This window comes from Xiphias gladius, chromosome 12 (assembly GCF_016859285.1).
Source record: "Xiphias gladius isolate SHS-SW01 ecotype Sanya breed wild chromosome 12, ASM1685928v1, whole genome shotgun sequence".
Classification (NCBI taxonomy): Eukaryota; Metazoa; Chordata; class Actinopteri; order Istiophoriformes; family Xiphiidae; genus Xiphias; species Xiphias gladius.
The window spans coordinates 1,010,279-1,082,367 of NC_053411.1; the positions used below are offsets into that span (position 1 = coordinate 1,010,279).

The 72,089-nt window shown below is 38.5% G+C and overlaps 1 protein-coding gene and 1 pseudogene across 1 annotated transcript; one reads left to right on the forward strand and one right to left on the reverse strand.

Moving 5' to 3' along the window:
- The first annotated feature begins 23,427 nt into the window (after nt 1-23,427).
- On the forward strand, nt 23,428-25,337 carry sstr1b (somatostatin receptor 1b). The gene is given in 3 exon segments (XM_040141527.1): nt 23,428-23,434; nt 24,200-24,805; nt 24,808-25,337. Coding segments are annotated over 3 exon segments (1,143 nt in total).
- An 18,757-nt stretch (nt 25,338-44,094) lies between these two features.
- LOC120797674 lies at nt 44,095-48,943 on the reverse strand (annotated as a pseudogene).
- Between the last annotated feature and the right edge of the window lie 23,146 nt (nt 48,944-72,089).

Below are 72,089 nucleotides of genomic sequence, written 5' to 3' on the forward strand. Positions count from 1 at the left end.
TCTGAATGTTTTGTTTTTGTCTTATCCATCTGACATGACCCAATATGGGTGTAGTGCAAAATATTATTTTACATGATGTTCTTTCCGTATCTATATTTTTGAACAACAGAAAGAGTTCTTACTTTTCTAATCCGATAACGCTTTTATGTTTGTGGCACGGTGTCCATCAACTGTCCTCCTTAAGGCATCGGAATGGCCTGTTTTCACAAGCAATGCCTTTCTGCGTACATACAATAAACTCTGTGTGCAAACAGGATGTATTTTTGGCGTGCTCTTTATACTTGCAAGATTAATAAAAGCAGGTAGATCTAACACAAGATCTGGGCCACTGTAACTTCTTGATCAACCCACTTGCACCAAACCCGGAATTTGACAGAAAGGAGCCCAGCTAGAAGGAGGTCCAGGAGGTGGTTAAGAAGGCAAGAGCAAGTTTGACCCCCGGAACTGGTTTATAAGAACTACCCAAAGTTACTCCAAAGGCTCTGGAGGATTCTGAAGGTGATCTGGAGGAAGGGCAAGGTAGCTAATCAGTGGAGGTATGCAAGATGGGTGTGTCGATTCCAGACAAGGAACAGTAGAAGAACATCAGTCAGTTTAGAACCATCTCACTGTTCAGTGTTGAGAGAAAGCTATTCTTGAGCTTTGTAACCAGGCGCCTGGCAAACTACCTTTGGAGGAACTCCTACATTATCTTGCTCCAGAAAGGACAGATCCCAAGGACACTGGGGTGTCTGGAACACACAGGCGTGGTCACCCAGCTGATCATGGAAGCCCTGGAGAATAAGGGGGGCCTGGTGGTTCTTTGGCTAGACCAAGCAAACACCTATGGGGCCATATCCCACAACCTGGTCGAAGAGGCACTGAACTAGCACCATATCTCAGGTAATTTCAGGGGCCTCATTCTGGACTTCTATAACAGCTTCAATCTGAGATGCTCCGCTGGGTCTACAACCTCAGAGTGGAACAAACTTGAGAAGGGAATCATTACCAGATGTACCATTTCAGGGTCACTAAAATGGTGCATCCTGATGTCTGCTGAAGTTCAGTACAGAAGGCCCCTCACCAAGTCCGGCGTCCGACAGCCGGCATTAGAGCCTTTATGGATGCCCTGATTGTGACACCATCTGTCACAGGGAGCAGGTGGATTCTGAGGGGCCTTGAGGAGCCTATTGTCTCAATGTGATCTCAGTGCTGAATCTGGTTTTCTGCTGAGGCATGCACATGGTAGGGTCAGAGTTTGGCATCAACAGCATGAATCCATGAACCTAACCTGCCAAAAATCTCTATGGCGTTTTCTTTTGCACACTTTAGGCCCCTTACTACCATTCAATCATGGTATGAATGCCACAGCCTATCTGACTATTGTTGCTGACCATGTCCATCCCTTTATGGCCACAATTTAGCATCTTCTAATGGCTACTTCCAGCATGATGATGCACACAAGGCATAAATCATCTGAATCTTGTTTCATGAACATGACAGTGACTTTGGTGTACTTCAACGGCACAGTCTCCAGACCTGAATCCAACAGAACACCTTTCGGATGTTGTAGAACAGGAAATTGGCAGCATGAATGTGCATTTTAGTTAGACAAAATAATCTTAATTTATTGTCCACTTACTAGCTTTTTCTCGACCTTTCAATTGCATTTTATGATCTTAATCCAACACTGGAAGCTACATTTATATACTACACATTTGCAACAGAAATTACATTTTAGGGGAAATATAATACTAACTGGGTTACACTTTCTATTATCATGATGGGGAAATGCTGATATTAAATGTATAAGTAAAATGTTCACTGACAGCATATTTCATTTGTTTTATGTAGAGTATCCGCTCATAGTCATTACAGCATTATTAAGCTCTTTATGGATCTGTTTAGGCACTGGGAGCACTTGGTTAAGATTAGGGAAAGATCATGCACTGGGTCTAATACAGAAAAAAAGCAATGTACTAGATACGAGGTAATAATTAACATTTACAGAGTGCTTTTGATGCTTACACTTAAACACAGATAGGACTCAGAATGTGAAGCCTGGTATCGGGTGTCAGGATCTTACACTTTATTTGGCCACCATCCACCTCCCTGCAAATCTGGTGCAGTATATATATGTAATACTTCATTAACTTGAAAAAATGTTGCCTCTGAAAAAGTATTGATGACAAGGGACAACCCTGGTGGAGGCTAGCTCCCACCAAAAACATCTCCCTGCCAAGAAAAACAAGCACAACTCTCACTCCGGTTATATAGGGACCAAATGGCTCATAGAAATCACCCTGGAATCCCATATTCCCATAGTACCCCCACAAGATCCTCTGAGGGACCCGGTCTTAGGCCTTCTTCAAGTCCCCAAAGTCAATCTAGACTGGATGGGCAAACTCTGATGACCCCTCAAGTAGCATTGCAAAGAGTTGGTCCACTGTTCCACGGCCAGGATGGAATCCACATTGCTTCTCCTGTTCAACGATTGGTCAGAGCCTGCTTTCCAGCACCCTGGCATAAGCTTTGCCTGGGAGGCTGAACAGCATGATAACCCAATATTTCCAGCACTTCCTCCCCCGTTTAAAAATCGGAACCACCACCCTGGTCTGCTAGTCCACAGGCACTGTCCCCGACCTCCATGCAACATTGAAGAGGCATGTCAGCCAAGACAGACAAACAATGCCCAGAGCCTTCAACATCTCAGGGTGAATCTCATCCACTCCTGCCACCTTGCCACTGAGAAGCTTCTTAACTACCTCAGAGACCTCTGCCAGAGATACCAGTGTGACTTCCCGCAAATCTTCAAACTCTGCCTCTTCCTCAGAGAACATGTTTGTCTGGCCTCTAACCAGTCAGTAAGAACACTGCTGTCCGAGTTATCAGTTGAGCACACTGCATCTACCTTATCTCAGGAGTTTTGACTCCAAAGAACACAAGTTCAAACTTCATGTACTCTGTACTGAAAAAGGCCTCTGAGTTCCCCTCCCAACCCAACCCTGTAATCTGCAGGCTGGACAGTAAATGCTAAATAGAAAAATATCCAACAACAGTTTGCAAAAAGCATCTTGAGTATTTGATTCTGTAGCTTGATAAATTTGTACAGGTGCTTCTGTTAACATAACAGAGTCCGCTTGAGTTGTTCACTGTCTTTTTTTCCTGAGAAAGTGTTGTTGAAGAAAACCCGTCCAGGCTCAGTTTCAGTCAGGTGTCACCTCGATCTGAGTCAGTAGGTGTCAATGACACCAGAGCTCCCAGCTGGATCTGTCACCACCAGCTGCTACTCTATAGCACATTGATACTCACTCATAAACTGTATACTGTACTGGTGAGGATATGCAGCACACATACTACAGTTTGTTATGTAATACACACACCTGCTCTCCCTCACACTGAACTTTCGATGTGTAATACAGAGACTCTTCAAAGACTATTCAAGGAGACTGAGGTTAAAGACTGAACTTTACATATATTACATTTACAGTATCTTTTCATGGCTTCAGTGCATTCTTGGATATGCTAAAGGGTTTTTATCAACAACATCCAAAAGCCTCCAGCTGCACGTCTCAACCTTCAACTCCGCTCATCATTTAGCTAAGGATTATATTTTTCTTGCTTCATCGAGGCTGTGTACCTCCTCCTTTATCTAACTGATTTTGACACCGTTCTCTGTTTGCATCAGTCTCTTGTTGCTGCTCTCCCTGCCATGGATTAAAAAATCATTATGCATCAGGGGAATTTTATTTTTATTTAAGCTTTGAAGATATTTAAAGATCAATTTTTTAAATGCAACAATGCTGTCTTCTGAGGATTGAACACTCTTTACCTCTATAATGTGAGACTCCCAGTGATTTGCTCATTAGTGGAAGCCATAATAAGGATTCTGGCTGGTGCTGGCTCTAGCCTAAGTGGCACCCTATAGGTGACATCTGAGAATACAAGCCAAAGTTAATTTCAGAGCAGTACACTGAATTGTCAGTTTATTAGTTTTACCTAGCTAAAACTAATGCAGTGTAATATAACAGACTACAGTAAATCATCCTTCATGAAGGTTACTATGTTCAGTTTTGTTTGAAACTGTTTTAGAGAGGTGTTGATTCAACTTTATGATCATTTTGGAGGCTGCAGACAAAATGATAGAAACACCTGTACCTACTTGTTTATTAACGCCAGGAATGATCAAACTTCCTATTTTATCATTTAGCATTCTAAATATGTTTTAAAGGGGAGAACACTGAGACTGAAACTCCTGTCAGTGTGTATACGACGGGAGTCATTTTAGAAAACTTACTTTACTGTCAGTTTACTATATAGGCTATATATATGTCAATTAGCTGATTTTAAAGTTTGAATTCAGATAGTTAAATGAGAGTACATTTACGTGTTCACAGTAATGCTACTTATGTAAATACTATGAAAGCAATTCACTTTCATAAACTAAGAACTCCCTGTAATAATCTTGCTGACACCACAGAAATTTATTGTGATTATCTAGAAGAAATGCGGTTTGGGGACTTTCTCAAAGTAATAGTTAAAACCAGCTCCACCTTGAGCAGCTACAACATTTATGCATCAGTATTAAAAACAGAATTATTATAAAAAATTAGTCACATAGACCAATGTTCTTCTACATTTAATACTTTAAGTAAAATTTGCTGGTAATACTTCTGTACTATAGACTACATACTGCAGTATTACCAGCAATTTTACTTAAAGTAATAAAAGAAAAGGTAATCATATTGCAGAACATTGGTCTATGCAAACATACAGATGTAAGCATCCTTTCAGTCATTTTCTTATGACTGAATATTTCAGGCAGCAGAAGATTTCCTTGAAGGTTTCTATCCTGAACCATAACATCCCACAGCTGGTGGGTATACAGTGATGGCCAGTCACTGCCTGTCTTCTCCTGGCTTCCAGCTCCACTTTCCACTGCCTCCCCCAACCTGTGAGCAGCTGACATTCTCTCCCCTCTTGCTATTCCCAGAGCTGTGAGCATCTTCCACAAAGACTGCGCCAGGAAACACCTGCAGCATACCTCAACTGGAAATAGCCAGGCCTGCAACCCTCTGTCCCTGCATTGCTGGACCAGGTCCTGGTACTTGGTGGCCTTCCTCTGCAAGGCTTCCTCACACCCATCATCGGATCCAGGCTTTGTTCAGGCTCATTGAGATCCAAGTTCATCAGACCTTGACCTTCACCCTTCATCCTCCAGGTGTCGGTACATGAATTGGATCATGTGCTGTGGTTCTGCTTTCCTTCATTGCTGGAAGTAGGTGGTTCTGAGTCTTTGTCTCCTGTGCACAGGTTTGCGATAATGTCCTTCAACTTAAGCACGCTTTCTGCCTGTGCCACTGATATTTCAGCTGCCCACTTGCATCCTGATCTTGTGGTGACGCCTGCACCTCTGACCTCTTCATCACTGGAGTCTCTGTACATCATCTCAAACCCGTAGTTTTCCATCTTGAAATCTTCTACCAATGATGATAGAGGTAGATGTAACTGACCAGGTCTGATGTATAACCCTACTGATGTGAAGCTTCGTGGAATTCTGAGCCACTTGCGAAGGTGTTTTTTTCACTTGCCTCTCGACTAATTTCTACTGATGTCATAGGCACTTCATAAATTGTCAGTAGCCACATGATTCTTGGTAGCAGACCATGCTAGAAGAGCCAGGTATTGAACTTACCTGGTGAGCCTGATCCCTCTATCTCTCTCTCAGAAAAACATCTTCCTGTTTCACTGACATGAATTTGACATGCTGCTTTTGTCAGTGAGAGAGGCATCATACCACTTACCTAGACATTATATTGGGTTTTCTTCAAGTGATGGTATTATCTCACCCTGGAGTTGGAGCTGGAAATTGCTGATTCCCATTTCTGATCACCATGCTTCTTTATTTCCTTGGTTTGAACTTCATTCTTGCCCATGTTGCCAAGTCATCAGCTGTCTTCAGGATCCACCTTGTTTGCACATGGTATGAAGTTGTCATGATTAAGGTCAAACATAAAGACTGTTATTCGAGGTTGGCAGGTGCTGGACTCAATTATCGGCCATCTGGATTTATTCCCTGCTGCTGTTATGAGCAGATTCATTCTGATAATAAACAAAATGGGGGAGATAGTGCAGCCCGTAATGATTCCCCTTTCCAGGTCTTGCCACTGGGTTATGAAATGGGCAGTCATGAACTGTAACCTGAATCCTCCATTCCCCTGATGCTGTGGGGGATATGTTAGTGTTCCATAGCTGGTTTGATGAGGTTGTGAGGAATTGATCCATATGTACTGGCCAAGTCAAGTGAGCCAGAAAACTGCTAGATTGCCTTTGCTATCTTTGGCCTCCTGGATCAGCTGATTGAGGACACCCATGTGTTCCAGAGCACAGAGAAGCCTGGGATGCCAACCTTCTGAACTGATGTAAGATGATGTTCTTAAGTACACTGTACTGTGTACAGTACAGTTTAGCAACTGGAGCACTTGGCTATGGTTAGGGACAGATCATCTTCATGGTTAAATGCTGAAAAAGCCAGCTGTTTGTTGGTCTGTAATGTCACTCCCCCTTAAATAAAAAAAAAAAAAGTTAATTGATTGGCAGACGTCTTGTTTTGTTCCCTGTATTTATTTTCAAATTGCACTGCAATTATAAAGTAATGTATGCACTGTAATCCAAAGCATCAACACAGACCTCAAAAAGTGTTGTAACTAATTGTGCACTCTTACAGAAAACATGTCATTCCACCATGGTGCAAAACATTTTGATTGAACACACACCAAGGAGATAATTAAACAAGCAGGAATTCTGAGGATTTGAGGACAGTTAGTGTTCTCTGTTTCTGTAGAGGCAGTAAAGATGCTCTGGAGTAAGATGGCTATTGTGAAAAAAACCCACTGATTTTAAGTAAAAGTACAGTCATAACATACTGAGAAAATTGTATAAGAAAAAAAGTCTTCAAGAAAAAGCATTACAATGACACAAAATTGTACTTTTGCAAGAAAACGTGTAACATTCTGAGAATAATGGTCCACTTTAAAATAAAAAAAGTTACAATATTATACAAGACTGAATCACAGTATTTTGAGAGATGTGGTGCTTACAGGTGAAACCTAAAACTCAGATCCTCCACATGGCTAATTTTACATTATGATGTTATTTTTGTTCAGAGTACAACTGTTTTTTTTAATTAAATTACAACTTTATTGTCATATTAACAAAACATTTTTCTTTCAAAATTACAATTTTATCTTGTAATATCATGACTTTTTTCACAAAATTAAAATTTTATTCTATAGCACTGACCTTATTCTTGAAATCTTCCAATTTCTTGTAAAACCACAATATTATTTGTATAGTATTACAACTTCTTTGTCAGAAAATTACTACTTCATTCTCATAATTATTCATTTTTTAAATGTAAAATTACTTCATCATCTTGTAATAGTATGACTTTTTTGTGAAGCAACATTTTTATTTCATAACATTTACTTCATTCTTGAAAATTGAAAACGGTCTTGCAAAATTTTGATAATTATAATTATATCATGACTTTTTGTAAAAAAAATAAATCTTGCAATATAATGATTATGTAACAAAATTATGTCCTTATTATACCTTTCATTTTATTCTCATAAAATTACAACTTTATTCGGAAAATATTACTTTTTTGTCAGATAATTACAACTTTATTTTCATAGTATGACTTTTAATGAAATTACAACTTTTTCTCATAATATGTACTTATTTAAATGTAATGTAATTTTTAAAAATAACATTTGAGTTTTATCTTGTTAGCTTTTTTTATCAAAATTAAAACTTTTTTTTGCAAAATTAAAACTTTTTTGTCATTACATTCATAATTTATTGAAATATTTCACATTTTTTGTTGAATTTACTCTTTACTCTTTAAGTATTAAAAATGTTTGTTTTAATAGTATTAGCTTTTTAATGAATGATAAATATGACTTTACTTTAAAAACATGATGATCCTTTTCTGAAAAATGTATGACTTTATTCCCAAAATCTAACATTTGTCTTTTGGCCCCAAGACTCCCCCATACCAGGGACACATTTTTATGTCAGATTTTCACTACCTGCCCATATCAGAATGACAGAATTCAGGGGAAAATCTGAACATTGGCCCTTTGATTCTCTCATCTCTCATCTGTTGTGTCTTGTTTTGTTTTTTTTAAATGAGTTTAGCAATCTTTTTATTCAATCTTTGCATCCTTTTGTATGTTCTGGGGTTAATCTGCACTAACTAACTAAGTCATAGCAACAACCAATTTTCAGATAGAAGCTAAAGACATAGGAGGTAAAAAAGCAAGCAACAGTGTGTGTGTGAGAGAGAGAAAGAGAATGTGTCAGCGTCCTACAAAAAAAAGTGTGTAACGGCACTGAGGGAGAGAAAGTGCAAGCAGTGCATGTGAAAAGGTGGAGGAGAGAGTAGTGGCATTAAGCAGCTCTCAGATCAGTGGATGCTGACAGACTCACAGCTGCTGACAGGCAGAGGGAGACAGAAAATACACATTTCTCACCTTCCAGGGCTAGATGGATTTCCATCATCACAGTGATTAGACTGGGAGGACAGCAGCATTACTACAGCTTCAGATAGATGGTAAGTTATTAACACACACCTGCAAAAATTAAAGTTAATCATCAGATTCAGTGAAAGTCGATGAAAACAAGACTGTCATGCATTCATGAACAGGTTCAGGTGATTTGTAACCATGTAAATAAGGTGGTCAGTATAAATTCATTTTTGGGGTTGACACATTACCTACAGCCAGCCCAAATATGTATTAAAATGAAGGGGAAAACATCCTCAGCAGCATTAAAAAATGTACCTATTCTTTCCTGACCTTCATCTTTTGTACGGCCAATAGTAATGTTACATTTCATCAGTGACAACTAATCACTGTCTACTGTATCTTTGTAATTGCTATAAAATGCTTAAATGTTATAATTTGACCTGCTCTATATACAAATCTTGGAATGAGAGCAAATGGCAATTACTATCCTGAGTGATTCTTTTATCAATGTTTTTTCAGAATTTATACAAGAATATACTGTAGATATATATATCTACAGTATATATATCCTGTATTCACAGGATTTACATACATTCAAATCAGTTTAAATCAATTTTTGCAAATAATAAAATTATGATGGAATTACATATTGTGCTTTTCTTGACTTAAAATCATGTTTAGTTTCCTTGATCCTTGATCCTTTACAACAGCTAGTGTAGATAGTAAATATATTTAATACAGTGTTTGCATCTTTACAAAGAGCACTGGGTTTTACTGCCTCATCTATGACCGATTCTTAATTCTAGACACTTTTAGCAGAATATTGATGGTAAATAAACATATTGATTAAAGGATTTCTTTTTAAATTTGAAAAACATAGTTTATACATAGACTATTGAAGTACGTTTCCCATCCCTGGCTGATGTGATCCTCTCAGGCTGCATACAACCCCAACAACCTCCACCAATAAGGTAGGGATGACTGAGGCTGTCTTCCAAAGAAGAAAGACAGAATCAGTCCTTCCAGCAGTTGATTGGAATTGTGTTTTGTGTATCTTGCTTTTTATCCTACTTCTCATCCATATAGTGTTCATAAGTTACAGTGCTTTTTTTTTTTTTTTTTTAATTCTCTTTCTGGGAAATAGTTTTTGGGAAGAACTTTTTTCAGTTACACTGAGGAGCTATTTATACTAGAGTAAATCGAAAATTTAGCATTTTCCATATATGCCCTCCCCCAACAGTTTGGGGAGGGTTGTACGGAAGTATGGCAAAGTAGTGGGAAAGCACCAAACAAATCTTCAATCAACAGACTAAATCACTAGTTTGAGAAGTTTGAGTGTGTAGAACAGGTTTTTAAGATAGAGCAATGCAGCGTCATGAGTGTAATCAGTATTTTAAACCTGTAAGAAGACTTGGTGTTATCAGATTTAAGTGAGCAGTAGGATTTCCTTTGCTGTCATATTGTCTTTTTTTTCAGTTTACATCCCATAATTGAAAGATGTGAAAATAAAAATAAATTTTAAAAATCCTGGAAGTGAACCATCATCCTATTAGATATTTTATCAATGAAAACTACAATGATGTAGAGACAAAAACATAATAGAAAGTGCCTTTGCAAATGTATGACAAAATGTAAACCAAGCACTGTTTAACACAGTCTTATTCAACAACCTGCATGCGCCTGTAATATTTTACTGTCATTTGGCTATCTTTCATGTTTATAGACAATCGATAAGACTGAGCGCAGGTCTAATCTTCCTTTTTCACTAAAGAAATATTACTATATTAATGTTATCTGTCACTTCTGCTGCTCCTCTCAAGCTAAACCGAAAGTAGTAGTAGCAGTATTTTAGTGAATAAGTGGGTGAATACAACTGCCTTAACTCATAATGGGAGTCTTATCACATTGGAGTCCAGTATAAACAAGTTAACAGCGCCTTTTCCACTAACCTCACAATAATGAGAAAAATACTTGTAAAACTTGAAAATTTAAAACTGATGAAATACAAAGTAAAATGTTACTAAAACTAGACTAAAATTTGAAAAAACAATTGTTTTTTTCTTGGCCATTTAGTAGATATTTTGTAGCTTTCAGTTATTTCACATCATCTTCATCAGAAAATAGAATGTCATAAAATATCTTTTTATCTACCTGTTTTTAGGTGTATTTTCAATTTCCACTTAAAAGTTGGTGTTTTAAAGTGCAATGACAACAGATCTAGTGAATAAATGATGGTGTACATCAAGCAATGATTTAATTGTCAAGGAAAGGAAAATATTGGATGAGTGTGCAACGATGAGGAGACTGTAGCTTTCCTCACATTAATATAGGAAACAAACAGATTTCTATCATGTGTTCTACATTGTTTTCCATCGTTTGAGGTTTGAGATCTTTCAATATGTCATTTCATTATGTTCTGTTTTTCTGCAATGGTTTAATGACACTGGAGAATTAGCTCCAGCCTCATATTCACATTACAGTAGTGGATGGAAATAAGCATTAATTCACGTTTTCTTTTGACAATTTTCTGGAAATTTGGTTAAAATTTGGACTACATTTGGATGGAAACCTGGCTATAGACTAAAACTAAATCAAAATGAGATGCCAAAGACAGAACTCCACGCAGTTTCTAATGGCTTTCCCATTTCCCTTCAGCCATAAATGTCAAATGTGTGGGGTGCATGCAGCGTCTGACATTCTTAAGTACTTTTTTTTAAAAGTAATTTTCCAAAACGCCTGCAGGAAGTTGTGAGGGAACTTGTTGCCCTGAGAGCACATTTTCCTCTAAAAAATAATTTTGTGTTTAGCAAACTGTCTCAGCATGCTCTCAAATCTTGAATTGCAGTGTGATTACAGTTCTCTTTGCTTGTGCTTACACAGTAGTTTCGTCATCAATCAAACTTATTCTTTCTTATTCAGTTTTCTTACTTGCATTTACTCTGCAACATTTGTGCAACAAGCCTGATTCACAACCTTCTATGTGATTGTTTTTCAAACGGCTTTGAAGAGTGCTGTTGACTGAGAGGGAGATTATTACCTCTGTATGAAAGCTTTTTGTAACTAATGGTGTGTATTGTTAAACTTTGTCCAACACATCCAGGCCTAGTTTAAAGGAGATGACGTAGGAAATGTCAGCTGAGTAAACATAAAACAAATTACACAGCCATCTTTCTCTCTTAAATGGACTCAGCAGACTACACGATATAATTGAATTCACAACAACCATGGCAAGCTAATTAAATCAGCACATTTAATGGAAGCCTATTATTCCTCATTCTTTATCTTTCTTAAGAGAAACTTGATGTTTGGTATGGGAAAATCAATTCCAAATGCACTTTCGTGTCTGCTGAGCACTATACATGTTTATCATTAATTAATGCTATATTTCAACTGGTAAAGTCATACTGTAACAGCTGGATAATGCAAAACATTTTCAAAATAAGATTTTTTTTTAATGTTTGACTTTTACTTAATATTGTATGAGATTAATTATTGTACTCTTTGTCTTCTTTCTAGAAATTGCTTGACTCAGTATATTTAATACCTAACTCCTGAAAATATGTTGTATCCTTTTTAAAGTCAAATTGAGAGGCTGAAGGTGTTCGTACTTTAAAGCCTCTGTGTAATTTTTGATAAATTTGGTATGCTTAATTTGATGGTTCTATGGTTCTAGGTTATTGGGTCTTTAAATCAAAGAAATTCATCACCTGAGGAGCATAAATGTCCTCACAATGTTCTATGGGTCAATTTTGGCCTGATGGTGGTGTTAGAGAAAAGATCACAATGTCACCAAAATTATTAGGAATCATTCTCTGGGGACCTTAATTCCAAACTAAAACTAAAAAGTTTTAATTATTTAGATTTGTTACTTTATGAGTAAGTGTTTTGTTATATTTTCAAACATTGTTTAGTTATATTTTGACCCACAATGGACTTAATAAATGCCAGTTCTACACACTGCGAAGAATAATATTTGAATAAGAAATTTTCAAAAAATGAAAATTGGTAAAGGCCTCAAACCCTCTTAAAACAAAAATACAGAACTAAAATAAACTTAAATCGCAATTAATATTCTATTAGTAGAAGGTAACATAATTTTTTCTTTTTTTAAATTTTATCATTTTGTTGGATAATTTGGTAATTTGTAGGCTACAATTAAGTTTTTGGGATAATTCAATGACTTTGACATCTGCCACACATCTCTGTCAGGAGGAATATCCTTTGCTGTACTACACAGTGTAACGTCTCCTGCTGTATAGGCTAATTTTTTCTTGTTTTGTATCTCTGTGACTGTCACATCCCCTCAACTGCCTCCAATCTAAATTATGGACCACTTTGCTATAGCAAAGTGTTTTACAGCATCTAACTTCAGGTCAAACTATTCCCTCTTCAGTTCTTGCTGACAGCTGTATTAATATTTTCTGTTTTGGGTCCCCTAATATGACACTGATAAATGTGTTATCTTTTTGTCTGCTGGATTTTTTGGACACCAGGATTAAGGCTCTGCAATGTGAAATTTTTCTTTTAAGTAAAATTTTTTCAAATGAAGCTTGCCAATAACATTCGGTTTATGTTGTAACCTTTGCTCTCTTATTGAAGAGACTATCTCTTACATTATAAAGAGAACAAAGATTACAATGTAACTGAGCATATCAAAAATGTCTCTGCACTATACATATAACATATGTATGGGGACCTCTATACAACCGTAAGGAGTTGGTGCATGTTTCCCAACAATCAAAGGCTCTCAAGCTTCAGATGTGTCAAGCACCAGCTTGCAAAATTAAGCACTGGCTGCAATTTTCAACAGCAGAATTTGGCAAATGTAGATGAAGACAACCAAGTGGCAGCAGTGCAGAGCTCCTCCACAGAAACACCTTGCCACAGCATCCATTATGTTGCCACAACTCTGGTTGAATGGGCTTGCACCCCAGACAGCAAAGGTCCAACTGTGAAACTGTAGGCCTGCTGGATTGCCTCAACCACCCATGCGAGACATGCTTGAAGTCTTGTGTTTGTTTCAAGGCTCTTATGGGACACAAAGGTGACTGCTGCCTGCCAGCACTCCCATCCTGAGAGGGTCAAAGCTTAATGCACTGGTTAAGGTGCATCTCAGATAGCACTCTCTGCAGGAAGGCAGGATTGGGGTTCAGGAACACCCCCACTCCATCCATTGAGATCCTGAAACAACTTAGATGGATGGGCAGGACCTTCAACTTACCTATTCTCTTCCGATGTCACCACCAGAAGAAAGGCTATTTTGAGGGAAAGCCCTTTCAAGTCAACCTATTCCAGCAGTTCAAAGGGAGGGTTCTGCAGAGTTAACTGCACCATGCAGGGGCACAAGGTCCCCTGCAGTGGGCTGGGATGTGCACCCCTTCAGAAACTGAGAGATGAGGGAGCAACAGTCCTTCGAGAGTCTTTGTCCACCCACCCGGGCTGCCTTAATTGCTAACACCATATCTTTAAGGGTGGTGGAATATTTCCCAGCCTCAAACTTCACTTGCAGGAAGCGCAGAATCCCCTGCATAGAGTAAGCGGGGAGATCCAAGTCGTGCGCCTCACTCTACATCCAGAACATACTCCAGTAGGAATATGCTGCCCTAGTGGAGGGTGCCTGGGCCGTCGGCAGGGTGGAAACCACTGGGAAAGATAAATGGGACCAACACCCACTCCTTACAACAGGTAAGTGGATACCAGCTTGTTACCTCATCTGGAGATACCACAGTGTTCTAGAGCTCACACAAACTGCACCTAAAAAGCAGTGGAGACCAAACGAGGGCAGATACATGTCCGTGGGGCCCCTGTATAAGGTTTGGGCATAGCTGGCCCACCAGTGGGTCACTAAGGAAAATTCTTAACAGCACATGTGAGTTGGATGAGTCAATCCCCATTCATATGTAATATGTATAGTGGAGAGATTACCTTATATGGCAATTTTTGGCTGTTGAATATGAGCAACTCCTCATGAACAGGTGGTATTAATCAGGCTGAAACAAGCAATTTTTGACAAATTTGTCCAGTTAAGAGAGTGTTGTGAAACCGACTTGGAAGACCTGTGTGAACAGAAAAAAGTAAGAGAGTTTAGGATAAGAATACGGAAATGTTCTTTCATGAGACCCACTGAGTTTGAAAATACTATATCACTACAATAATACTATAATAATAATAACTGATAGGAATTGTGGCTGAAACTTCAAAGAAATTTTAAAAAGTAAAAGGAAGTATTTCCTGCTAATGTCTAAAACCCACACTTTATGCACAAACTAGCAACTCTGTTATTATGTTTTATAGAAATAAGAATACAATAAATCCTGATAGTAAACCCATTAAATCTTACTGACAATATATAGTAATTAACAATTGTATAGTTTTCCCTTAACTATCAGATGATCCTCAAACACCTCAGCTAAGAAAAGAGTGGCTAGAATGCAGAGCTGAAGTTTTTTTCTTATTTATTTACAGGCTGCACTTCAGGCTTTGAGCCTTTGAAATGAAAGGAGAACAGGCCCACAGTATATAAATCCCTATACAGAGAGTGAAGAGAATGCAAATGAAAGAGAGCACGAGGGATTTAAAGCACTCTTTCCCTCACAGTTCATTTTTCCTGCACTTTGCCAACGGCTACATAACCATAAAAAAAGGAGTGAACATTTTTGAAGCGGCAATTTTAGCTCTGCTCTGGAGATTGATTTAACATTTGAGCATGACAAAATGCTCCTTTAGGTTTGTCAGATGATCATGGGAGGAATTGATATTTTATAAGGAAAGAAAAATCAAATAATGTCTGAAGGTAATAAAACTAAGGAAAATGTACCCTGAAACATCAAGTACTGATACTGTAAGAACAAATAACTCTCCCCTTCATCTTGAAAGAATCTCTCTGCCCTTTTCCAAGCAGCCTAGGAACTCGTCCCATGATGGGAAATTGTAGCAGCAAAAGTACAAAAGCACCAAAGTCATTTCTATAAGCTGCCAAAAATTTAGTCAAGTCAAAAGTCAAGAAATACCATTAATTACATAAATATTTGTACAGTGACACTTTTTTCATAAAGTCATCAAGATGTGATTGAAGTGTAGACTTTAAGCTTTAAATTCAAAGGGTTTAACAAAATATTGCATTAACCGTTTAGGAATTACAGCCATATTTATACATAGTCCCTCCATTTTCAGATGTTTATTATTATTAAGGATTATTTTTAATACTTGGATGAAAACCCTTTGTAGTCAATGAAATGTCTGAAGTCTGGTGCCCATCCACATCACCAAGTGCTCCTCCGTTGAGACGCTTTGCCAGCCCTTCACTGCAGCCACCTTCAGCTGATGCCTGTGGTGGGTCTTTCTGCCCTAATTTTTGTCTTCAGGAAGGGAATGGCATGCTCAATTGGGTTGTCGGGTGACTGACTTGGCCATTGAAGAATATTCCTTTTCTTTGCCTTGAAAAGCTCTTGGGTTGTTTTCGCAGTATGTTTTAAGTCATTATCCATCTGTACTGTGAAGCACCTACCTATCAGTTTTGCAGCATTTGCCTGAATTTGAGCAGTTAGTATAGACTTATACACTTCAGAATTCATCCTGCTACTTCTATCAGCAGTCGCATCATTAATAAACACCGGTGACCCAGTTCCATTGGCAGCCATATGCCCATGCCATAACACTGCCTCCACCATGTTTGACAGACTATATGGTATTCTTTGGATCATGAGCCATTACTTTCCTTATCCATACTCATCTCTTTCTATCATTCTGATACAAGTTAATCTTGGTTTCATCTGTCCAAAGAATCTTGTTCCAGAACTGGGCAGGTTTTTTTTAGATGTTTTCTGGCAAAGTCTAATTTGGCCTTTCTGTTCTTGAGTGCTAATAGTGGTTTGCACCTTGTGGTAAACTCTGTGTATTTATGTTCATGAAGGCGTCTGTAGATTGTAGACTTTGACAATAATATGCCTTCCTCCTCGAGAGTGTTCTTGACCTAGCTAGATGTTTTGAAGGGGTTTTTCTTCACTCAGGAAAGAACTCTGCGATCATCCACTTAATTTGACTTTAGTGGTTTTCCAGGCCTTTTGGTGTTGCTGAGCTCACCAGTGCATTCCTTCTTTTTATGAATGTACCAAATAGTTGATTTGGCCACTCCTAAAGTTTCTGCTATTTGTCTGATGGGTTTGTTTTGTTTTTTCAGCCTAATTATGTCCCCCTTCATTTGCATCAACAACTCTTTGGCCCACATTTTGAGAGTTCCGATGAACAGCTTCCAAATGCAAATTCAGCACTTTGAATCAACTCCAGACCTTTTATTTCCTTAATTCGTCATGAAATAACAAGGGAACAGGCCACACCTGTTCATGAATCTGATTGTCAGTCGACTGTCCAATTACTTTTGGGCCTCTGAAAATTATAAACTATGTATAAAAATGGCTGTAATTCTTGAGCGGTTAATCCAATATTTTTATTAAACCCCTTGAATTAAAAATAAAAATCTACAATTCAATCACAATTCAATCTTGATGGCTTTGTTTCAAATCCATTGTTGTGCTGTACAGAGGCAAAAATTACAAAAATTGTGTCACTGTCCAAATAATTATGTACTGAACTGTAACTCCAGTTTATAACTTTCTATAAAAACACAAACTGTCCTTTCTTGTTTGTATATAGATTAAACAACAATATACAACAAGTTTACCAGTGAGCTTTAGAGTAGTTGGTAGGTATAAGTTTGAACTTTGGATAAATAAAGGCTAGCTGTTTCTCCCTGCTTCCATACTAAGCCAATTTAACTACATTCTGACTCATGAGGCCTGTATCATTAAGCAAGTTCAGCTTCGTCTAAATGGTAAATGGACTGCACTTATAAAGCGGTTTTCTAGTCTTATCAACCACTCAAAGCACTTTACATAACTGCCACATTCACGCATTCACACACCGCTTTTGCATGCACACAGACACGATACATCGGCGGCAAATTGGGGTTCAGTATCTTGCCCAAGCACACTTCGACATCAGGGATGGAACCACCAACCTGCTTAGTGGACAACCTGCTCTACCTCCTGAGCCACAGCCATCCTTGGCTCTCTAGTCCTTGATTATCCTGGATAAATTATAGAATGAAGCTGATTATCATGTGGCTCAGGTAATTCTTATTTTTCTAGTCTGGCTATGGGTATGTTCACATTAAGGAGGTGCAGTATTTAAGTAAATGTAATATAAACAGAACTATGAGGGAATTGCTTAATGACATGACATGAAATAGTGACACTTGCAGGGAAATTAGGTTATTGCATTAGAAAAAAGTGTTTTTCAGCAAGGTAAAATCTATACCATATAATCACTCAACCAGAATATAATAAGAAGTTTTAAAGCAAGTCTATGCATGTAAATATTTGTAGAAATTATTATACGAACCTTTTTTAAATATGGTTGGCATTTATCAACATGTCCACTACACTACAATATTGACTTTTGGCACTACAGCCAAGGGATATACCTCTTTTTCTAGCCTAAGGTAGTATATTTTCTCCAGCAATCACATTTTTTTATGGAAAAAAGAGATTCATGCATGGAGGATGCTATCAGAGTCAGTAGGAGGGTGAAGGTGGGCATTTACTATGCTGGAGAGAAGAAAGTCAGGAATCATAGATGATAGAGACATAGAAATAACCCTAGGATAATTTAGCATTAAGAGTGTCAACTCCTCAGGTACCAACTTTTTTTTCTGATTGTAAGCATTGCCAGAATATATAGTAATAAATTCCTAAAAAAATAAGTAATAAATTCATGAACACAGATATAAATAAAATTAAGTCAGACCTGCATTTAAGTTTAATATATTGCTTGGCCCCTTAAATTTTTAGATTTTGAAGTCATGTTCCAGTTGGGGATTCTGTAGTGACTTCATATTTGCATAGTTGATTGCCTTTGATTGGACACTTCTACAGATGTCTACTAGCAACTGGTCCACACATTACTAGCTAAGACATTACTTTAAGGTGCTATATGTGAGTTTTTCCTATCGCCACATAGCCAATGTTAGCATTAGCAACTGTTTAATTACCGAGAGCTTCAGCCATTGTTGCATTTACAAGAGGTGCCCTGCAGTGCTACTTCTTCAGAGCAGACTGGATGCTACAGTGACTCACTATCAGAAAGTGACGAGATGGGCCGGCCAGTCCAGGGCTATCTGGTTAGCATGCTATCGTCAGTAGAAGAAAAGAAGTGATTGAAATAGAATCAAAACAAGAGTTAACATTGGCATTGCTTTCCACCACTGGCGATAGCTCTTGGCTAGTAAAGGAATGAGCCTGTGAATTTTTGTTCCATTAGTGGTGGGGCACTCAGGATGAAATGTTGATCTGTCAGTCCATCTGTCAACCCAGTATTGGGTTGCATCAGTATTAGTAAATCCATTAATAAATTTCTATGTCCTTCCTAACTTTCTACTAGCCAGTGTCAGACTAATTATTTACAAAATCAATTTGCAGCATTAAAATTTAAAGAGTAAGTCTGGCAATACTCTGTATTTTTCTTACTACAAACAAATCCAGTAAAAGAACAAAACCAAAAATGAATGTATCCTACTAACAAATATTGTGTCTACCAAAGCCTCATAAATCTTATTCCTCCATGCGACGGAGCTCCATTGTTGGCCAAAAACTATTGAAAACAGAGAGAGTTAACCATCAAACAATAAGCATAGATTAAAAAAGACCACGCTAGACCATCAAAGACTGAGCTTGTAGACCATCAAAAAAAGCAAAGGGCCACCACAGACCATTAAACACATGACAAGACCATCACATCAAAAGACTAGCATAAACCAACAAGAACCAGGTAGGACCACCAAAAGACCAGTGATAGCAGTGATCAAAAACAAAGCAAGACGATCAAGTCACAAGTGTAGACAATCAAAGGCTGGGACAGGCCCTTGGAGAGCCATCTTAGACCAATAAAAGTCATTGTTGACCATCACACTCAAGACAATACAATGAAAAAATCAGCAGAGACCATGAAAAAAGACCAGGCTAGACCATAAGATTGGTGTGGACTAAACACTCAAAAGGCCATCTAAGAACAGCAAAGACCATCTAAAACTTAAAGTTGATTATCAAAAGCTTTAGACCATTAAAAGACAACAATTAGAAACTGGATTTTACAGCAACCTTTTCATGTGACAAACCAATCTTTCACATTTTATGGAGGAGGACATACTCTTTATTTGTTTCCACAGCTCCTAATCTTTTTTTCTGACTGTGTTGTATCTCTTTTTCTTAGACAACCATTGCTTCTAAGAAAGTGTGAATATACTGTATGTCCTTCTCTTTCCCTATTGTTTCTCCCACAGATAGGACTATTCTATGGCTGCTCTCAACAATGGAAGCCTACAGTTTGTTACAAACCCTCAGTATCCAGAAATTAGTCAAGAATGGATAACTGAAGACAGAATACAGAATAAATTCTGACAATTAACATTAGATTCTTAAGAACAACATTGCATACACTGCCTATATGATGTTTATAAATCTGCGTGAATGTACTATAGTTTCATATAGTGCATACTTTTCATGTAAATCAGTAAAACATCTTTCATGCTGTTCCGCTGTAATGTACAAAAGGAAGTCAGTCAATTGCAGCAGCACTTTTGAGACCTGTGCCTGTTAAAAGACTTGTTGGAAATATCCATCCACAGTTGTATGCAAAAGTTTGGAGAACCTTGGCCTAATTAAATATTTTGTTGACTTTTGAAATGAGAAGAAGTAAATACAACCCCTGCAGAAAACAGATTTTAAAATTGTACCTTTCTTCAAATGTTAATACACTGTTACTCTTTATTTCATGAACTTAAAAATAGAAAAAAAGGAAACAGTGATTGCAGCATGTGCAAAAGTTTGAGCACCCTTCTATTTGCATAGCACTCAGAACTTCATTAAATTAGGATTTCATTGACTCTTAGGAGTTGTAAGGCAGGACAACAATTGTTAAGAATTTTCAGCTGTTGACAGTTTCAGAGCAGTTTAAACTGAGCTCTTTTGCCAGAATCACCAAAGGAGAAAAAAGAGCGGCATCTTATGAAAAGAACACCTTTCCAACTGTTAAGCTTGGGGGTGTCTGGCAGCCAGTCGCACAGGAAACATTGCACAGATAGAGGGAAGAAGGGATTCCAAATGTCCTGCAGCCTACCAAGAAAGTGAAAGTGAAAAGAGGCTTGCTTCTTTAACAGGACAAGGATCCAAAGCAGACCTCAAAATCCACCATGAAGTACTGCAAGAAACAAGCTCAAGTTGTTGTGGGCGTGAAGTGCAAATCCCAAAAACAAATGGGAAAACACAACAACAAATCAAAAAACACAACGGGATATAGGAAATCATAACGACAAATAGGGATGGCTCTATGGACGCACTCCTATCGACAAGGATTGTCGCTGATTGGATGGACGCACTGTCCATCTTTTTAACAGGAAGAAAATGCACCATACAGCCTCGGTATGAAGCTTTTGGAAAGGCCCCCATTCTTCCTTGACCTGAACATCACTGAAAATCTGGGGTTAGATCTTAAACAAAATATCTCAATTTGAACCTGAAGTGATAAATGTTTGTATAGAACTGTACAACAGCTCAGAACAGCACTGTGTTTGCATTTGTTGTACTTGTAACAGATGGAGTTTTACTTTCACAACAGGCATCTCTTTGATGTCGCTTAAGATCACTGAGGTTGCTTTTTATAACAGCACCATCTATCAGTGTTGTATGAGTCTGAGACTGTCCTGTAAAAAACGACCCCATAGGTTGTCTATGCGAGCATCTTATTATGACCCTATTGCCTATTGTTAGGCAACCTCTGGTGGGTGTAGTAATTATGACGGGAGCAAAGGAGGACGTCAGGTGATGTAGTAAAAAGAGCGACATGAGCCATATTATTAGGAGGTCAGTGTGGATGGGTGGACGGGTGGGTCAACAAAACACAGGACTTTCACACAGGAGACCGATGTTCATCTCCATTGTGGAGGCGATATTCGTTGTTTTTTTTATCCATGACTATTCTGCAAACTTAACTGCATGTTTATTATTGTAACCATGATGAGAAAGGTCCTCTAACCTCAAGGAAATACTTAGTTTAAACCAAACCATGATCTTTTCGTAAACCTAACCAAGTATTTTTGTACCTAAACCGAGCGAAACTGTGATGGTTGCACAATCTTAACCGTGTGTTTATTATTGCCACTGTCACCAAGTACTTGTTCATGGGGGAATGTTGGTTCTCTGTAAATATATCTATAAACAGTATGGTCTAGACCTGCTCTACGTGATCAGTGCCCTGAGATTTGGCGCTATATAAATAAAATTGAATTGAGTTGAATTGAATTAATTGTTACCATGATAATGAAGGTCTTGTATGCCTAATGCTGGTACGCTATGGGGACATCTTGGGGGCGAATGGAAAATGGCAGGTCTGGGAAAATGAAATGACAAAACATGGTCAGAGAGAAGTAAACAAAGGCCGAGGGGAACTGAGAAGAAGATCATGACAATAATTTGTACTAGTGTAGCAAAGGTAATGCAATCCAACAAAGCTGCCACCGGACAGGTTACCAGTGATACAGTATGTGGCAAACAGTCATGGTCACACTGCTGACTAGATGTTAACAGACCACGAGATAGCACAGACAAAGCATTTCATGAAATGCATCAGGGAGTATGGGGAACTGACATGTCAGCAGTTAGATCCTCTTTTTCTAATTGGACAACACATGTTGGCTCTATGTGCTCAGTTACCTTGTCAAGAAACTGTGTTTGCTTGTCAGTTATCCTTCATTTTATGTTTTAACATAAGCTAATCTGCTACAAGATGATGAGACATCAGAATGGGGATCATGTATTATGTGCAAATCATGTGCTGTGATGCTGTAGACTGCTTCAAGATTAGCAACAAGCTGTATGTGTGTTGTTAGCAGACAACCACAAAAATCCTTCCTTCTACAAATGACACAAGTCAACTCTGAAAACTATGCCTTGTAAAGGAATTCACTGAAGCCCTGATTGGGATACATCATGTATCATTATGAAATGTCAGTACTCTCACTACTGTGGAGGATTAAAATGTGAAATTCTTTCCCTCTATCTAAAATTGCATTGTACAGAGGAAAAAATCAGTTTTGAGGGACAGGGTGAGGGCTAAATGGTCACTGTACTGATTTAAGCTTTTAAGTGTGACACTTCAGAAAACAATTATTAGTTTTCGTCGGTATCACACCATCACATTGAATACATTTCGCTGTATATATAGAATATTTGTGTGAATGGGTGAATGCCGCAGTAGTGTAAAGCGCTTTGAGTGGTCGATAAGACTAGAAGAGGGCTATATAACTGCAGTCTATCTACTGAAGAATACTCATATTGCATGTGCAATGCACGGAGACTTAGTGGGGCATGCATCTTATAACTGATGTACAGTGACTTTTATGCAAATAATTATTGCAAAGTCCCAGATGATTTAAAGAAATGTCTTCAAGCTTATAAATTGCTGGTCGATGCAATGGTGTATCAGGAAAACTAAAACAGTGACAGGTCACTTATACTTTGATGTTGTGCTTGGTCTCTGTCAATGGCAAACTGAACCTTGTGATTTCTTGTCACTCTGTGATGGCTGTGAGAATTTGTAACCCTGCTTTTGATCAGAACCCTGCACTTACTTCTACAAGCAACAGATGGGCACTAAGATGTATATTTAATCATAAATGAAACGGGGATATTAAATGATTGCTTAGAATCATGTAAAAAAGGATGTAAAGTAGGTGCCTTGAGAGAACCTGCTGCACAATGTGTTCTTCTATAGTTACAAGGAAAATAATTATCAAGTTTGTCAGGACTTGACGATGAGATACCACTTACAAGTAGAGGCACAAGAGACCCAAGAAAATTAAGGACATATGGACTGTGAGAAGAAGGAACACTGGGCATTTTCCTCTTTCCTGCATGAAAGTCACTAAGAACACATCATATATATATATATATATATATATATATATATATATATATATATATATATACATATATATATATATATATATATATGTATGATTTTGTATTCTGTGGATTGTTACAGAAACTAAAAGGACAACAGAGAGCTGAAGTCATGACACTACATCCTACAGGCTAGCTGTTGTTAAACTAGCTTCTGTAAGTGAGTGGAATCTTTGACTGAGGGTTTCTTTCATCACAGGATCCTGGGATTTATTATGTATATTCTAAGATAAATGAATACTACTGAAAGCAGTCTTCATGTTTTCAACAAAAAATCGAATTAGATAGCATTCAGTTAACTATGGCTCCCATGAAGACCATCCCAGATAATCAGCATGTGTAAACATTTTTTAGACATTTACGCCAATTGGGACTCCCTATCTGTTCTCACAGCTTTGGCCACTTGACTGGCTTGTGCTTGTGGGAAACTGTGTTCTTGAAAGCTTGCTAAAACTGAATTATTAAATAAACAACAACATAAAATTGTATGTAAAAAATAATAATAATAAAATAATAATAATAAAAAAAATCACCATCCCGGTCTGGACAAATCTGGGGGCCCCACAACCTACTGTTGATCAAGATTCTGTTGAAGGGCTGGATCCTTAGTAATCTGTGCTATTACAAATGCCAAGAAAGTTTGGTTTCACTTTGGCTCTCTATTGTTCTATTTGCTAGCAACTTTTAAGCTTAAAGTTAGCATACACGTCAAAACAACAATTGATTTCAACGGGAGCCAGGAAGATGGGTCATATCCAACAGGCCTGCTCTATAACACAAGCATGGACTATGAAGACTTCTACCAGGAACCCGACGCCAGTGAAATCATCATCCCATTCATCTATGCTCTCGTCTGCTGTGTAGGTCTCACTGGCAATGCCATGGTTATCTATGTCATTCTGAAATATGCCAAAATGAAAACAGCCACTAATATTTATATCCTCCACTTAGCTATTGCTGATTAGTTGTTCATGTTGAGTGTTCCTTTTCTGGCCACATCAGCTGCCGTCCGTCACTGGCCCTTCGGGTCACTGATGTGTAGGTTGGTGCCAAGTGTAGATGGTATCAATATGTGTACATCAATCTTCTGCCTGACTATGCTAAGTGTGGACCGTTACATAGCAGTGGTACACCCTATCAAGGCCGCCCATTACCGCAGACACACTGTAGCCAAAGTAGTCAATGTGTGTATATGGGGGCTGTCGCTTATAGTCATCATGCCCATCATTATCTGTGCAGACACTGTCCCGGCACAGGACGGTCGTGTGGATTGCAACTTCTTGTGGCCTGGTCAGAAGCCTTTGTGGTGTATACATTTGTGTTAGGGTTTCTGCTGCCGGTCGGGGCCATCTGCTTATGCTATTATCTAACCGTGGCCAGGATGCGAGCAGTGGGGCTAAAAGCTGGCTGGCTTCAACGGCGACGCTCGGAGAAGAAGATTACCTGCATGGTGCTGCTTGTTGTGGCAGTGTTCATTCTCTGTTGGATGCCCTTCTGCATTGTCCAGCTGGTCAGCATTTTCCACCGGCCCCCAGACCCCATGGTCACTCAGCTTTTTGTCATCCTCAGTTATGCCAACAGTGGGGCATATCCTATCCTGTATGGCTTTGTTTCTGACAATTTCCGTTGTTTGTTCCAGCGCATTGTGTGTTTCCGGTGGCTGGAGTCTGGGCTGGATGCGGAGCAGTTGGATTACTGTGCTGTAGCTTTGACGAGACAAGCAACATGTAGCCCTCTGGATTTTCCCAAGGACTGTATGGCTTCTGATATGGTGTTTCTCAATAGGACATATAGCTCTCGTACAACCAAAGTGTAACATTCAACTAGAGCAGGACCTAACACAATTGGAAGCCACAACCTAAAGAGGACTTTTTCAACCTTGGGGTTGCACAGGGGAGATTTATATTTAATGTAGTTGATATACATGTGATAAAAAATTGAACTACATACGTTTCAAATATAATATCATTTCTATGTAATATCCCCTGTAGTACACAGGATTACACAAGTGTGCCATACAAAAATGGACATACAGTAGCATGAAAAAGTTTGGTTACCCCTGGTCAAAATTTCTGTTACTCTGAATAGTTAAGTAAAACATGAAATGATCTCCAAATGCACATTTCTTCTTATCATTGTTTCCATCTTTTACAGTTTCAAGATAATAAATATATAAATAATAAATATATTCTGTTCTCAACTGGGCACTGATGTAAAGCACAGTTGAATGTGAGCACAAAGTAAGTAACATTTTAATTATATGACATGACTTATAACAAGCCCTATGCATAGGAGTCCGGTTAGGAACCCCGTAAACACAAGAAGGTAAGAGGTAATTACAAATGTGAAATCCCATGTTCATTTTTTATTTAAAGATACACTCCAGTATAATACAAAATTCAAATTTAAATTTATTTTGGTCAATAACAAATTACACAACCAATTAGATAAAAACACAACTAAATTTCTTAAATTCTCAAATAAATAACACCAAGGTGGAGGTGGAAATACCGCTTAGTGATTACCTATACTAGCTCATACTGTAAAGTCAGTGCAACAACAGTCATGTCATACTCACCACTCTGGTGCTCTTAGTTTCTCTTTTCAAACCTAGCAGTGAGCTGGGAGGAAATTTGGGCCTTATGGGGTACTACTGGGCACTATGTAAAATCAGGAGTTATATCTTGAACTAAATATCTTATTTATGTGTATTGTTTTTTATAATAGCACTTTCCATAACACGCAAGCTGTACAAAACAAAACAGATGTACCACATGCTGTTGAAGTCTCTCCAACTTTTGAATTTAATTGACATAGTTAATCTTAAATGTACTAGGGATTTGTATAATTAATTGTATATTTCTGTGGGAAAGAGTTATTAAACTTAATTTCATAGTATGCTGGAATGCAAGTTTTACTTTTCATTAACATGTAGTAATAATAATTGAATATTATTTTTGGAAAACATATTTTAAAAAATTTAAAAATGAACATATAATAGAAAGGTTTGTTCTGTTTGTATTTGCTGTAACTATGATGATTCATTATTTTTTGGTGGTCTATTAAAATTTAATTTGTCTGACTTCATGTTTGTAAATTACAAAGGCTCACAAAACAATTATTTTCACTTCTGGTTTCACTCAGTCATTTTGTCTGTTGCACGTTTCAAGTCTTTCGAAAAGGTGAAAAAAGTATTTCATAAAGCAATGTTAATTTCACCTTTTAACCTGATAACAGTCACTGTAAAGTTCATGCACACCAGAACGTCTTACTCAAAAGTGTGTAGGATCAAAAACTCTTGACTTTGAAAAAGAGATCCAGATTACTTGCACTCACTTAACTGACAATATTTCCATCCTCAGATCGTCATCATATACCATCACCATATATTTTATCTACATTTAAATATGAAAAACAACAGTGGGTATTAGCAGGACCTTGTTCGTATTGAAAAATATCAAAAACAATATCTCGTATGTAAAGATTAGTAGTTACAGGGGTTGAGGGGGCCTCAGCTAAAATAACATGATAGGGAACATCGGACAAGCTATCAGTTAATCAACATGTTAATGTCCAAAAGATCATGAAAAAAAAAAAAATCCATCTTATCTACAAGTTGAAGGAAGGCCTCACCCATGACAAAATAAGAGAAAAAAATTATTAACTTTTCCTGACCCATGATCCCATAGCCTCACACTGAGAGGGAAGTCCTCTTTGAGACCTTTTGGTTTAAAGCTTGTAGTTTATAGAGCCAGAATCCTTCTGTAGCCAGATCTAGATTATCTTCCCTGGTTAGATTAAACAGTCAATTTTTAACAGTTTACCACAACTTAATGAGCAAAATTAATTATATTTAAGCATAAATACCTAAAACCTTTTTATAGAGTCATTTGTGATATCATACAACACTTTTGGCAATGAAAAAACGTTATTTTTAAAGGCATTCTCTGTGTCTGTAATGACATTAGTATATCAACTGTTTAATCCAATAAGGCTTCATCACAAACTATCAGCTGTTGTGCCAGCTGAGCCCTTTCAAAAGTGTCAGGTAAGTGGCAGATCATGTTTGGCCAAATTTGTATGCTGATTCACCAAAAGGCAAGAAGCTTAAAATAAACCCCAGCACACTATAACAAGTGATTTTGCCAATGGCACACACAGAACACGGAACACAGACCTCAGACAACACGACACCAGAGTCCTGAAGAACAACAGGATTTACAAAGAGGTTCCCTAGGTAGGACTAAACTCACTTCCTAATACATTGATATCCAGATATAACTATAAAAGCGTTCATTCTGGTTTCATACCCTACCTGCAGGGTACTTGATTGTGGGTGAGGGTGGCTATGCATGCAATGGTTACCTGTGGCCATCATCACATCATATAGAAAGACACTGTAAATTGTACAGAGCCACTTCAAATACCATCATGCTAAGGTCCGTGCCATCACAGAACAGGCCTTTGGTGTGTTGAAGACCCATTGGAGATTGCAGTTCTTCAGGCCTTCAGACAATCATGCAGTGCTGCACATCTGCCTCACAGCGGGAGACATCCTCAATCTCATCAAGGATGTCGGGGACATTGGTTTGGTTTTGCGAGTGAGGGGAAAAAAGCAGACACGGCCAGTGAGACCAACTGGCAGGGCTGCTCTCCATGCCATGTGCGCACCCAGTGGAGTCACAAAAGCACGATTATTTGTAGACCTTAGGGAAATGAATGCAAGGGAAATGGGCCACCACACTTTATGATAAGCTACGTGTCTAAAAGCCCTTTTTGTTGTTAATTTTTATTCCCTAAATTGTCTTTAAGTTTAAGCTTGCTTTGAGCACTTTTCTGGAAAAATGATTATAAAAGAACGAAGAAAAGACCTTAGTTATCATGTGGCTCAAAACATTGTAGACTATTTAAATGTATTCTGTTTAAATGTATTCTATGAAAAGACAGCCATATTGGGATTTGCTGTGAAGGGCTAAATGTAGAGGAGCATAAAGTTTAAACACAATGTAGGGCTGCGTAACTGCTATCCCAAACACTACTTTTATTGTGTTCCATATACCTTTTAATGTCTGTGTATGCACATCTACACTAAAATACATTTTCGATTCGGAATTGAACTGCTTCACTTTTATTTTGTTATTTACCTGTCTGCGAAACATCATGTGTTTCTCTGCATTTTTTTCTCAAGCAGGTTTGCTTTTCCCTGCATGGCCTTAGTAAATATTCATAAATAATTTGGTCATTATCTAAGGCACAATTCTGACATTCAACTCTTCAGTTCAAATCATAAAAGGTCACAACCTTGAAGATAATGCAGTATCTCCTGTACACATTTGTCTCGTATTAATTCAAACTCTAGGCCAACAGTGACACAGTTTTGCCCTAAATGAACCCCTTTCAAGTAATCAATTTAGCGTTTTGGGCAGAATTATTGAATAAGCACTCGTAGGGAACAATTTGCTTATGCAGGAAATTGATTAATCAAATTGATTAATTATGTCTTCTGATATTAGACTGAAGAAGAAGACTTCCCACTTCAATTGATCTCCAATTTCACTTCAAAAGAACACAATGCAACGACTGGGCGTAAAGTTATGGAAATGTATTAACTATTGTCTACTAACACAGGATAAATGCAATGACTATTAATTACGATGCAAGGTGAAAAAAAAGAACAATTTTAACAAGTCGCTGATAAATGGGTAATGTGATAAATTGGGCAATGGTTGGAGATAAAATGTTTAGGCTATGGCTAATATGGCTATATCACTATATGGATACTAGGACATCTTTAAATGAAGTTTAAGGATTGGAAGATGTGCAAGTATTTTGACATCAACCCAGTCATTGGCAAAATATCAGAAAGCTTTGCCTAACTTAGTTGGTTGTCTGGAGGCTTTTGGCTGGAACCAAAGCATTTGATAGCTGCAGTCGGTAACCTTTCACGCTGGATTCTGGGTAGATCCTCCCTCATGTGTCGTGGTTTGCCTGGGCTACAGGCTCTGCCAATGTTCTCAGTTTGTTTTCAGCATTTGGAAATTTGCCAGCAGACTCTTCCAGGACACCGCTGATGATTTTACTGTAGGCAGTTGGGGCAGATGGTTTGTCTGCCTATGGCTCTTGTGGGTTGATGCGGAAAAATTAATTAATTACTGTAACTTAATTTCGCTAGATGACTTTAAGAAGGGATTTATGTTGTCCAAACGACACAAAATCTCCAAAAATCTTCAAAGCAGAATCGGAGTAGTGATTAAAAGTTATAAAAAGATAATACATTTTCTGATTCTTACTACTGTTGACTTTGCTTGCTAAATAGAGAAACTAAAAGTTATGTGCAGTGATAGAAACTTAACTTAAAAGGACATGGATAAATATAGAACAAAGAACATGAGGACAAAAAAAATCAAAGAAAAGCATTGCAAAACAAGATGTACGCAACAATGAAACAACAAGCTAACTGCAAACACGAGGGTCCAGCTGTTTTTATTTTCCCCAGGGGGATGCCGGACGCATCGTGGTCATAGTGCCGTTTGTCCATCAGTTGAACTCTTCTTTCTTTGTTTCAACTGTCAAAGGGCATAATTTATCTATATTTTTAAACTGTTTAATTTGAAGTCTATGCGTAAAAGTAGCAGTAGTAGTATCAGTATCAAAACTTCAACATACTGCAAGTGTTTAATTGACTAAATAACATAACAAAAGGGTTCCTCACACTAATAATAAAAGATTACAGATTTGATTACTAATAATAAAGACACCATTGTGAAGGTTTAATGCATGTTACCTTGCTTGGAAGATGCTGGCAGTATGGTCACATAGCAGATATTACACTGAAATTTACGTTTCACATTTCGGCTATTGTAGAAAATAAAATTCTGGGGATTTAACTAAATTACATAAAATTATTACTGAGTAATATAACCTGAGTTACAGAATAGTTAGACAATTAATTTCATATTATTACAGACGTGTTGAAAAAGGCAATCTCCTGTTTCATTGCTTCATGAATGTGGCTTTTGATTTATGTTAGGTATCTGTTAAGAAAGACAGAGAGAGAGAAGAAGGGGCAGAAATGTGAGTGTATGTGAGTCCAGTGGGTCCATAGTGTGAAGAAGGGCTCAGACCTTACTGATAATTGTAATTTTTTTTCTTCATGTTGTCTTGTTCGAGGGAAGAAAAATTCAAATTTCAAAATTGAGTCCTATTGTGGTGGGACAAACTCTGTTCCACCTGTGGAGGTTTTGCTCATTTAATCCTATTTGCCTTGTGTCCTTTGACCGATGAGCTGGTCATAGATCTCTCTATGACCTCTCTGATGCGCTAAAAGATTTGGGTAAAAGGTTTGTTTTTTGGATAATGCTCCATTGGTTCTGTTTTGTCCATAAACTCTGAACGTTCCTATGCTGACCTACTTAATAATGTCTCTGTCTTATGTCTGCTACCTCAAGTACTTATTTGTAGGCTATTGTAACAAAAAATAATGGCTTAAATAACACAACGTACTGTACAGATGTTCACTGAACCTGCCAATAATCCCATGACAACTTCATAGAATTCCTCAGAAATTCAACACAGTTTAAGAACAAAAAGATAACAAAGATAATTTTGAGACTTTTAAACTGTTGCATCTTAAATATTCCATAATGTTTAATGATGCAACTTAAAAATTGTTTTAAATTGTGTCACAGACAATATAAAAAACATATACATACACCAATCAGCAGCAACATTAAAATTTTAAACAAGGCCATCAAGATCCAGTTACCGGTTTTAATGTGGTGGCTGAACGATGTGACTGAAAATTAAGTCATTACTTCCTAACTAACTGTTCAAATAAATACAATCTTTTAGTACTGGCTTGACCGGCCTGAAATCTTTGCTCCTCCCATTCTACTTCTTCTTTGACGATATAAAGTACAAAGTCTCATGGGGGATGGGGGACAGACAGTGGTGGATCCAGCTTTGTCTGGGTGCTATTACTCGTGTCAGGCTTGGCAGCATCCTCTTCCTCCTCACACGCCTGGCCACAAGGAGAAGTTCCAGCTTCAGGAGATGAGCCACTACCGTTAGAGGCCATGGCAGCTACGGGCTCATGATTTTCCTTCACACAAGTACATCAGCACTGTTGGCTCAATAGAGGGCTGACCCCAGATGACCTCATGCATGAGAGAAAACCATGACCAGCCCCCTGTCTGTCCCTCTTCCTGTTGGTGGATTTTTGAGCTCCTGGAAGATATTAGAAAAGGTATTAGTGACATGTAGATAATCGAAATAACTACTAATACTTGTTGCTATATCTTAACACTTTAAGTCTGAATAAGCATCACAAGGATCTAGTTTCCCTTTTGGCCAGTATAGGCCGTAGTTTTTACGTAATTGGCTACAGTGAAACTTGGCTTAATGATAGAACATATGTGGATATTCTTATCCTTAATGGTTATGAATTATACAGAAGAAATAGACTTGGCAGACTAAGTTGTGGATTGAGTCTATATGTTGATTCAAGACACTCTATAAATATTTGTAATGACCTCATTATTAAAGATGGTCCCTCAGATTCTCTATTTATTGAGATAAATGTAAGCAATGGTAAAAACCTTATTGTTGGAGTGATTTATCAACCCCCAAACTCTGACTTTGACATTTAAGATCAAACTGGATGAACTCCTATATTGCATCAATAAAAATAAGAGTTTTTTATTCTTGGGGATTTCAACATTGATATTTCGAAAGAGGACAATGTACAAAACAATTTTGATTAACACTCATTTATCACTCACTTATATTGTTCATCCTTTTTCCTCACCATAAATATATTTACTAGAGTAATGACATCCAGCAAGTCAATTATCAACAACATCATTACAAATATACAAAATGTTTGTATCAACTCAGGTGTAATATTCTCGGGATTACAGATCATTTCCATATTGTACTCTTCACTGATCTTGCTAAAAAGATTGATGACTCACGTCTTAAATTAAAAGTTAAAGTTCTAAATGGACAAACCTTGCAACAACTATGCGAAAACCTGCAAACCAAAACATGGGACGAGTCTACAACTGTCAAGACCCAGACAGTGCATATAATGTTCTAACTGATTAATTAGAATTAACCCGAAAAGATCATTAAACATTTGCTGCAGATCAGAATCTATGGCTGTCTAGTTGGAACAACAAATGAACAACAAAAGAACAAACTTTACAAACACCATATCAACAATCCAAGTGATGCAAATAAAGAATTGTGTACAAATAGAGAAATAAGCTGACACATGTAATACGAATGAGCAAGCAAAGACACTACACCAAGCTTATTAAAGCTTCTTGAGGTGATCTAAAGCAATCCTAGAAGGTGCTCAACGAAGTCCTCAGTCGGGGTCACAAAACCACTTCCTACCAACCACCTACTACACCAAAAACAAACACAATATCAGAAATGCCAGCAATGATCTTGAAAATGTTGACCTTGCTAACAGATTCAACAATCATTTTATCCTCATAGGTGTTAAAATGATTGTTTATCTTACCGACAAAATTAGGCAAACAGTGGGTGCCTCTTGTAGACATTATCTTCAAGGCAATTATTTGAATTCATTCAAACAGCAGAAGTTAACCCATCTAACATTAGCTAAATGATGTTACAGTTATAGCTAATATGTCACTGTATGGCTCAATTAGTGCCAGCTGACGAAACTTTATGGAGACAAGACATTATTGCTGCTCTCATGTCTGTAATTACAGCGGTGTATATGTGTATGTAGAAGATAGCCTAAATAAATAATCTAATAAATATAATAAATGTCCTTTGCCTCTGTTTGTCAGGTATGGAACCTCTGTGGATGATGCATAAACAAACCCATCCTGATTGTTACCATCAACAACGCACCTGTGGCACCTGTCAGAGTGCACCTGGATAACTTGGCAGTAGCCAGGTGAAAAAGCTTAGTACTGTAAGAAGCTATACAATGCAGTCCATACATATTTGGACAGTCACATTTAGTGTCAGCAGACATTTATATGTAATAAACTTCATACAGTCAAGGATTTTACATTAAATATTGAACACCATGACTGTATAAATCTTAATTAGGCAAATTACCTTTGGTCCTCTAAAATTAAGTTGAATACAGACTATTTAAATTAAGGGATTCCTTTACTGTAGTTGTCACAACAGTGTAAGAATCGCAGTGAACACACAAATAATGAAAGTCAGCAATTAAACACCATAATTGTCATTTCAATTCAAAGTCAATGTGCTAAATTATAGAGCCAACTGTTAATGGAACCCATTAAGGTTCCCTTATTTAACCTTTGATAGTGTGAAGACAGCATTAAATATATGGCCCTACTTGGGTAAAGAATGTGTCGGGAGTTTTTCAAAGATTTTTGCCTTTATGTTTTTCAGGGCTGCTTGCTTCCACAACCACAAAACAGTCCCTCTACATTATTCTCCTGTCTCAGCCTGGCGACGTACAGTACCAGCATACAGGCCTTAGAGGCCCTAGGGGTACGAATGTGAAGTGCAGGGTCAGTTACCCAGATTCACAAAAAAAGTTATCATCCCACTTCGACATCTGTCTTATGCAAAACATTCTGTCATATTGCAGAGAGGACTAGAAGAGACAGTTTGAGATACACTAAGGAAGAACACTGTAGATAGGGAGAGGTGGACTGTGCTACAACAGAAAGCATCACTGCCATTATTTACCAAGTGTATTTGATGTGTAACTGAGAAATAAACTTTGAACTTGAACTGCTGCCAACTACTTTCTTTACCTCTAACTCTACCTGCTAAGAGGTATGCCCATGAGTTTGGCTTTCTCTGGGAAACATGGTATGTTCATGAGTTCAAAGGACTGAGACAATGGGAGCAGGATTGCAACGTTGTCCTTTTTGGCCATCTACACATATCTTAATTGAATATATAATACCAATCGAACACATTCTTTACTTAGGCAGGGTCATATACAGTATGTAATGTTGTCTTAAGATCATTAAAGGTCAACAGTTAATACTGTTCACAGTTTTGACAGTTACGCTGTCCATTTGCTCTATAATTTAGCACATTAACTTTAAGGTGTGGTAACTATGGTGTTTAAGTGCTGACTTTCACAATCTCACAATCAAATATCACAATCATAATTCCATAAAATTCAGAGTCAGATTAAAGATTAGATTAAAGATATGAGTCAGCACTTCAGTCTCAGGCATTGTTTCAGGCCAGGTCCAATGTGCTGGAATACAGAGCAAAAACAACTGATGTGACTATATATGGACTGCAATTTACAGCTACTTACAATACTAAGCAGTTTAACCAGGCTACTGACAAGTTATCCAGGTGCGTTCACGGGTAGCCTAAGTAGTCTACGGTAGTCATCAGGGTGGGTGTGTTTATGCAAATATCCACAGAGGCTCCATACCTGACAAACAGAGGCAAAGGACATTTGTTATATTTACATACACATACACACTGCTGTAATTACAGACATGAGAGCCACAATACCAGATTACATGTCAACACATTTGTTTGGTCATACTTTCATGCTGGTTCTATAACTTTCTGTCTCTATGAAAAGGGCAGATTTCATCAGTTGGCTGTAATTGAGGCATTTAAGTAACACATTACCTGTAACATGCTAATGTTAACCAATAACGATTAACAACAACAGTTAGCTAACATAAGCAGGCTAACTTACGTTTTTTGGCTAGCAAACTGTGAAAAATCATGCAACCAACAAGAAAACATCATTAATTCAAATCCCGAAGGATACCTTCCACGGCTCAGTGGTTTGATCCGTGGCTCCTCCAGTGCACGTGTCGAAGTGTCCTTGGGCAAGATACTGAACGATGGCCCCCAATGGCTGTGCCATTTGTATGTATGAATGTGTGTGCGAATGGAGGGATGTGGCATGTAGTGCAATGTTCTTTGAGTGGTTGATAAGACTAGAAAAGCACTATGTAAGTGCAGTCCATTTACCATTACACCAGCAGGTTTGAAAGAGCTTCAGTATTTGATGAGCTTGTAATGAGAAAACTTAAATGGGATGAATTGTATTTCTGTAGTAGACTTAAGTTTATTGGAAAGTCACTTATAATGTGACTCAGCTGCATGAAATTATCCTCATCAGCCCTATCCAATCTGCGTAGCCTACTCTTGATCCATATGTTTTAGCCAACTGTAGACCCAATTCTAACCTTCCCTTTCCTCTCTAGGAACCTTGAAAAAAGCTGTCGCCGACCAGTTGTGTGACTTTTTACATGATAATAGTTTATTTGAGGATTTTCAGTCAGAATTTAGAGTGCATCATAGCACAGAGACAGGACAGCACTGGTGAAAGCTACAAATGACCTTCTTACTGCATCGGACGAAGGACTTGTCTCTGTACTTGTCTTGTTAGATCTTAGTGCTGCATTTGATACCATTGACCATCATATCCTATTACAGAGACTGGAACATTTAATTGGCATTAAATGAACTGCTCTAAGCTGGTTTAGGTCCTATTTATCAGATTGATTTCAGTTTGTGCATGTTAACGATAAATACTCCATATACTCAAAAGAGTTCCACAAGGTTCTGTGCTTGGACCAGTTCTATTCACTTTATATATGCTTCCTTTAGGCAATATTATTAGGAAACACTCCGTAAACGTCCAATGCTATGCTGATGATACCCAATTGTATTTGTCAATGAAGCCTGATGAAACCAATCAGTTAGCTAAACTTCAAGCTTGCCTTAAGGACATAAAGATGAGAAACTTCCTCCTGTTAAACTCAGACAAAACTGAAGTTATTGCACTTGGCGCTTTAAATACTCTCCAGCTGATCCAGAATGCTGCAGCGCGAGTACTGACAGGAAATAGAAAAAGAGATCACAATTCTCCTGTGTTAGCTTTCTGCATTGGCTCCCTGTAAAATTCAGAATAGAATTTAAAATCCTCCTCCTCACCTACAAAGCCCTTAATGGTCAGGCACCATCATATCTGAAAGAGCTCATAGTACCCTATTACCCCAGTAGAAAACCTGCACTCCCAGAATGCAGGCTTACTTGTGGTTCCTAGAGTCTCCAAAAGTAGAATAGGAGGCAGAGCCTTCAGTTATCAGGCTCCTCTACTGTGGAATCATCTTCCAGTTTTGGTCCGGCAGGCAAACACCCTCTCCGCATTTAAGATTAGGCTTAAAACCTTCCTTTTCTAATAGAACTTACAGTTAGGGCTGGCTCAGGGTTGTATTGAACCATGCTCTAGTTTTGCTGCTATAGGCCTAGACTGCTGGGTGACTTCCCATTATGCACCGAGCTCCTCTCTTCTCCTCTTCCTCTCCATCTGTACGCATTCATATGGCATCAGTGCTTGTTACTAACTTGACTTCTCTCTCCTGTACTTTTGTGCTTGCTCGTCTCTCTCCTCTCTCTTCCTGTTGCTTTCTGCAGGTATTTCTGCCCCTGGTGCTAGAGAGTCTGGATCTGTGACTGCCAACCACCTACTGCCCCAATGATCCTGCTCAACACCCACTGCTTCAAATATTATGATTATCATTACTATTATTATATTTAGTTTTATTAGTACTATTATTCACCCCATTATTATAATTATTAGTTTTATTATTAGTCTCATTACTGTGACACATCTTTCTGTTATACGTCTACTGTGCTATGCCAGCCCCTCCGCCCCCTCTCTCTTTCTCTCTCAACCCAGCCAGTTGGGGCAGACAGCCGCCCACCATGAGCTGGGTTCTGTTCAAGGTTTCTACCTGTTAAAAGGGAGTTTTTCCTTGCTGCTGTCGCCTAGTGCTTGCTCATGTGGGAATGCTGGGTCTCTGTAAATATAACCATAAAGAGTATGGTCTGGAACTGCTCTACCTGAAAAGTGCTGTCAGATAACCTCTGTTATGATTTTGCGCTATATAAATAAAATTTAATTGAATTGCACTGAATTGTTACAATAATGTTCTGGAGAGAAGAAGAGACCCTTGCTGAGAAGGTGGTAAAACAAAAAGAAATCCTTAAAGGTAAATTTAGCCCTACTATCAGAAGAAGGTGAGGAAGGCACACAATAAATGCATCCTGTCAGTTTGCAGTTCTTACCCCTGAGGGGTGTGAAAAATGGTCGTATACTGCTTTAACAAAGTGCTGAACTGAAATTTCTTGATATACAAAAGAATCTTAAAAAAATCGTGTGTATACTAATTTCAAAGAATTTGCTAATTTCCCTTCCTTTTGTGGATTTAAATACACTGCATTTTTTATTACCTGTGCTGTATAATAACTGTACAGGAGGTAGCCCTCCTCTCCCTGCTAGAGTGTTCTAACAGACTGTGTGCATCAGGGGCCAAAAAATGTTTCCATCTTGGGTGTTCCCAACAATGATGCCCCAATCTAACAACTGATGGAGCTTGAGGTAAGGTCAAGTATAATTTTGTAGCACTTCTGAAATATTTTTAATGGCGTTACAAATGTTTATTCTTAATGCCCTGCCATATATTTTTGTCTCTGCAGGCTTTTCGAGTCCATCCCTGGTCCAAGCGCTCCAGTGGAGGGTTCATACATAAGACCCACCTCTTTCAGAGATGAAGAAATGCACAATCAACTAACAAGGGAAAAATAAAAATGCAGATGAAAGTGTCTAAAGTGCAAGAGAAATATTATGCAACTTGTACAATAAAACTGTTATAAGCTTCTTTTTTAAGTAGATGAATTTGACTGCATGCATTTTATGCTTTGAAACTTAGACAACTATTTCAACTATTCCCTTTTCAACTACAGCCCTTGTTAAACTGTGGGCCCTACACATGTGAGAAAAAAAGAGTATTATTTATCTTCAGCCCTCATTAATTCACCAGAGACCATAACAATATGACCATATCTCCATAGTCTAGTCCTCAGTAATTTTAGATAATGAATTTTAATTAAATTATCGTAAATAACGTGGCATCCGTCAAGCATGATTATTTTCACATTAAGGTTTTAATAAGCTCTCTTCCATTTGGCCACTAAATCAAGGATCACATAGTTTGCATCTGTAACCACTTGAATGTAAATGCTGTGATAACGTTGGTAACATGACCAGCCATGACGCCTGTCAATAATATAGTAATGACTGCTGAGTACTCATTAGTGGGAGGTCAACATGTTGACGGGCGTCGTGGCTGGTGGGATCCCATCACAAGATGGTCTCTAGTTTTAATGTGTGTTCCATCAATGACTGCTTATTGATTGTTACTGATTATTACTATCTGCAGTAAAGGCTGGTAGCCATAACCCCAATGAAGTCACCTTATCATCCCTTTAAAAATCTAAGTCTAATCGCCTATTAAAATAACATAGAGAGAAATGCATTGTGTTTTGCATCCCACACTTTTGACCTGCACTTTTGAAATTCCTCTAAAGCCTGAAACATATTCTGTGTAAACGCAAATGACAACACATGGCAAGCTTGGACAAGTTGTACAGCACACATTAATATGTCCCTGTTAAGATTAAAACACACAAGTGGACTGATAAGCACAACTTTGCCTTATCTGAAGAGAACCCTACTACTAGAAAAGAACGTTAATATTGAATGACTCTGCATGTTGGCTTCCGTGATTTATCACTATGATATGCCTTGAAGAATGCAGAAACTTTCTGAAGACTGTAATGTGTCACCTGACTTGACCGAGCATCTAAAGCACAGTTTCAGCATACCAAAGGTATTGCTGAACCTATGTTATAGCTGATTTTGTGTATGACGTAAGGCCAGTATGCATACAAAAGAATGGGTAGCCATTTCACCCCATACAAGCCACCTGTGCATCCCCACAGTTCTCTAAAAAGTAATAAGGATGATAGCACTCAACATAAGGGTTTGAAGAACCGTATATGTGTGTGGTCTAAGGCACTTGATCCCAGGAAATTCATAGGCATTCATAAACACAATGAATAATAGAAAGAAAACTTTAAGATGGTGTTTCTTGAACAAGACACAAGGTCAGGCTGAAATTACAGTTATCTGGGATACGGAGAAGATAGAGCCAAGTTTTCTCTGGTAGTCCTAAATTCCTGCACATTTGTGATTGTCTGTGCCTGGAAAAGTATAAGTCTTGTCAGCACTTTTCCTTTCTCTGTGCCCATGTTACATTTTTCCTGAGATAATGTATGCAGTTTTCTTGGATGGAAGAAAATGGAAAATGGACAGTGGAAGTCAGAATTTTCATCACAGAAAATGCACATTAATCTACATCAATGTAAATGTGTCACTTTAGCCAAAAGGCAAATTTTTAAATGTGGTCCCTTGGCCAGATGTTAAATGGCCATTAAAACAACAATAAAGTAAAATTAAAACAGGAGAAAGAAGGCAAAAATATGAAGGTTTATTATCCTGGACCTTTAGAGTGTTTCCATTCAGATTGTACAGCCTTTCAGGATCAAGTGGTTAGTCACTATAAGTTACAGTATATGTGAAAAAATCATAGCATGGAAACAGATCTTAACAGCTTAAGGTGTCATCTGTGTCATCTGTGTACATTTGGACATGAGCTTGGGGGCACTTTAACATTACAAATGCGAGTGGGTGGCACTGTGTCCTTGATCATTACACACTGATTTGTTTTCACGGTAGGATTTGAACAAGCATAAAGCAGAAGAAAAAATGAATTTTGAGAATTCTTATAAGTTCCCCCTTTATCAAGTTTAGCATTAATATTTTCAATAAGGGAAGAATTAGCTCTTCCAGAGTGATTTGCGCTAAAACCTGCATGGGGTGTAGAGTAAAAAGACTGTTTTCATATGACTGATTAGTTGTGCTGCTGGATATTTTTCTGCTACCTTTGACTATACAGGAAGAATATTTATAGGTCTGTAATTATTCATGCAGGCCTTATCACCTGCTTTAAAAGTAGGTGTGAGTATAGTTGATTTCCAGAGTGCTGGAAATACCGCTTATCAATTGATGCATTACTAACCTTACGGAGAGGATATGAAAAAGACTCTCTTTAGGACCATGGTGTCCATCCCAAACACATCTGATGCTTCTGAGCTTCTTACTGAGCCTATTGATTTCTGTACAGCTTTTTCAGTGACATTTGTAAAATTAATTAGCTTTTAGAGATTCTGTCAATGGCATTTGACCCATTTGACACATGAAACTTGATGCCGGTAGCACACACCAAACGCGTCATACAGACAAAAGAAGTAATCAAGGTACAGAAACCGAGACGAGCTGATCAGGGGAGCAAAATTGATACAACTGGAGAGTTTTCTGGAGAGTTGCCACTTTTAATGGCTGACAGTGGTGTATCCTCATGAACTGATGAGCACCAGTCCATGATGATATACGTCAGACACCACCATGCATGTTGCCATTTGTCCTTTTAAAAAGCACTAGCATTAGCATTTGATAACACTTGGCTTCATCGCAGATGTTTTCCCAAAGTCTAAGCTCAATTTTCACACACATTTCCAAAAAAAAGCAATTGTCTTTTAAGTAAAAGAAATACTTACTTGAGCTTGATGCTTTATATTTTCTACATTGACAAACAGGCAAAGCGTTTTCTAATTTTTCAGTGCATTTGTCTGTACATTACTACAAACCTCCCGCTGAATGATAATGAAACTTCACTGTAGGTCTCCACTATTTTCCCTCTTACACCTCTGCCTCATAATGAAGGAATTTATAAGCCTCTGAATCAGTCAGTGGAAAGCAGAATACATCAACCACACTGTTTAGTTTTTTAATAGTTCCGTTTGTACAAAGTAGAGTTCAACTCCCTGCGGTTAATTTATAGCAGCACTGAGTGAGAATGCAACCAGCTTAAAGTCTATATCTCACGAAGCAGCACTGATTTTTCTGCTCAGTTGGCAGTTAATGAATGATAAAAAGAACCCTCTTGTGGCTGGAAAATCAACCTTTTGTTTATGTTTTGATACAGCCAATAAGCTGCATCTTATCACACCCATTATTCGGTAATGGATAATTTAATGGAATATATTTTGTTGGTGCATTTAGAAAAGAAAAAAAAACATGAAAGGCATTCCTTAATTTGTAGCTTAAACTGGCCTTTTCAATTAAGGTAAGAATATTTAAATCTGTTCTATATGTATTTTATTGTAATTTGTAATGTATGTTATATAATTAATTTGGGAAATTTTGCCTTTTTTTCATCCCTTAAAATCCCCTTCTATTGTGTAGATAATTCAGTAAAATCCCCTTAATATAATATTATCCATGATATCTATTAATTAAATGTCAAAGCTTTGAAAAAAAAAAGCTTTGAATTTGCACCTTAATTTAAAAATTTAAGGTCCTTTTCAGGTACAAATTAAGATGTATCTGTAATGGTATTGTGTAAATAACTCAACAACATGCCCAGTCATATTGGTATTCTCTAACTTAAAAGAACTTTTGGATACTTTCAGGTATAGAATTATTTTTGACTTTATACATGTTTGTACAATTTTTAAATCCATTAACAAAAGTGTATATCATGGATTAAACAGTGTATTTTAGGCTGATGTAGTTTACCATTTCACAAATATTGAGGTCTCTGTGCTCCTGGGAAAACCTGGAACTTTCATTTTGTCATTATAGGTTACGGAGTCTAAATTGATTCGCAAAAATGGCAATTTTATCCACTTAAAATTTAAAATACAACACACTAAAGTGTTCAAAAAGTGGAGGGCTCTCAATACATTTTCAAGCGGCTGTATATTTTTCATGAAGGAGTAGCTTTGAGGCTCCCACTTATTTGGTGTGAGATTTGTTCAGGCAGTGTGAGAAAGGATGTCAACTCTGCCCTTTTGCATGAGAGTTCATGATCATTTCAGATACATACATAGATAGGTAGAGTACTTTATCAATCCCAAAGGGAAATGGCATTGTTGCAGCGGCCACTTCACATGAATCACAAAACAATGATGTAGGTAAATAACGTGCAAGGTAATTAAAGGCTAAATTCTATAAAATAACTAAATTACACTGAATATAGTATAAAACTGAAAAATAAATATAAATAATAAAAATAATAGAGACTAAAGATAAACCCATAGCTATACTGTTTGCTTAATATACACTGTACAATGGTGGCAATATTATATACTATAAACACCGTACATTAGTTCAAGTTGGGTGGATATATATATATATATATATATAAAGCAAACCTTGAAAGATCAGATTAATCTGATATATATAACAGATGTGATACATAATATCATAAATAAAAATTCTAGGTGAGCAGTCTGTCCTGTTATAAGGAAAAACTATTCTGTCAGTTAAGTCCCCTCTCCAGACCCAGAGGAGAATCATTGTACAGAGTGATAACAACTGGCAAGAATGACTTCCTATAGCATTCCTTGTGGAGCTGAAGAAGTACTGAGCTATACTCCCCGGTTTGACCAGCAGGTGGTGGAGGGGATGCAAGATGTTTTCCATGATGTTTTCCAGCACAAACAACAGTTTGTGATGCATCCTCCTCTCCACAACCAACTCCAAGTGTCCCTCGACCACCTCAACTTCCTTTACAAGAATGGAAATGGTATTTAACATAGTCTTGGTCCTCCTGAAGACTACAATCATCCCCTTGGTCTTGGCCACTTTCAAGAGCAGGGGATTGTTCCCACACCATGCAAAAAGCAGTCCACCAGGTCTCTGTATTCTGCTTCCTGTCCACCACTGACACACCCCACAACTGCAGAGTGGAATTGTTTGCATGTTTGCAAACAGTAAATCTAAAGTTTTATTCTTTCCAGTGGAGTAGTTGATGAATTGATAAAAAGTTGGTTTGGCAGAAACAGAGGTGTGGTTTAAGTCTCCTGAATCATCATGAAAGTTATTTTGGTGTTGAGTTTGTAATCTAGGGGTGACGGAGCTGCTGACATCACATGCTATGTCTGCAGCAGTTGATGGCAGGATGTCAACAGCAACAACAAGGGCAAATGGGGACTCCCCTGGCAGATAATATGGACGCAGATTCACAGCGAACAGTTCAATGTCTGGGCTACAAAGACACACTTTCACAGTAACATGCCCAGGATTACAGCATCTGTTGTTAACAAGCACTGCATTCTCCCCCTTCTTTCTTCTTGCTGCTCTGCCTGCAGTCTGTACAGAGCCCTGTACAGTTTGAGAGCTAGTGATGGTGGAGGTGGATTCTGCAATACGTTCTTGCAGCCATGTCTCAGTAAAGCACATAATACTGCATTCCCGATATACCCACTGGATCCTAGTCAGCGCTGAGGTCACCAAGGTTCATATGTTTCTATAGGCTGCACCTTAGGGGTTTATGATTAGACAGCACCCTCCTCCTTTAACTGTCCCTTGTGTCATGTCCACAGAACTATGGTGAATTTCTGCGCAATTTCAAAAATGTGAAAAGGAGTTTGATGAATCTGCACTCGACTGCTTTTCCTCAACAACCATCTCAGTAAACTGAAATTGAATTGAAAGAACTTAATAAGAATTTTGAGAAATGAATTATGTGATTCAACTTTAGTTTTTAATGTAATTATTCAACATGAGCAATTAAAATTCAAATATACATTATTCAACTTCAGTTTATAGTGACACATATTTTTGCCCAGACCGCTTTCTCACATCTCTATATCCTGGAAAAATATAATCTCCTTAAACCCAGCTGAGGTGAAGCATCCTCAGCATGTGACCTTGCAGCATTCTCCCACAGATCCGCTCTCTTAATCCAGAGCCACCTAGAGGCTTTCTCTGCAGCCTCTGTGCTGTTGTAGATGGCCCTCCTTGTCCTCTCGCCTGTGATGCCGAGTGTAGTGTAAGACCTACAGAGAGACTCTTCTGCAAAGTCTCTGCACCCAACCTACACAGGCAAGCACCTTGCCTTCCGGCCTTGTCGGTGGCAGTTCCTGATTAGGCCCTCGTACCTCTCCCTCTTCCACTCAAAAGCCCCCTCCATCCACTCTTCCCATGGCACAGTTAGCTTTAGCATGACAATGTTTTTTGTTGCTTCTGACACCAGAATGATGTCAGGTCTGAGGGAGGTCTTGGCGACATGCTGAGGGAACTTGAGTTGCCTGCCTAAATCCACTGTCAGCTGCCAGTCCTGAGCAGTGTTGAGACGCCCAGATGTTGTTTTAGTTGTTGCTTTTAGCTTCTCTCTGGCTCTGATGAAGCTGATGGTTTGTTCCATGGGTTTTGACCTGTGAGCATAGGCGATGGCACTACAGATACTCTCAGTGATGGACTTGATCACCTGATCATGTCGCCAGCAGTATCACCCTTCCCCCAGAGCCTTTCGGGAGCAACTCAAGATATGCTCACGGGTCCCCATGCTCTGGCAGAGGGAGCATGCTGGAGTATCTATCAAGCCCCAGCAGTGCAAGTTGGATGGGCTAGGAAGGACATCATAGACAGCCTGGACCAGGAACCTGATGCGGTGTGGCTCTGCCCGCCAGAGGTCAGCCCATGAGATCTTCCTCTCCACAACTGTCTCCCAGTTTGTCCAGGCACCTTGCTATCACATTCATACTGCTCTGCTGGATCTCTCCTCCTCAACAGCTGCTCTCATCTCATTCTGGACTAGTTGCCTCAGAGCTTTGTCATCTCAGGGGGTTGCGATGGTGCTTAGCCCAGCCCTTCCTCTGGCAACTTTTCCCAACCAGGACTCCAAACATAGCCATGTCTCTGCCACTGCAGCCTCCGCGCTCCACTTCCTGCCAGTCTTGACTGCTACCCCTGCCCTGGAGACATTAGGGTCTGTTGACTCCTGGAAATGCAGCACCTCCCTTGCATACGAAACCTTGAACTCATCCTCCATAGATTTCAGGGGGAGCTTCATTTTGCAGGTGTTTCGATAGAGGGTGATGATGGTCAAGATCCTCAGTAGTCGTGATAAATCCATGCCTTGAATTTTCCTGGAAGGACCGTCTTGTCAACATCTTTCAGCCACCCCTCTAGCTCATTGGAGGTGTTCTTCATGGAGGCTGTATCCCTGAGACTGCTGTCAAAGAACTTCCCCAGGCTTCTTAGAGAGAGATGACATAGAGAATCGGAACTTATCTCTGCCCTTCTTCAAAACCAAGGATCTGGATTTTTCTGGCTTGAATGACATCCATCTGCCTCCAGGTAACGACTTGTTGGTCACTGTCTGGTCATCCATGAAGGCACGGATTGATGGTTGGCGGATTGCGGACGTGGACTTAGGGCCTCTGCACTCTGGTTAAGCAGAGTTCACCAGCATGTTCATCACCAGAGAAAACAGGATCACTGAGATGGTGCAGCCTGTGATGATTCCCACCTCCAGTCTATCCCACACAGATTTTGCTGATCCTGTTGAGACTCTCAGGCCGAAACTGTTATAATAATTCAGGATGAGGTCTCTTACTAAGGCTGGAACATGGTGCCTGTCAGGCGTTTCTAGCACCAGCTTGTCGGGGAATTGAGCCATAGGCATGAGCCAGGTCTAACCACAGTACCAACAGATCACCCTTGTTCTCCTTAGCCTCTCTGAGGAGCTATGTGACCACACCAGTGTGCTCTAGACCGCCTGGTACTCCAGGGATGCCACATTTCTGCATGGAAGTGTCCGAGTATCCATTCTTGATGGAGAAATCTCATCTTTGCAGATCTTTCTGCACAAGCACCCTCTTCTTGTCACCATTTGTCTGTTGCTGTTGGTCGATAACCTTGTATCTGTCCGGCTAGGGAGAGAGAGAGAGAGAGAAAGACAGAGAGAGGGGGGAGACAGAGAGAGAGGGAGAGGGCGGAGAGAAAGGGAGAGAGAGCAGTAGGAAAGACAACATAGCACAATCCAGGTTCCACATAAAGATGTATAATAATAATTAGACTAATAACTACACTAACAATAATAATAATAATAATAAGACAATAACTGGTCTAATAATAGAACTAATAATAAGACCGATAATTAAGCCAATGATAATAATAATAGGGCTGATAATAAGACTAATAATTCCAATAATGTGAGCAAAAGAAAGACTACTAATAATAATTGTAGCAGTGGGCAGGATCATGGGGGCAGTACGTGGTTTGCAGTCACGGATCCAGACTCTGCAGCTCCGGAGGCAGAAATACCTGCAGAAAGCGACAAGACGAGAGAGGAGAGAAGGATAGAGAAGAAGGCTAGTTATTAACAAGAATTAATGAGATATGAATGCATATGGATGGAGAGGGAGAGGAGGAGAGAGGAGCTTGAGCCAGCCCTAACTATAAAAGATTCATCAAAAAGGAAGTTTTTAAGCGTACTTTTAAAGGTGGAGATGGTGTCTGCCTCCTGGAGGAAGGTAAATAAGTAAGTAAAGATGTCCACAGTGTCCACATAACTTAAATCCCATGGGAGAGAGTTCCAAGTTTAGGAACCGCAACCTCAAAAGTGCAGTCTCCCTTAGTTTTAAACCTTGTTCTAGCAACAACCTTCAAACCCTGATCAGAAGACTGTTGAGAACTGTTGGTAACATAGGGCTGCAGCAGATCTCTAATGAAGTCAGGAGCCTGACCATGACAAGCTCTTTAGTTGATCACAAGGACTTTCAATTGGATTCTGAACGTGATGGGAAGCCAGTGAGGAGCAATTTGAATCGTTGTCACATGAGACTTTTTGGAGGACGTGGTCAACAGTTTAGCAGCAGCATTTTGGACAACTTGTAAACGATCCAAGGATGTTTTGCTAAATCAGGTAAAAAGAGAGTGACAATAGTCAAGATACAATGATATAAAAGCATGGATTAACATTTCCATCTCTACTTGAGACACAATGGGTCTGAGCTTTGCAATGTTTCTCAGCGGGAAAAAACAGTAGCGAATCAGAGATTTAACATGTTGGTCCAGAGTCAGAACCTGGTCCATAGTGACACCTAGATTTCATATGGAGGATTTAACCAGCAAGCTGAAAGATCCAAGACCATCCAGTATTTTAGGGACAATACTAGGAGGGGTAGAAATAAAGATCTTAGTTTTTCCAGCATTTAACTGTAAGAAATTGGTGGCAATCCAGTCTTTTATAATGTTTAGGCAGGTATTTCAAACTGACAATTTTGCTATGTTTTGAGATATCAATAAGAAACATAATTGAATGTCATCTGCATAACCTATTAACTGTCCAAGGGGAAGCATAGATGAAGTGCTGCATCAGCAATAGAATAGGTGCAAGGACTGAACCTTGGGGCACACCACAATACAGAGTTTCAGATGAGGAGGCAAAACAGCAAACCGATTATTAATTACAATAACTGAAGTACAGAAACTCCTTTCAGAGAGGTATGAGGAGAACCAATGTAAGGCTCACCCAGATGTACTCACACACTGCTCAAGTCTATCTTCCAAGATACAGTGGTCCACAGTATCAAAGCAACACTGAGATCCAACAGCACTAACACCGAAAATTCTCTTGCTTCACCATATATCAAAATATTGTTAGAGACTCCGAGAAGAGCTGTTTCTGTTGAGTGCAAGTGGCGGAAGCAAGACTGAAACGTATCAAAGATATTATCCTCATCTGGAGTCGTGAGCTGCTTAGCAACCACTTTTTCTAAAATTTGATTTTTTGAGAAGTGGTTGAATAACAACCTGTTGGAATTGAGCAGGGACACAACCAGATAACAAAGAGTTGTTGATTATGGAGAGCACAGCAGGACCAATAGGGCTGATGACATTTTTAAACAGAAATTGTGTAAGAAGTCAATGGGGCAAAGGAGGATTTCATATGGTTGACCAAGTTAGTAAGAAAATGGAGTGTTATTGGAGAAAACTTCTCCCAGATTGTAGGCCGAGTGTCAAATAAAATTTAAGGATTATGCCAATTATTAGATAAAAGATTAGAAAATAGAAAGTGGCAGAAAAAATTTTGTAGCAGAAAGGTGGTTAAGGATGCGAGAGCTAATTATATGGTGGCAAGGTAAGGAATACAGATTAAATGACAAATAAAATAAAATACAATTTTTAACCAGTAATAAACAAATCCTTTGGAAAATAAAGAATCAATATCCAAACCAAGAGTAAAACAAAGGTCCAGAGTAGGCCCTCTGTTTTGTGAAGGCCGTGGTACACGCTGAGTGAGATTAAAACATATTAATAAAACTAGAGGAAAAATTGTCAGTAACATCATCAACATGAATGTTAAAATCAACAGCAATGATAAATCTGGATATCTTAAGGATAGAGGACAAAAAGTCAGTGAATTCATTTAAAAATGAAAAAATTAATCGGGCCAGGTAAACGTTTAAATTCAAATGAAGAGAACAACCCAGTGCTCCTGGACAAGCAAGTCCTCCACCATGGCCATAAAGTCTGGGTACGCTGATGAAAATATAATCGTTTAGGCAGAGCTCAATGAGAGGGCCATGTTCCATATCCCTCTGCCAGGTTTCAGTCAGGAACAGAAAGTCTAATTTGTTAGACAAGATGAGATCATTCAGCACAGATGACTTGTTTCCTATGGAGCGAGTATTCAGCAGCGCCATTTTGACAGTTGTAGAGACCCAGCTATCAATAGAGGAATCTCAGGGCTCACCCTGGGGCAGAGTGCGTAAATGAAGTAGATGACAAGGACCCTCTCCACCGTGCAAGTAGATTCCACTCAATGGGGAAGCAATCCTCTCACCGGAAGTAGGGGAAGACAGGTTGTATAAAGGAAACTGACATTCCCAGCCGTACACCCGAGCAGCAAGTCCATCATTGACACACAGGAGAGTGAAAAGAGCAACACATAGAACAGGTACGATAAACCGAGACAGTCGGGCAGCAGCAAGGCAGAACACATGATGATATGATGGTGCCTGACCATTAAAGGCTTTGTAGGTGAGGAGGAGGATTTTAAATTCTATTCTGGATTTTACAGGGAGCCAATGCAGTGATGCTAATACAAGTGAAAAGTTTTTTTTTCCTATTTCTTGTCAGTACTCAAACTGCAGCATTTTGTATGAACTGGAGGGAATTTATAGACTTGTTAGGGCAGCCTGATAAAAATGAATTACAATAATCAAGCCTAGAAGTAACAAATGCATGGACTAGTTTTTCTGCATCTTTTTGAGACAGGATATGTCTAATTTTTGCAATGTTACGTAGGTGGCAGTCCTTGAAGTTTGTTTTATGTGGGAATTAAAGGACATATCCTGATCAAAGATAACTCTTTACAGTGGTGCTGAAGGCCAGGGCAATGCCATCTAGAGTAACTATATCATTAGATAACGCGTTTCTGAGGTATTTGGGGCCAAGTACAATAGCATTTTTGTCTGAGTTTAATAGCAGAAAATTACTGGTCATCCAGGTCTCTGTGTCTTTAAGGCTTGAGTTTACCCATCTGAGTGGTTTCATCTGACTTCACTGACAAGTCCAATTGGGTATCAACTGCATAACAATGGAAGATTATGGAGTCTTTTCTAATAGTATTGCCTAAAAGAAGTATGTATAAGGTGAATAGAATTGGTCCAAGCACAGAACCTTGTGGAACTTCTGAGTATATGGAGGATTTATCGTTAATACAAACTGATATCGATCTGATAAGTAGGACATAAACCAGCTTAGTGCAGTACCTTTAATTCTAATTAAATTTTCCAGTCTCTGTAGTAGGATGTGATGGTCAGTGGTATCAAAAGCAGCACTAAGATCTAAAAAGAAAAGTACAGAGACAAGTCCTTTTTCTGATGCATTTAGAAGGCCATTTGTAACTTTCACCAGTGCTATCTCTGAGCCATGATGTACTCTAAATCCTGATTCGAAATCCTCAAATAAATTTTTGCTTTGTACAAAGTCTCATAGCTGGTTGGCGACTGCTTCTGCAAGGGCCTTAGAGAGAAAGGGAAGGTTAGATATAGGTCCATAGTTGGCTAAAACACCTGGATGAATAGTAGGTTTTTAAGAAGAGGTTTAATTACAGCTGTTTTAAAGGACTGTGGTACATAGCCTGTCAATAAAGACAAATTGATCATATTTAGTAAAGAAGTGCTAACTAAAGGTAACGCTTCCTTAAGGAGTCTAGTTTGGATGGGGTCTAAGAAACAGGTTGATGGTTTAGATGAAGAAATCTTAAAGTTAGTTGTGAGGGTCGATGGGAGGAAAACAGTCAAATATATATCAGGTTTTACAATTTTCTTCTGAGGATCCTGTTTTTGAAGATAAATTGGTGCCGATTGAGGGCAGGGGGTGATGAATTTTGTCTCTAGTAGTTAGAATTTTATCATTGAAGAAGCTCATGAAATCGTCACTACTGAGAGCTATAGGAATACATGGCTCAATAGAGCTATGACTCTCTGTCAGCCTGGCTACAGTGCTGAAAAGAAACCGAGGGTTGTTTTTATCTTCCTCTATTAATGATGAGTAAAAGGCTTCCCTGGCACTAGTGGGGTTCTTCCAGTTTTGTTGAACCCCAAATATTTTCAATTTTTTTTGTTGTTTGCTATAATATGCAGGTTTGGGAGCTAACCATTGAGGTAACCTCTTTTTTGTATTGTCTTCTTTTCCAGAGGGGCTGTATAGCTGATTTTCATTTGCATTGAGCCTGCAGCACTATCAACAAGAGGGTTGTAACACCTGCTTCCATACATACAGGGTTCTACGAAGTCCAAACTATAATAACAGACAAATTTAAATAACATTGGCACATAGATTAATAATTGACTCATTCATTAGCAATTAACAATGTTCCTACAAGGTAAATACTGTCTTCATTATTTATTTGTCAGTTTGTTTATACATTACCGTCAGTACTGTTCTCCTTCCCGGCTGCAGCCTTCAGCACATCTCACAGTCCCACAACCCCAGCAACCTTAGTAACAAAAGAGCAGTTTTAGAGAATGAGGGACAGACGACTAGAGAAGAACAGCACAGAAGTAAGAAACATGACTGTACACTGAATTTAAGAATCTAGAGGACTCCAGCAACTTAAAGTTTTTCTCCATTGTTCTGATGGATTGTTTGAAACAGAAACACAGTTTTGAGAGCAGGCAATAGAAACCTAAACTGTTTCCGTTTGCAAAACAGTACATACATGACCAAAAAGGTGTCACTGCAAAATGATTCACATAATTGTCAACATCACAGAACAATAACAGTGTGGTTAAGTACTGATGGAAAACCATTGTCATTTTCAACACAGGACGTCACATTAGAAGTTCATATATGCAGTCATTTAGTTGTGAAAAACAAAACTTCAGCAACATGTCTGTGTATTGCTCAATACCTGTCCTGACTTTTATCCACACCACAATAGTTTAGCATTCTCTGTAATCAGACCCTTGAAAGAGTTGGTGTGAGAAATCCAGCCTTGGCAAGCCTACAGATATGTCACCCAAGGCCATGACCTCAGAGTTAGCTGGAAATAAGATTTTTAAGATTTTTTGCTTGTTCGTTTTAGTTATTTTGCATCTTTCATTTGGAGTCTTTTTAGTCTTTTTTGCATCTTTGTGTGGTTGTTTTGTGTATTTGTGTAGTCTTTTTGTGTTTTTGTGTCTGTGGTCATTTTGTGTCTCTTTGTGGTCATTTTGTGTCTGTATCATTTTGCATTTTGCATGTAGTTTTCTGACTGTTCACAGTGCAAAGTGAGAAAGGGCTGGCTGAGGTGGAATATCAGGAGGGTGTGGTGATTAATAATAATTTAATCACAGCCAAATACATCATTGGTGTCATCACTCCAAAACAGCTGAGCCAGTCCCAGTGACTCATATTTACAACATCTCAACAAAAGAAGGAGGCCACTCCAGTAAATCATATTCTTGTCTGGATGGTGTAGAGCAGCAGGATCTGAACACACAGCACAACAAATCTGTAAACTCTCTAAAAAGAAAGTTGCAAAAGAGACAATGTTGCACAGGATTGATGAGCGACGGTAATCCGACATCTAACACTTAAACTGCAGAATACTGAGCCCTAATGGACCACTCTGATGTGTGTAGTATTGTGTGGGGTTACTTTGTAGTTGCCTGGTGTCATTTGCACATGATTTAATAAAGGTAAGCACAGTGGCCAGCTGTGTGTAATGGCACTGCTCCCTGATGCAGCACTTCATCAAATCAGAGGCTGCAGGGATTTAATGGAAAGAAGGAGAAACTTTTCATACAGTATAAAGCAGCCGTGGACAACAGATACTGTAAGAATCACTTATACTAATTTATAGATAGATGCAGACTGATTTATTTACGTTTCCTGCTTTAAACACAATATACAGTCATTTTCTATGCCGATTTAAATGCCTCTACTGTCTGGGGAGTGATTAGTTAAAATGTCTGTTTTCAATGCAAAGTCTAAGACACATTTTCCACCAAAATACCAACAACTAGCTTTGGCTGCCTCATTAGAATGAACCCCCCAACTGTTTGTGTCTCTCCTCCCACCTGTGCGCTATGTGCTCTGCTCTTGGCACCAAAATATCACACATATCCTACGCAAAGTGAATTTCAAAGTCAGGAAAATACCAAACTGTCTGATCGCTGCTTGCGCTAGTCATTGTGTCACTACAACAAAGGGCCCTATGAATTCATACATACAGTGGCATGAAAAAGTTTGGGTTAAAAGATTACTTCAATCTTTTACAGTTTTAAAAAAACAATAAAGGAAAAGGGCCCGAAACAAAAGTTTGGGCACACTGTATGGTCAGCACTTAGTAACACCCCCTTTGGCAAGTAAAGGGGTTGTAAAGAAAAGTTATCACAGCTTGTAAAAGCTTTTTGTAGCCAGCTAAGAGTCAGTTCTTGTTTAATTGATTTTTGCCCATTTTTCCTTGCAAAAGGCTTCTGTGAGATTTGATAGATTGGTCTATCCACAGATTTTCAATGATTTTTAGGTTGGGGGACTGCAAGGGCCTTAGCAAAACCTTCAGTGTGAGTATTTAGAAACCTTTCAAATTTACATCACTTGGCCTTTCTTAATGACGACTGTGTACAAACTATAGCACTATTAAGCTAAACAAGGCCTGAGACCTTGATAAAAGTTACCTGAGAGCTCAAATCTCTTTGGGTGTATGGTGCGCCTTTCCTTTTTTCAATATAAACTTGTACAAAACAAAAATAATATACTAATCTTGCTTAAAATGTTGAAAAGAATGTTTCATCTTAACTTTATGCCTTTTGGAGATCAGTTAATCTCCTAGTCACTTAAATAATCCCAGTAACAGAAATTTTGACCACGGGTGGCCATAATTTGTCATGCCACTGCATTGCTGTTTGAATGGCTGAAAAATCAGCTGGTGAAAAAAAGGGAGATTCAAAAAGTAATGCTGAGTCAACATTTCTGTCTTACAGATCCAACTAGAAAGTGTTTCTGTTTTTTGTCTCACCCTTGTAGGGAACACTTATATAGTGAATCACCTGGAGGCAGATGTTCCAGACCTACAGTTGATGCTATTCTTTAGCTTACTGGTCTGAATTCTCAAGCATTCTCGATGATGATGATTTGGGTTTGATAGAGGATAAATAGAATATGCAGCAAGAATATGTTGAGGAAAAAGTGTGGTGATGACTGCCGTTTCACTGTTTTTATATGGTGGTTACATGTGCTACAACACTATAGTTGGCCAACAATGTCCAAGACCAAAAAGACATATTATTTTAAAGAATATCAGGAGTCAAGAGTGCATTTATCATTCTATACACAAGTATTATGGTTATTTTACTATGGCCGTTTACAATTCTATAGGCTTCTGGGATAAAACCAAATTTCCCTCTATTTGTTTTACATGCAGGCAATCTAAAATGTATTCTTAATGACATTAGTGCAAAGAAGTCATAGACATGCGTGGTGATGTTGATAATCTTATATGTCTTTTTGAGGACTTGTTCAAAGTACTTGACAACCTTAACAGATCATCACAAAATGCTGCATTTGTTCATGAATTGGTTATAAAATCTGATCTGATCTTAATCTCAGGCCAGAGATATACTTGCTTTTAACTACTTCTTCGCATGCACATGATGGCTGCTTCACGTATCCTGCGTCCATTTGAAGGGTCTGTTGTGCACATCCACAGAAATGAACGCTATGTGTGCCATGAACGGTAGGGGCAGTATGGGGATGTGACAGGGTAGGCATGTAAGGAGCAACAACAATGTTGGAAAGTTCTAAAGACAAGCTGATAGATCAAGTTTGCAATTACCCCCATCTGTATGATGTGTCATTGTCACGGCATAGCTGGCGACAGTGCCGTCAGTACCATTTTAGAAGTCGATGTGGAAACCTGCAAAGATAAATGGAAACAAATCCAAGACTGTTATGCATGGTTGGAAAATGTTTTGTCCACCAGTCATCAGTTTCCTGAGCTGGCTATGGATTTTGTCATCACTATTGTTCTTGCATTATACTTTTGTTAGTTAGTTTTGCCTGTCTATTTTCCAGAGGCTTCGTCCCTTGCAGCCACTCACATGTTCAAGTTCTTGTTGGGTGAATGTTGCCTAAAGGTGTGTTTAGTTTCATTTTTTTGCACTTCTGTGCTCATTTTCCTAGTTTTTTCCTCTCAGGCAACATACTGAATCTTTACTGAATGTATAGCACTTTGCTTTTTTATTATTGTAAAAGGTGTTCATATCAGGCAATAAGTATGAAATCAAGCCCTTTTTTGTTCTCAGGCGTCCACCTGAATGTTTATTGAACTTTCAGCCATATCTGTACCTCTACTGTTTACAGTAATTCAAATAAAAGTGTACTTAATTGCAGCACCATGCTTTCTATTTTATCCTAAAGTAAAAATAAAACATATATACAACCCAAACAGAAAGTACTGCCCTATAATGTACTGTGCCTCGCTGGAGGGTAATGTCCTGAAAGGCCACTTTCCCTGTGACAATCCGAAAATATTTCCTCAGACTGTTGCACACCTCAGTGCCAAGTTGCATTGCATGATCAGCAGTGAGGCATCCTGGATCAAGTAGGTTTGTGTCTCCCTCCACCATTTGCCTCCATTTTCCCGGGACTTCCCCTTCATCCACCAAAGTGCTGCATATGTACCTTGTACTCTCTACCTGGAGTTGGTCAGTGCCAGAGAGGCATCGTGCCATGCATGCCTTTGTTATGCCTGTTGTTATGTCATCAGCAGAACATTCTATGGCCCTCCTGAACACTATCCACCTTGGAGGCAAAATGCCAAAGTCATTTTCAACCACCCGCCTTGCTCTGGAATGGCAGCAATTGTAGCCCCGCTGTTCAGCACTGAGATTGGCCCCTGTCAGACGGATAATTATGTGATGAGAAAGTGATGAGAACCCAGTTTTCATATCAAACATAATTAAATAAATAAAGTATAGAAATGCATTAACAATGAATGAAAAAGATATGGCTACCCAGATAATATTGCCCATTTATTTCATTAATCCCCTTTAAATGTCATACATGCTTGTTTTATACATAAAAAAGTAACACAAATACAAACCATACAAACCATAGAGCTGATGGAGGTGGTAGGGGGAGCTTGCCCTGGATAAGTTGGGATCCAAAGGTACTTCTTGAAAACACCCCAGCATCACTGTGATGGCTGTATGCCCCTATGTCCACAACTGTATATAATCTGTAATCGGTATCACATACAGCCATCAGGATGAAACTGAAGTATCCTTTGTAGTTGTAGAAGGAACTTCCACTGTTGGCTGGGGTATGGACATGTTCACCTTCTATTGTCCCAGCACAGTTGGGATAGTTCCACAAATAGCAGAAATCTTTCTGGATCTGCTTCCACTGGTGTTCATTGGGGATAGCCACAACCTCAGAGCAGTCCATATATTAGCTTTGCTGATCTCTTTGACGATACATTCAACTGTTGCTAATCCAAGTTTGTAGCTCTCCAACAAGGCTTGCAAGCTACTGCCTGTTGTTAAAAGAGGAGGGTGACGGCAAAGAGGTATCCTTCAGTAACATGCGTAGTGCACAGGCAAGTATGTGAACAATTACGTTTATGATGCAACCTTTCAGCTACGCAGACGTGTGGTCAAAAAGTACGTATATCTGCGGCCTAAGACACTAGTATAGAATAACACAGTGTGCTTAACACACAGACAATTATAATCTTGCAGTCTTTATTGAATACACCCATTAAACATTCCATTGACAGCAATAAACTCAAACAAGCATTTCCAGTAGCTGAGGATCTAACCTGGACAACATTCAGGGTGAATTTTGGACTATTCTTCCTGTAGAACTGCTTCAGCTCAGCCACAGTCTTAGGAGGTCTGGTGTGAACGGCTCTCTGATTGCATTCCACAGCATCTCTAATGGGTTGAGGTCTGGGCTCTGACTGGGCTATCCTAGAAGGTAGATTTTCTTTGTCTGAAATCATTCTGTAGTAGATTTACTTCCATGTTTAGGTTCATTGTCCTGCTACTTAAACCAGCTTCTACTGAGCTTCAGCTGGCGAACAGCCACCCTGACACTATCCTGTAAGATACCTTGATAAACTTGGGGAAGCATTTTTCTTTCAATGATGTTAGCTGTCCAGGCCCAGAGGAAGCAAAGCCCCAAATCATGATGCCCCCCCCCACCATGCTTCACTTTTGGGATGATGTTTTCATGTAGTGCTGTGTTTTCTTCCTAAGCAATTCAACCTGCGTTTCATTAGTCCACAAAACATTTTCCCAGTAGTGTTGTGGAGTGTCAAGGTTTGACAAACTTTTTGGAGAGTAGCAGCTTTCTCCGTGGTGTCCTGCCATGGACAAAATGCTTGATGCAAACATGCACTTTGATTTGCGTATGCTAGAATTGTGAACACAAATGTTCATCAGCTCCAATGATACCTTTAAGCTTTTAGCTGTTACTCCGGGTGTCTTTTTTACCTCACTGAACATTCTGTGTTGTGCCTTAGGAGTCATCTTAGCTGGACGCCTACTTCCATAGAGAGTAGCCACAGAACTAAATCGGCTCCATTTATAAACAGTTTGTATGCAGAAAATGTAGTCTGTTCTGTAGTGAAGTTCATTTGTATAGTCTCAAATCCCCAGCTTTAGACACAACATGTAAAATTCTACTCCAATAAAATTAAAACAGGTCCCTGTAGCTTCTAACAGATCTTGTGACAGCAGCAATTAGGGAAATCGGTCCTTGGAATTGCTGCAAACAACCAAGCAGAATTTCTGACCTGCCAGAAATCCAACCAATTGTCTTAGACCCTGACAAATTGATGTTACAGGTTATTAATCAGATGCTGTGAGCCTGCTTAAACTGCACATCAAACTACAACCCATCGGAAATTCATCCCGATTCTAAAATAAATCTCGGGTGACCAGCTGGGGGCCAAAGTCAGGCCGAATCTACACAGTGTCTGCCCAGCTTTACATGTAGCTTACAGGTCAGTAGATTTGGCATTATGGAACAGTGTAATACCCACTACAGGGCCTTATGATTGGTAAAAACATCAGTTAACATTAATACTGAGCTTCCCGAGGAATACTCACCCAGTTTTTGACACATTTCATTATGTGTATTGTTAATCGCTATAGCTAGCATCAGCTAGTGAGCACTGCTAATAGGGCAGAAGAAGCGACAGTATGGAATGACCGTGGACAGTAGAAAATAGACCCCTTTTTATCCTTCAGAAAAATTATTTCTTTTATATAAGACAGTTTAGGCCTTTCTGTCTTCTTAAAGTAGATGGTAAGGTTTTCTTTTTATCTTTTTGATTTTTAGTACCAAGTTAAAGGTTATGCTTATCTCAGTCTGTTGGTATCACCACTACTTATCTACCTGCCCTGTTAGCTGACAGACAGAGCCCATTGTTGTTATCCATTAGATGATAAATGATAAAAGCTCAGAACAACATTGTTATAAAATGTGCTTATTTAAACAACATCAATTTTCTAGACAAAAAGTCTCTTTGTTCAGTCTTTGTTACCTCTATTCAGGCTTTGAGACAGTAAGAATGGCAATGTATTGACTTAATATGTACTGTACAAGCTTTTGTTAATGTGCCGATACAAAGCTTGACTGTTTACCAAAAGGGCAGACAACTGCTGGCATTTTGCAGTGCTTAGTCAGGGTAAAGAAGACAAAAGCATGCCCTTCAAGCAGGCTCCAGGAAATACACAGAAATGCTATTCATTCAAGTGTGGAGGTGTCACGGAGTTTAATGAACAATAGTATGGACGTTTATTTGTGGGCCTCTCAGATACACTAGTAAGTGGGGTTGCTGCTTATTTTTTCCTTACAGGTTTCAGCAGATGATGGGTGGAGCAGGATCAGGTGAGTGGGCACCCTGGAGATTATTAAGCAGCATCTGAGGAGAGGGGAAGCAGGTATGTGGCAATGATGGTGGAGGCAGCACAGCTAGAGATGGAGAGAAAGAACATTTGGAACATGAGAAAGGTATAGTTTGCCCTGAGTACCAGCTTGGAGCGAGTGAGCTGAGTACTGAGTTGTTGTTGTTCCTGTTTTCCCAGCCGACTGCCAGCAGATGACGTGTCTTCTTAGGCGCCCTCGATCTGATGGAGCGGAGTGAATGCCCGGGCGACCACAGAAGGATGCCACGCAGATTTATGTTGCCATTGTCCAACTGGCAAAAGCCAACTACAAAGAGGATTCTGCCTAGAGGAATGTTAAAATCAAGGCAAATGTAGTGAGTCTCATTGGAAAAAACTATACTTAATACAAAGAGCTTTACACAGTGCTTTCCGAAGGTATTCAGACCCCGTCTCTTTTTTCAAATTTTGTTATGTTGCAGCCTTATGCTAAAATTGTTTAAATTGATTTTTACCCTCATCAATCTACACACAATAACCCATAATGACAAAGCAAAAAGAGAATTTTTAGAATTTTTTGCAAATTTATTAAAAAGGAAAAACTGAAATATCACTTTGACATTAGTATTCAGACCCTTTACTCAGTACTTAGTTGAAGCACTTTTGGCAGTGACTACAGCCTCAAGTCTTCTTGGGTCTGATGCTACAAGCATTTGCACACCTGGATCTGGGGACTTTCTGCCATTCTCCTCGGCAGATCCTCTCAAGCTCAGTCAGGTTGGATGGGGACCATTGGTGGACAGCCCTTTTCAGGTCTCACCAGGAATGTGAAGGGGTCTGAATATTTTCTGAATGCACAATATAACAGTCACTTTTATCTATCATCACCGTTACAACGTACAAATGAGACAGACACCTTACTGGCAAACAGCCCTGTCTCCTAAAAAAACGCATGCATATACATAGGAAATATTATGTAGGGAAAATAAACGAGATTGACAATGCCCTCAGGTGATTAATGATTGATGAAAATAAAAATAGTATATGTGGGGTGGGGGGCATGGACTTTTTTCTCACCTCTGAAGGGCAGGATGACAAAAAGCGTTTGAGAACCCCTGATTTTTAAAGGGATTTCAGGGAGATAATCAATGGATAATGTAATGGATTGTAATATATTAGGGAGTTTTGGTATTTTTGCATGATTTAAGAGCATTAAAATTGAGCAAATAAGATAAAAGCCATACCTTATTTCACACCTTAAAACAAATTAAGGTGAAAATATGAGCATAATTTTCATGGTATTTGGTCATTTTTTAGTTTAGAGATAACCCATTAAAAATCTTTAATGTATTCTAATCCTTTAATGTATCCATTATTTTACATAACATCTATATAACTCTATTAAGTACCTTATTACTTTATTAATCCCCATGTCTCTAGGGAAGGTGGGGTGATTTTAACAATGCCTGTGCTGTTCAATGATTTTACTCCCTGGCCGGAGCATGTGTCATTTTTCAGCCCAGTAATAATTACTGGCACAATTACCTACAGTTTTTTTTGTGAACATGCTGGTCCTCTAGTAATTTAAATCCTTTCCAGACCAGCATCCTTGTATTTTGCTTGTCCTGAATTTGAATTTTGTGTGAGAATGGAGGAAGTCAAAAATGTTTTTTCCAATATGATCAATGGAAACATATTAACGTGACATATTGGGGAACTAATATGACAACAAAAAATATAAATAATAAAATAAAATCATCAGGAAAGTAAGACCCCATAAAAGCTCATCAAATGGGCTGTTGTAATGTCAGCTACAGGTAGGTTCCTTTTGAGCCCTATGGTTTTTAGCCAATTTTTGTTTACAGTTTATCAAAATGGCACTATTAAAATAACATCATGGATGTAGACATAAGGCATGTTCTGAAGTGTGTTTTTTCTATGATTTCTGAATAGATTTATGGCCATATATTTTTACTGAGTATCAGCTTTTTGGTCAAGAAAAGTGAAAATCCTTATTCCATTGATTAAATTGGCAGAAGCAGTATTTGGCAAGTTGTTCTTTAGCATCAAAGTCTGAAACATTAATTTCATGCATTTAACTCTCACCAAAAATGTAGTGAAACCTGCAAGCTAATTCAATTCAATTCAATTTCAATTCAATTTTATTTATATAGCACCAAATCATAACAGAGGTTATCTCAGGGAACCTTTCATGTAGAGCAGGTCTAGACCATACTCTTTATAGTTATGTTAACAGAGACCCAACATTCCCCCATGGGCAACCACTTGGCAACAGCGGCAAGGAAAAAAAGGTAGAAACCTTGAACAGAGCCCAGCTAATGGTGGGCAGCTGTATGCCTCGACCAACTGGGTTGAGAGAAAAAGAGAGAGGGAGAGAGAGAGAAAGAGAGAGAGAAAGACAGAGGGATCCAGACTCAGAAGCACCTGGGGCAGAAGTACCTGCAGAGAGTGACAGGAGGAGAGAGGAGAAAGACGAGAAAGCAAAAAACTACGGGAGAGAGAAGTCAAGTTAGTAATGAGCATTGACGGGATATAAATGTGTACAGATGGAGAGGGAGAAGAGGAGAGAGGAGCTTGGTGCATCATGGGAAGTCATCCGGCAGTCTAGGCCTATAGCAGCATAACTAGGGGATGGTTCAAGACAAGCCTGAGCCACCCCTAACTATAAAGCTTTATCAAAAAGGGAGGTTTTAAGCCTAATCTTAAACGTGGAGAGGTTGTCAGCCTCCCAGACTCAAACTGGAACAGTTCAGGCAGCCCAACTTGAGTCCAATGCTAAATTCCTGACATAATCCTGTCACTGCAACACATACCCAATTCACCCTTTTAATCATGGCGTTGTACTTAAGCCATCAGTGCTCTGATCATTCTCTCATTCGCTCTGAGGCTTAAGCTAGAGCTTTCTCATCTATGCTGTGGTGGTTCGGGATCAGCTTTCAAAGTGTTTACACTGTGTTTAGATGACGGTAATCATTGCTAAAGTTTCCAAGCTACATTTTTGGTGCTTGTGTTTTTTATACGTACAATTTTATACACTCACCGAGCACTTTATTAGGAACATCTGTACACCTGCTTGTACACAGTGGAATGCATAAAATCCTGTAGTTCAGACATCAGACATCATCAAAGGGGAAAAAATGTGATCACAGTGACTTTGACCTTGGCACAATTGGTGTGAAACTAAAAAACATCCAGTGAGCAGCAGTTATGTGGACAGAAACAACTTGTTGATGAGAGAGGTCAGAGGAGAAAGGCCAGGCTGATTAAGGCTGATAGAAAGGCTACAGTAACTCAAATCACCACTCTTGAGCAGAAAAGCATCTCAGAATGCACAACATGTCCAACCATGAGATCGATGGGCTATCTGCTAAAGGCAGATTTGAGTTTAGTTTCTTGTGGTGGCTGAGTTCATTCCTGGTTTGTCTGGCACATGCATTATGATGCTTAAATTGTGGATCACTGGTATTATGCTATTCAGGTTTCAAATGTTATGGGCTACATTATTTTGCATACAATACCCCCTGAATGAATCTTGTTTTGGGGGGTATTCTTATATCAGTCAAGTCAAAACTGTTGCATTTGTTGCACAACTATGTTCTGTGGTTTATGCTACTGCTGCACTCAGCCACATTCATTATCAATCCAAGCTTATATCCATGTACTGATGGTCACCTGCTATCATGCTACAGCAACACTTGTTAACAGGAGACTGTCTACTCCAAGCTAGTAATTAGAATTTTAATTATTTGCTGCACAGTATTAGCCTGTGTCTTATCCTGCTGCTGCATATTAAGTCAACCCTGTCACCTAAAAATTAAATTACTTTACAAAGAAACTGCAATGGCAAATATACGTTTTGTAGGAAATGTAATTGAGACCAAATCATATTTTCTATTACAATAATGAGGATATGTTGTTCATTGGCATATTTGGCAAGTCACAAATACGTTGATACTGACAATCTTAAACTCTCACAGCCTTTGGTCAGGGAAAGATCCTGGTAGGAAAATGTTCATAGTTACTTCAGACACAACCTGTGTAATTACATTTAACCCATACCACGATCTTTTCCTAACCTTATCCAAAGTGCTTTAGTTGCATAAACCACAGATGGGACTCTGAATGCGAACCCTGGTCTATGGTGTGACAGTCGTGCTTTTTGTGTGTCCACCATCCACCCACGATGCCTGTTAACATAATCCAGCCAGCGAATACGTTTTCAACAAAACATATTTGTTGTTGCAGTTTCATTGTATATGAATGTGATTTTTAGGAGACAGGGTTGATTAGGTGGATTGCTGGGTTTAGATTTATCCATCTAATTTCACTAGATCACATGTTTCCCTCATGGTCTGAGGTGCCAAAGCAGAGTGCATCAGTCTGCAATCATTACTCGATAATGACAAAGCAAAAACTGAATTTTAGAATTTTTTGCAAATTCGCTAAAAAGGAAAAACTGAAATATCATATTGATGCCCAAACTTTTGTATGATGCTCATTTCCTTTTTTCACTCTAAACTTGTACAAAACAAAATAATACACTAATCTTGCTTAAAATGTTGAAAAGAATGTTTTATCTTTAACTTTATGCCTTTTGGACATCAGTTCATCTTCTACTCAATTAACTTTCCCAGTAAAAGAAATTTTGACCAGATGTGCCCCTACTTTTTCATGCCACAGTAGGTGTGAAAGTTCCCTTAGTGATTCATAATTTTAATTAAAGGCAAAAGTTGAAAGCTAAATCTGTATTCAGATTCAATTCAGTGCTATCAAAACCCAACCGTAAATTTTGCCTTAGCTACTTATTACTTAGCTACATATAGAGGATTTTACTCACAACCACAAGAGGTCACATAGGCTGTTCTAAATCTTTGAACACAGTGACCAATGCTGTCTTTTTTGGTGGTGAAGACATATAATAGTACTTGTGGGAAGGTAAGACATTTCAGAGAGTACAAAGCCACTCTTGAGCTATTGCTGAGCCAACTATGACTTATTACTTATTCAATAAATGCATTTCCATTGCTGCTTAGTGCATTTTTCATCAGCAAAAGAATTCAGTTTCAAGTGATTGTAAAAATATTTTAGCAGCATTGAGAACATTTTACAGGCTTCTGTCAATTCCATTTGATTTGCAAATGGAGCCAGAGAGAGAAAGAGACGGTAGACAGAGTTGATCCCTGCACCTTCCCTCATCTCCTCTGCTTTATCTGCTGTCTTCTCCTGATGGGAACAAAGCAGTGGAGTCTGAGTTAAGAGGGTGGTTCTGGACATAAACACCACACATCTGGTTTTAATCTATCCTCTATTGGCCTGTCTGCCTCTCTGTTGTCATATGACCACTGATTTAATTGCAGCTTCGACCCTTCAGTCCATAGGTGAGCTGACAAACACACACCACTACGCCCGTGAATGTGTAGATCACACTTTCAGGTAGCAAAAGATATTGAAATGCTCAATGCTGCACAGTAAATGTGTTGTATTTTCAGCAGCATTTGTTGTAAATTGGTAAGTGTTGAGTTCAGAGTAACATGACCCAAAATGACCCAGTCGGGCTATTAGTCCACATTTTCTTGGTCACCTTAAGACTGGTCACTGAGATTTAGATTGATATCATCTCTGAACATCTCACTCACGAAAAGTAATTTCCAAAATGTTCAACTATTTTTTTAAATTTTCTGTTTATGGATCAAAAAATGGTTGTCATCATTCATCGAGGTAAAATGGAATATACCTGTTTTCATATCAAGGCTGGATTATTAACCAGGCACAGTGGACAACCTCCCTGGGGCCATAGATATCCAGGGGGCACGTTATGTGTCAACTGGTTTGTGCTAATTTAACTGAAATGTGGCCATGAGTCACCTACTACAGCAAATCTGCTGAATTTCAGCAAGATGTGGGAATGTGTGTTGCATTTAAAGACAGAAATCCAAGGATTAGGTAAGAGTTTGGCTAACAATAATAAAGGAGTAACCAAACTCTACTTGAATTTCCTTCTTTTTAAAGCTCCTTGAAGTAAAAAGTAGACTCTGTCTTGTTTATGAAATTCAGTAGAAACATCCAATGGTTGAGTGGGGTCAATTGATTTAAGATGCTCTTGGTGAAAAAAAAAAAGGCTAAAACTGATAAGGGGTTTACTAAGCTTGATGTCTACATGGGTTCAAAAAATTTACCCGAAAGGAAAGACCTAAATCACACTAACTGCAGAGCATTAGTTCCACACCGGCAGTTACATTAGACACCTAGTCTTTTATTTCTGAAGTGGTTTATTTAACAGTCTTATGCATATGAAATAATAAGCATGCAATGCATTACAGGTCATTGTATTCTGTTTAATAGAAGTGGCAGGCCTGTTATTATTCACCAGAACTGCATATAAAATGTTACATTATTCAACTTAAAAGCTGACATTACTTGAATATTATTACCCATTCAGGTTTTAATAAAAAGAGTGTTATGAGAACAAAGAGAATCAAGAGGTTGAAGTGAAGTCTGTGGTAGTTTACTTAAAGACAGACATTAGACAGACATTTGATACTATACACAAGAAATAATATTTTCTTCTCCAGACTAAAGGCATATGATATTAAAGGGATAGTTCATAAATTGTTAAATAGTTATTTGGATAATAAAAAACAATATGTGCAGTTTTTTTTTTTAGTGAATCTAAATGTGAATTCTAAATGTGAAGTCCCACAAGGTTAAGTACTGGGCCCTAAAATCTGTAATTCACCACTTTGGTCAAGACTGACTTATCTCAACAGTGATTAGACATGGCATTATGTATCCATCCAAATCCAAAATGTACAGCATCATCAGCATTTCATTGACAGTGACTCCAACTAACTTTTCTGATCTCCTTTCATCTGGCACCACCATGAGGTTAACATTTGTGGTTTGTAGTGAAATATCTTGACAGCTACTGGATGGATAGTGATAACATTTGAGCTCCCTTGAGGACAGATTCTAATGACTTTGGGGATCCCCTTACCTTTCCTCTAGTACCACCAACTGGTCAATGTTTTCAGGAATTCAGTGGAATACTGTATATCATCATCTACTAATGGATCGGCACAAAATTTGGTTCACGCATTCATGTTTACCATTCAATGTATCCTAATGGTTTTGGTGATACACTGACTAGCACCATCAAGAGGTCAAACCTTCAATTTGTCCAATACTCCAAAATCAGCTGTATTTTGTGTTAAGTGCTAATTAGCAAATACTAACAAGCCAACACGCTAAACTAAGATGGTGACCATGGTAAACATTACCCTCTAAACATTGGTATGTGAGCAAAATAATGTTAGCATTTAGATCAAAGCTTTGCAGAGCCAAAATCATGGCCAGTAGGTGAAGTTAAACACAGTGTAACCAAATAAACAATGTTTAAACAAACAACTTGCAACTTCAACAAACAACTTGGTTTTTAATCTCATACACAGGTACCTCAACCTCACTGCCTAAAATGTTTGTCTTTATTTTTTCAGTTGCTACAAGACTATTACACCTTTTAGGGATTTAGTTGACTATATATGACATTTTGGAGGAGTTCCTTTATGTAAATAAGCCTGTTTGTGCTGCAGCAGATGGGTGTAGATGGGTAAGATTTATCATTGCACTCTTATAAGATTGTCATACTCCTGATATACAATCAATATGCTGAAGCAACAGAGATATCATAAAGATATCTTTTTTATTACCTACCCACATTACCCACAAAGCACCTAAACTGCCAGCAGTTCAGTAAGTGATTTAGCTGTGTTATGCTAGTAGCAGCTAATGTAGCCAGGATCCTCTAGCCTGCAGCAGGGATGAGGAGCAGCTACAGAGGTCTGCTGCGCTCACTTCTTTCAAACTCCACACACACAGATTTTTTCGTTTTCAAACTTGTAATCTTCAGATCCAACCGACACTGACTCAAGTGGCATCAGTTGAGGACACAGCTCCCTCACGAGACACTAAATGTCATGATTATGCTTTGCTTCTTCCTCATTCCTAGTGTTTCTGCTATTTTCCCCTCCCTTGTTTCTCTTGTTTGCCCCCTGTTGTTTCTCTGTGTGTGTGCGTGTGTGCGTGTGTGTGTGTGTGTGTGTGTGTGTGTGTGTGTGTGTGTGTGTGTGTGTGTGTGTGCTTGGGCTTGGTGATCCAGTTTCCTCCTCCCACCAATTCATCTGCGCGCCTGCTGTTCATCTACTCATCAACCCTACCAAAAGCCTGCAGTATTTAATCCCCAGTCCTTCGCTCCACTCTTTGCCCAATCATTCAGTGTATCAATATGGTACAGACACTAAGGCCAACTTTCCTTGTTCTCATTATTTTCATCATGTTGTGTGTGACACTAGCTAATCCTTTTTTGCCTGTGCCTCAGGTACATGGATCCCTGGCTTCCTGGTTTGCCCACCATGCTCAGTTCCTCGTTTGTCTCCTGTGACTGCTGAAGAATCAGACCCCTGACTGCTCCATTTTGTTGTCATCTCTGGCTGCCGTTTTTTTGAACTTTTACTACACCTCTGAATCTGAGTTCAACATTTGGGCCCAATACAGTTACATTGAGGTTAACACTGAAGGCTTTATACAACTTTTTGAAGATATGGAGTATGGAGTAATGGAGTCATATGGAGGTCCCCTTTTTGCATGTGTGTGTACACATTTCTGTCTTATGACAGATTTAGAATGGGTTTTTTGCATACGTACGTGTATCACATTTCAGCAAAGCAAGGGATGTAAGGACATGTCAAAAACATCCATTTATCAGTGGAATGTTTTCTACATTTTTTATGTGTGCATTAGCTACTGTGAACCAGAAAGTTCATTGTTAATACTGAGGTGGTTCTCACTGACCTCTTTACTCAGCTTCAACATACTGTAAATGTATGTTATGACTGTTAACAATACCTATATTTTAGACAACCATATATTTTAAGTTTGACGATGTTTTATGGTGAAGACCCTGAAGTGGCAAACATATTGCACCTATGTCCCTAGGTGACAGCATTTGTGTTGCCTTTGTAGCAAACAGCACTTCACTTTTGTTTGTTTCTATGATTTGTAAGGCAAAAGTCAGACAGAAGAACCTTAGAAGCTACAATAATAATCTTCTCCACAGACATGTATCTACACCTAATAAGCTAAACCTACATCACTGCTCCTGGATCTTCACCCTTAGGAGAAAGGCAGGCACGATGATGAAAGCTCTAGGAATGCATTTATACAACGTACTGGGACTTTATGTGTACAATTTAAAAGAAAAAAAAAATACAAGTCCCGGATTCAAAATCTTACTTAAAGAGTATCTTAATAGTTTTTGTCTGTTTCACCTTCAAATACATCCAACACCTCTGATGACTGTCGTTGGGTGTGGTCTGAAGAGCTGGACCTGTAACCACACCCAACACTGATGTCCCTGATGTCATGTCAGTGCAGTGACACACCCTTGAGTCCTTCTGTACATCCATGCAGCAAAGAGAGAAGCTAAAGCACCGGTCCCCGTCCCCCGGGCCACAGACCGGTCGTTTGGTACCGGGCCGCACAGAAAGAATAAATAACTTACATTATTTCCTTTTTATTTATTATCCGAGTCTGAACAATCTTTTATTTTGAAAAATGACAATCTAAATGATAATTGAAAATTTTCTCCGTTACATCTGTCTGTTCTTTACTCACTCTTGACGCATGTCAAGATGCTTTTCTCGGTCACGTGACGGAACGCTAATATTAAACCCACAAGCTATCAAAATGAGTGAAAACAGACTAATGGAAAGTTTCTTTACAAAGGGGAAAAGGCCCAGTAAGGAGACAGAAGAAGAGCCTATGACCACTAAGAAGAAGAAAGCTGCATTTAACAGACAATACCAGGAGACGTACTTAAAATATGGATTTATCGCGAAAGGAAATTCCCGCGCACCAAGCCCGCTCTGCATTATATGCGGCGACTGTCTCTCCAACGAGTTTGTTGAGTTATATTTTTCATGTACTTTATATTTGTTTTGTGGCGTATCTTATTTTGAAGGCATGTTCAAGTGTTACCATAGCGACCAGAGAGGATGTTACTCTTGTTATGTTGTTGGCGCATGTCAGGAGGACGCTCCTAATAAAGTTACATACAAGTACACAGTGAATTCACGTTTATTATTATATTTACAAAATACCACATGTTTTGTGTTGGTCGTATCATTTTATTTTGTTTATTTATCCGCCACACCTTGAAGGCCGGTCCGTGAAAACAATGCTTATATTAAACCGGTCCGTGGTGCAAAAAAAGGATGGGGACCCCTGAGCTAAAGCACTGAAGGTAAACATAAGCAAGATTTTAAGAGGGTGTTAAGTTATTCTTTAAGTAAGAAACCAAAGTACATTTTGCACAATTCATAAAGTAAGTAAAAAGTACAGTAAATTACTCTTTGTACAGGAAAATGACCTTGTTGATTATTACCACTGATGCAATAATGTTAATAATAGCATTTTGCTGTTATAGTTGGTTGAGTTGGGGCTAATTTTAAATCCTCTATACTGTATTGTGTTGGATAATTAAAGTTATGACATTTTATAAGCTAATGATTTGTTTTATACATAAAATCCAACTCAAAAAAGTAATCATTAACCTTTGCATTCAGATAAATAATTCATAATAAAAAGTACAATATTTTCCTCTAAAATGTAGTGGAATTGAAGTAAAAACTAGCATAAAATGGAAAATAAAAATGGAAGCCAGGTTTTAGTACTCCAATTCTTACTCAAGTAAATGTACTCAGTAGCATTCCTCCACAGCCTGCAAGTTCTGTTATATTCTATCCAGGTTTCAAAACATGCCACCTGCTCTGGACATGTGCAGTTCAGATGCTTCGTTTGTCTGAAATAGTCTGTCAACTGGAGGTTATTTTTCTGTTGTTGGTCAAATGAATACAAACAGCCATTGCTGTTTTTTTTAAAAACATCAAAAACGTGATAAAGTAGGTGGTGAATGGGTATGTACTTAACCTCTCTAAAAAATATCAAAAAAAACATGTCAAAAACAAAAAAACACAATAAAGCAGGGCACGCTATTTTCAATATCCACTTAAGTTGAGAGGAAAAACTCCCTTTTAACAGGAAGAAACCTCCAACAGAACCGGACTCAAGGTGGGCCAGGAACAGCTTTATATACTGTTGTATTCAAGCACTGTCAAACTGGTTGTTATAATGATGTAATAACAAGGATCCTTATAGTTGTAATAATATTATTAATAAAAATAGCAGCAACAGTTATTTTTGTTACTATTATTATTATTGTTACTATTATTATTATTATTAGTAGTAGTAGTAGTAGTAGTAGTAGTAATAACAATAACAGTGTTGTATTGGAATAATAGGGTACTAAGAGGTCTTTAAGATATGATGGGGCTTGGTCCTTAAAGTGGATATGAAGCAGTCAATCAAGTTAACATGATTTACCAAAAGGGATTTCCACTCTAATCAACAATTATATAACAAACATGACCAATGTAAACATATTCAAAAAAGAAGCCATGTTATATCTTTCGTAGCAATGGCACTGCCACAACCTGTGATGTCACGGGGTTGGTTGGCTTTGGATGATTTCAGCACATACAACAAGAGACAGTGAAAGCCAGAGACAGTGAAAGATAGTGACAGTGAGTGATAGAGACAGTGACAGATTGAGATAGTGAAAGATAGTGAAAGAGTTAGTGAAAGATGGAGACAGTGAAAGATGGAGACTGAGGAGCCACAGGACATCAGAGGACAAAAGGGTAGCCACTATTGCATTTTTCCTGGAAGTGAAAATGGGTTTTACAGGGTTAAAGCCAAGGACAAAGCAGTCAATTTTCATAAACTGCCAATGAAATGGAGAACAGCACTGCTGTGCTGGCTAGCTGCATTGTCATCCATTTTCTTCATTGCTGAACACAGATATAAGGGACATTGCCTTTTCATAGCTGTCCTCTTCAAACCAGTGGGAAAAAAAGGACAAAAACACTAAAAAACAAATAAGAAATAAAAATAAAATAAAAAAAACGGTTACAAATTTGGCTAAAAAAATACTGTATACAGCTAAATGAACCACATCCTGACTCTAGCACCATTCTTAACAATCAGACATGAGATTGCTTCTCACTCTCAGTAAACAAAAGCAAATATGCATATTACCCAAACTTTTGAGTGGTTAAAATAATGGAACTGTGACAGGAGCCATAAATATTAGCATATCACCTTTTCTATGGGCATACTACACTTTATGGAACACTCACTGAAAGTTAAACGACACACGAGCAGTATAAGTAATTTCTCAAATAAGTACACAGAAATAAGGACATTTCAAATTATTCAGCATACAGACTTACCATTCATCAATTGGTAATATCCCACCTTAATGAGCTGTAGGCTCTGCAACTCAGTGTGAAAGCACTGTTGATTTATTCCATGCTGCAATTTCACTCACTCCATGGTTCCTGATCTTGTCTTTCAGTTAGATAGTATTAAATAACTTCAGTGCTGATAATATGTTCAACACAATGTAAAGTTACCTCCATTGAGTACCAGATTCTCTGGAGCATCTTTTCTTTCTATAAAGACAGACTGGTTCAACCAGAGGTCTGGTCTGGTCTCCAGAGTGTCAACAAACATGTCTACAGTCCACATAATTTCGACTTTAGCTTGTACACAGCTGTAATTTCAGCTGCCACCCACATCAAACACAAATACTGTACATTTGATGGTGGTATCACCTACAATAATTCATGCAACCTGATTATAATTCTGCTAAACATTAAAAGTTTCCCCAGACAACTCCTTTTTAGGGACTTGCATTTAATACAGCAATTCCAAGTTTAACTTATTTTCCACAATGTACTTTTGTGGTATTGCCAAATTTGTTCATAATACAGCAAGTCCAGACAGCACCCCTGCTTGCAAAACAATACAAAGACTCTACAGCCATGCCAGTGGCTTTATGAAGCTGTACTTAGGCACAGAGGTGCTTTGAGCTACGTTTACCATCCTTATTTAGAATTTTAGAATGCTAACATTTGCTCATTAGCACTAAACACAAAATTCAGCTGACACTGATTGGAATGTTATTGTTTTATAACCAAATACCTGCAAAACGAAAGTACAGGACAAATTAAATTTTTGTCCTGGTAATGGCGCTAGACCAAAAATCAGGGGATTACCAAAGTTATTAGGCTACAATTCATCCTGAGGGGAGAAAGTCACCAGAAGATCATAAAATTCATGAGGATGCATTGTCTGGGAACAACAAATGTGTGGACCAATGATTGTGCCAATCCATCTAGTGCATTTGGAGATATTTAACAGGATCAGTGATACCTTTAACCTGCTGTTGGTGCTACAGCAAAAGTCAGGGGATCACCGAAGTCATTTGGATTAGGGATAGGTTCTGATAGTTGTTTCCATTTTGGACCCAATTCCGAGTTTGCCA